Here is a 71,184-nt window from a genome sequence, read left to right on the forward strand (position 1 = left end):
TATTTATAATTTAAAATATTGGATTGAGGGAAAGGGAGGGAAGAGAAACTCATTAAGGGAAGGGAAGGGAAGGGAAAGGAAGGGAAGGTTCTCTTCACCCTGTTTGGATTGAAAGAGAAGAGAAAAGAAAAAATCAACTTTCTCCTGTTTGGTTAGGATTCATAAGAGAAGAGAAGAGAAATTATTATTGTCAAATGACTATTATACCCTTCATAGTAAAAAACAAAATTCTACTTATACAATGATACAAACCTTCATACCATATTTCTTACAGAAATTCCCTATTATCAAACTTAAGAAATACAAGATTGTATATCATGAGAGCTTATATTTCCACCAATGTTTTAAAAATCAAATTGATTCATTGGTTCAATTTGGTTGGACAAATGTATGTTTTTATTAAAAAAACTAAAAATACTTGTTCATCTCATTGACTCAAAATCCAAGTCATTTGGCACACTAAAATATGCAAATTTGAGATTAAAGACATGGTCCTAGACATTTTAACCTACAATGATGGACCTTTTCAAACTTCTTACAATTTTTAGCTCTCTCAAAATGTTGAAGTAAACTATCAACTTCCCAACAGTTACTAGCACACATCATCTCTAACCCAAATTCAAGATTAAGCCATTTATTTTCGATCAATTACTAGGGAGAGTGGATAACATTGATTAGAAAGGCTCATTTTTTATTATTATTAATATCGTAAAGTTATAATGTTTTTCTAGACTATTTTGATCTAGATTAATTGTTCTTGATCGACTGGCGCTAATAAGGGATATTCCATACTAAATATTTACAAAGTCTCAAGAAAAATTTCTTCCTTCCCCATATAAAACATAGTAGTAGAACTTAGTTAAGAACCTTGAGAAGTTGAAGACAAGATCAACTGTCAGTAAAAGCTTGAAGGGCCAGATGGTTGGGAGCTTGATCTTTGAATTAATTTGCTTAACCTTTCCAAGCCACATGTTTGACTCAACCCCTTATCGTTAGTTGTTTTTTAACAAATGCGGTCAAGTTGTTAGGTGTGACATGGTTCATTCACTATGTGAAAAAAGCTTATATTTGACAGTCTTAGCCCGTCAAATTTTGAGAAATTTGACGAACCCTCTCGTCAAATATGCCTGTCAAATATTTTCTTGTAGAATTTTTTTTTGACGGCCCTGGACTATCAAATTATTGGAAAATGAGCTTAAAAAAAACAAAAAAAATTCCATAGAGTATGACCGTCAAATTTGAAGATTTAACAAACAATAGCTCGGTCCTCTAATTCACCAATCACAATAAAAAAAATAATAATAAAAAAATCAGAAAAATAAAAAAATAAAAAAAACAAAAGAAAAATCATAAAACAAATTCCAAATTAAGCTAAACAACTCAAAATTCATATTATATATTGAAATTCCATTGTTAAACAGGCTCTACTAGAAGCAATTAGGCACCAATAAGCTTCTTATTACAATTCAAAGGGCACCAATAAGCAGCCGTTTTGGGATTCCTTGGACTTTTCCTTGATGGCTTGCAACCGTTCCAAAGCTTCCACAACTTCTTTCATCGATGGATGGTTTCTTGGATCCGTCCCTAGGCATTTGAGAGTGAGTTGCGCTGCTTGTACTGCTCCTTTGACAGGATACTGACCATCGAGCCGTGGATCTATTATATTAGAAAGCTTTCTTCGCTCCGATAGAGATTGGCTTTAACCACTCCACCAAATTATGGTGCCCACTTGGGCGGTTTGTGTCAATTGCTCGTTGGCCTGTTAGCATCTCCAGCAACACTACTCCAAAACCATATACATCACTCTTCACATATAAATGACCTGTTCAGTTTGGGCACATTTTTTATTCATTCATTATCAAGTATTTTTAACTCTTCTTTTGTGGGCATGCACACCAATTCAGATGACTCAAACGCATTAAATCAAAAATTAAATTCGATCAGCCCAACTGTGGCCCATTGGGACTGGATTTGAGCTCAGTGGACCTATGTTCAGTAGGTAACTACCTCTTTAGGTTTGGGTTAGGACTCAACCAAGTCCTAACCCACCCATTGACAGCCCTAACTGATTTTGTTGTGTAGATCCACACATTCACATGTCATGGTTATTCCAATGAGCACGACCGTGACATGTGGGCAACTTTACTTGTTGATTTGAAAAACATGATTCGGGCCCTTGTACATCAAACCGCTAGGCGGGGGTGACTGTCGAATGGCTATGTAGTATGGGATCATAAAAGGAGCCAGGATATTTTTTTACCTGTGGCAATATATTCAGGAGCTGCATACCCATATGTGCCCTTTACACGTGTTGTCACATGTGTGTCACCAGGCAATGGGCCATCTTTTGCCAAACCAAAATTCAATAGTTTTGCATTAAAATACTACAAAAGAAAGAAAATACAAGCACATTTAATTGCATTAAACACACTTTTTTCTTTTAATATCAAATTCTGCGATGATTTAGTAAATTTACCTCGTCGAGTAAGATATTGGACGACTTGAAGTCCCTATAGATAATTTTCTTTTCGGATGCGTGCAAGAATGCTAGGCCTCGAGCTACACCTATGGCTATCTTGAGTTGTGTGCTCCATGAAAGAGGTTGGACTGAACCCTCTGCACAATAAATAATCTTGCATAACTAACAAATGTTTGGATAGTGGACAATCCATCCTAAAGTCAATATGAAAATTTGAAATGCTAATCAACATTTGAAACACACATTGAAGTACATCAATTCTACTGTGAACTAAAACTTATAAGGCTATGAACTAGAAACAAAGAAGTGGAGACTTAAATTGTTTATTTAATTTTTGCCTTGGTGTCCCAAGCTCAGATGTCTCATATGCATTATCACTACCATAGTCAAGTGTTTTGGAAGAACTGCCACCAACCACAGAAACACCTGAACTTTGTTGAAAAGAAACTGCACTGTTTCCAGAAGGCTTTGCCTCTAAAGTTTGCTGATTTATATCATGAAATGCTGGAAAGAAAAATACGTGGAACCAACATGTTAATAGGAAGTCATACTTATTAATATATATATATATATATATATATATATATATATATATATGTGTGTGTGTGTGTGTGTGTGTGTGAAAGTTCAAAGAAAAAAAAAAATGAAGTACAGATGTTTCCAAGCACAAATGATGCATTAAGGACATTAGGAGACACCTACAAGACCTAGCAGCAGGGTTTAGCTCAAGGAAGGATGCCACTGGAACACTTCTAAATAAATTAAGGGTCCCTATCCGTGGCCAACAGTTTGGCAAACATTTTGGCAAACACTTTTTCAAAACATGGGTTAGAGGTCTTGGAATGGGCTGATTTTTGGTGAGGATGATCTCTACGGTGAGGAGATCATCCTCACCAAAAATCAGCTCATTCCAAAACTTCTAGCCCCATTTTACAAGTTGAAAAATCGTGAACCGACCATTTTTTGTAAACCATTTTTGATGAGGTTAGAAGTTTTGGAATGGGCTGATTTTTGGTGATGATGATCTCCTCACCATAGAGATCATCCTCACCAAAAATCAGCCCATTCCAAGACCTCTAACCCATGTTTTGAAAAATGTGTTTGCCAAAATGTTTGCCAAACTGTTGGCCATTGAACGCTACTCATAAATTAATATCAGATAGTAGCTTGCCCATCCACTCCTCCAAAGAACACCTTCTTTGAAACAAAACTAAGCAGTTTGTGAACATTAACTATCCATACAGAATGCAGATAGCTGATTCCAAGTTTCTAGATAAAGGTAACTATACAGGAGGATTGTAATTAATTAAACAATACATAAGTATTCAAATTTGCATACCTGATATCCCAGAATCTGGCCTACTGTTATGAGCTTCAACATAGGCATTTGCTACAGGACCAGCTCTGACATTGCCAACAAATTTATTGCCATTGCTGTGCCAAGGTGCAGACAAAATGATATCCCGTAGTGGAGGCTCGCTAAAGCAACTTATGATCAAATTGCACTTCTAACTTTTTCAAGCTACATGATTAGATGATTTATCAAAATATATGGTATAGAAGCAAGGAATAAAGATCCACAATTTACTTGAAGCAATCCAAATCTCCTAAGAGGCAAGTGAACCTAATCCAATAAGGATATCCATATCTGACCAACCATGTTGTTTTGGTTGGTCAAAAGAATGAAAAAATATTGGCAGACATTAAGAGAAAAGTTCTGGATAGGAAGGTCCTCTCATCCAAACTGTAAAGTAGTATATCTCCTACCCATTAGTTGGTTGACCTTGCGCCATACATAAGCTCTACATATTCCTACATTAAATATATAGAACAACAAATGTTACTTGTCATCCGTTACTCTTGGAATGTTGTTACATGACTTTTAAGTCCATCTATACAGAAAAGTATGGCTCGTGATTCTTATTATAAAAATGGGCGAAACACATCACTGTGAAAGCATGTTTGACGATCTCAGTTGTGCTTTTAATGTCAATAGGCAATACATTGGGGTTCTTATACAATGTTGAATCAAGATTATACATAAAGAATCAACTAGAGATCCCACCCTAGAACGTACACACCTTGAACCAAGTTGACTGCAACGGATCGTCGGTGGTGTGCACTTTTCCTTCAACCGTCACGACATGGTCACTACACCTTTTACCTGGAAAAGTGTTTTGATGGCTGCTGCTGGTTACTTGAAGTTGAATTGGAAGATGTGATGTTTCCATTATTATCTTGAGGTGGGCCAGCCCACTTCGGTTCTGCATTTGACGGTTCCACCACATGGACAGATCTGTCACTCATTATTATCTTTGTAAATCTCTTCGGTTCTGCATCTTACGATGTTGCAACCAACTTATTTTTTAGCACTTCATTACATTGTGCAAATCCACTTATAGAACTTTTGCATGAATAGGCAATTGACAAAATGAATATTATTAACTGAGATTCAAAGTGTTGCTCCAGTATGGACCTGTATAGGTGAAAAATAAATAAATAAAGCCAACAAAACTGCAATTTTAACATAATATAAAGCACACTTGGCAAAAAGTATTAATAAAGCATAGCATACAAACAGAAAAATGAAATGCCACAAAAGATAAAATAAAAATCGAGGTAATTTAAGGTTGGGGTCAAGCATGTCAAAGAATAAAATGAAAAATAACCATAGACTATAAAATGTTCAACAATATCTAAAAATATGAAATGGAGAAAAAGATCTTACAATGAATTTAAAATTGAAATTGGATTAATTTCTTTTAGGTACTACAACAAATAAGAAAAATATTTTTCTGAATACATTAGAAATAACTTGAATTATCTCCTAACTTATGAACCATTCTAAAGCAAGTCCACAATGCATCTAAAGCAAGTAAGCAACACAAAAATAAGTAGAATGTCAAATCCAAAAAGCATTGATGAGCTCGAAGTTCACATAGTTGATATGTGTTGGTTGGGTTTCATGATCTGAGTCTGAAGTATAGAATCTATAAAAAATTTAAAATTCTATTTTATTAGCTATAAAATTCCTCATAAAATTAGTGATCTTTTTTTTAGATTTCATCAGTTGCAGAGAGCCTTCACCGATATCAAATCAGTAATTTATTTTATTAAGTAAAACCCAAATCTCTAAACTCTCAACTACAAATTCCTAACCACCAAACACTTATAAACCTCCAAAATTTACAGAAAAGAAATTCTAATCCAAATCAACAAACACGTTTTTAAGCACAACCTAGATTAGCAAACACAATTTTGGACTAAACCCACAACCTCAAAGTTGGTTTGTAATCCATCAAACCAACTTAGCTATGGGTCTAGGCCTGAATTAGCCAAATAATTTCACAGTGCCAATGCATGTTGGACCCATATTTATGAATCCAAATCCATGAACAATTCACACTCCAGCTGTTCTAATGGAGAATCCAATTGCAGAAAAATATAGCTATCTAGAAAAGTATATCTAATATCAAACTTTCTTGATTTTCAAGAAAACACAGATCTGGATTTTCAAAAAATTTACCTTCTTGATGACCTTGAGATCGAAGATGATGACTTCCCACTGTTACAAAAAAAAAAACAAAACAAAAATCAGAGGGTGTAAGGATTTTTTAAAAAAGAAGATGAAGAGAAATGTGTGCCATTGAAGAGGGTTTCTTGAAGAAAACCAAGAGAATGGGAGAGAGAGAGGATACCTTAGGTCGTCTCCTACACGAGTTCAACTCAACTTCTTCGTTCTACACCTCTCAAGGGTTTTTGAAATCAGATTTTTGAGGGTTTTTGAAAAAAGAAGAAGAAGAGAAAGATGTGTGAGCTTCAAAAAGAGAAATATGGGTGATGTTGAAGAAGGTTTCTTGAAGAAAACCAAAAGAATGAGAGAGAGAGAGGTCGTCTTCTACTCGAGTTCGAGTTCAAGCTCAAGTTCGAAGTTCGGCTACTTCGTTTCTAGGGTTTCTGAAATCAGGTTAATGTGTTTTATCATTTGGGGTGTATGTAGTAATAAATGGCCTGTAAATATAAATAAAATTTGGAAATTTTGAAAAGAATAAGGGCAAATTTGGAACAAAAATTGAGCTCTCTCTCTTCCCTCCGAATCTCTCCATTTTTGGAGGGAACAAAATTTTCACTTTTTTCCCTTCCTTTCCCTCCGTTTTTCTTCTCTTCCCTCCCCACTTAACAATCCAAACAGGAGAAAGGGGGCTGTTTTCTCTTCCTTTCCCTTCCTTTCTCTCAATCCAAACACAGCGTTAGACAATGCACAATGAACTGCTAAGGTGACGCAGGATTTATTGTAATTCTCACAATTCTGACGTGAAAGTGTATAAATAACCGTAGATGATTGTTACTCGTATCGCGAGAAAACACATCTACAGTTATATAAACACCCCCACGTCAGAATTGTGGGAATCGTAGTAAATGTTGCGTCACCACAGCATTAGTGACTCAATAAATGTTATGTTATTAGTCATCATAGGGGCGGTGCAATGATACAACCAATAATACAAAATGACGGCTTATATTTCACCACGTTTTTGTAATTACTAAAATACCATAATAAAAAGATGGTATGAGTGAGATATATTAAATGGGGGAGATTATCCTGTGCACCCCATTACAAGTTAAAATCACACAACATCGTTCAAATTCTTTAAATATTTCATTATCATAGATCGAAACCGACTATTTTGAGCTAATTGGTTGGAAGGTTATGCCTTGGTTTAAATATTATCATTTTTATATAATAGAAGGTGGTATTCGAACATGTACATTTATCATAAGGACTTATTTATAATTTAAAATATTGATTAATTTTTTTTTAAAATCATATAGTTGAAAGGATATTTTTTTCTAATTTCTTTTTAAGTCATCTAGAGTGACCTCAAGCTTGGACCTCATATCATAATCTTGACGTGAAAGTGGATATGAACCATAGATGCTTTTTCACTTGTATCTCTAGGAAGAGCATCTATGATTCTCATATACTTTCACATCAAAGTGTGCAACGTGATGCTTAATCATAAGGTCACTTTAGTATTATTTATTATTATTTTTATATCAAGGTGAACAACATGATTATATTAAATTTAAAATTAATATAGAAATTTGAAATGGTAAAGATTAGAAGGTGGCATGTGTACACACACATAAATCCCAAGGGCTTACTTGTAATTTGAAATATTAAAGGATTTTTATGATTCCACAGTAAAGAATTATTTATGTAATTTTGAAAGAGAATAGCTATTAGCACTCTAACTTTTACTTATTACATGACATCCCAATTAAAAATAAACAAAATAAGTAAATGTTTGAAAATAAGTAAAAGTTGAGGAGTGAATAGAAACTCCCTCGATTTTTTATTTATTAGATTTCTATTTTTTTGAGTTTAAGATTTTACATGAGCCAAATAATTATTGTAAATAACTATTGTTTAAACGAGTATTATATTGTTGAGATAACAACTTGAGCCAAACCTTTGTAATGTTTGAGTAATGGATTATTATATTTAATTGGGTTGTGATAAATAATTTAAGAAATTGAGATGTAATACGTAAAAGTTGAGGGGTATCAATATCAGTTTTTTTTTCAAAACTAACCCACTTGATTATAGGATCTTGGTATTGTAATATTCTTATTTTACTTTTACCAAAATGACCTTTTATTGTATTAAGTTTAATAAGAAAAGTGGGAAACACTTTCCTTATTTACGTAATAAGATTTTAAGTCTTACTATAAGTTGTTTTGCTCAAATTGATTACCACGTTAGCAATCCAACATTGCAACCTTGTAAATTTCATCGAAAATTTCAAATAAAAAGAAAATCAAATCAAAAAACAATTTCGTTTGAGCTTGATCTAAGATTTTTAAAGTATACGATTATAAAGTCGTGCATGAAGCTCGACGTGTTTGAATTCTAACAAACATGTGCCGCGTAGACACCTAACTCTTTCTAGCGATCGCTCATATTCGGAAACATTTTTATGAGACTTTTGTGGACAATGGTATTTTGATGGTCATTCCATCTCCATCAACGTTGTACACTAGAATTTTCCAAGAGCACAACATTGGTTTTTAGAACAGGACAGTTAGAGGGTATTTTGGTACATTCGTAACGTGTCCTCTGTACTCTGTCTTTGTTGTATCAAAGCTCAAGATCTCCAACCATGGATTGGATGAAACAAAAATAAAGGTAGGGCCTTTGATTCGTGGAAGAGAAGTGAATGATTTTTTTGTTGATTTTTCTTCACAAAGATAACAATCTGCTACCGGGATTGGATGTGTTTTTGAAGAAATATTAAAAAAAAAAACTCAACTTTTTAATTCAGTTCGATTGATTTTGAAACCAGAGAACACAATAGCAGAAGAACCAGTTGTTTTTATTTACATGGAGGCGTTTCTGCAAATGGGTTTTGAGCTTTTGATGGTTTTTTGAGGATTTTTGGTTCATTATTGTTTAAATAACTGAAGAATACGAAGAAACATGGAAGAAGGAGGGAATGAAGAGAGTGTTAGATTGGTTCGTTCTGATTCAAGATGGGTTGATGGAAGTGAAGTAGATTCAGAGTCTCCTCCATGGTCGTTGATCGATGGAGATGAACAAATTGAAGGTCGTGGGTCTTTTAGAAGGAGACTGATAAAGAAACCCAAGAGAGTTGATTCCTTGGATGTTGAGGCCATGCTTGTAAATAATTCTTATCACCACCATTCAAAGGTAGTAGCTTTAATTCTTTTAGTTTCATGTTTTATTTTCATTTTTGGTTTTAAATTGATCCTTTATTTGATTTCTTGTGTTGCTTCTTGGATTATAGTAGTTGGAATTTTGAGTATTATATTATTGTTTGATTTATTTGCCAAGAGCATTTGTTGTTGTTGTAGTTTCAAGCCTTCAGAGTTCCTTTTACATTTGTTGGTATTATTTGAGTGGTTTTGGTAGGTTGGTTTGATGCTATACTACATTTTGTTAAGAACATTTGGGGATTTTGGTGGGTTCCATTCTACTGATGTTCTGTTAGATTTATTAGGTTGGGTTAGCAATTATCATCATCATCTAAGCCTTGTTTCCCAACTATTTGAGGTATAGACAATATGCATATGATTTCACCATTCGACTCTATCCAGAGTTTTATGTTCTTTCATGACACGGCTCTTCATGTCATTTCCTACCACTTCAATCCATTTCATTTTTGGCTTTCATCTTGCCCTTTTAGAGCCTCAACTTGAACCAAAGCACTCACCAATGATGGTGTTGTTTTCCTTATTATACATGCCCAAACCATCTCAATGTACTTTTCTTCATCCTATCTCCTATTGGAGCTTGTAGTGTTAAAGTCCAATATGTAGATCTCAATTGCACACTACCAAATGTTTGTCTTATAATACCCTTCTCTAAAATATTGATCTTTGGTATAACTCCAGTTGTGGACCTAGAAATTTCACTACAACCTCAAGTACAACTCTAATAGAGTAAGGGTATGTGAACATCACCATTATCATCATTAAAACCTTATTCCAAAAATTTGGGGTCTGCTGAATGAATCTTGTTCCTCCATTCTATTCTGTCTAGAGCCACATCATCTGTTATTGAAACTGTATTCATATCTATTTTCTCTATCTCAATCCACATTCTTTTGGGTGATTTTGCTGTTTTAGAACCTTTAACTTGCATATTCATTCTAATTGGGGTTGTAATCAACCGTCGTTGAACATGTCCCAATCAACTTAGTCGACTTTCTTTTTGTTTATTGCCTATCGAAACTCCTACATTTTGTACATTTTGTTTAAATGCGTTAATTCCTTATTTTATCTTTCTTAGTCATTCCAATCGTCCATCTCAACATACTTTGCTATACTCAATCTATTAATTTGATGCTTCCTGACCGTGCAACATTTAGTTGCATAAAGCATCGTTGATCTTACTTTTTTTTCTTTTTTTGATAATTCAAAGATTTTTATGAATAAATGGTCGAGGTAACCACGAAGAAAAGAACATACAAGAGAAAAGAAAAGCAAAAAAAAAAACGGAGCCAAAATTAACAGAATGGTGACAGTGCAAATTGTGATGATAAGGACAGAATTCACCACCATGTGGCGTACATATGGTCTCAAAAACTTAGATGATTATTTATTTGCTTTGCTGCATTCATATGTTCATGTGATAGAATAAGTGGTATGATATTAAGACGTGCTATTCCTTTCTTACTTAATTTTAACCTTCTACATCGTAGGATCCCTCCATTTGGAGCACTCTTGCAATGGCATTTCAAACACTTGGCGTGGTCTATGGTGACTTGGGTACCAGTCCTTTATATGTCTTCACCGATGTTTTCAGCAAGGTGCCGATAAAATCAGAAGTTGATGTCTTGGGAGCCTTATCATTAGTTATGTACACAATTGCTCTTGTTCCTTTTGCAAAATACGTATTTATTGTTCTCAAAGCTAATGATAATGGGGAAGGTATGGCTTCTGTAATCCGAATAATATTTCCCTTCCTATAAATTGCTTATGTTGGTACAAACAACATTAACCGAGCGATGCTTGCAATCGCAGGGGGCACATTTGCTCTATATTCGTTGATTTGCAGGTATGCAAAAGTTAATCTACTGCCCAATAGACAGCAGGCCGATGAACATATCTCCAGTTATAAGCTCAAACTGCCCACCCCAGAGTTGGAAAGGGCGTTACATATAAAAGAGATCTTGGAAAGGAAATCCTCCTTGAAAACTCTTTTATTGCTATTGGTTCTTATGGGGACTTCCATGATTATAGGGGATGGGATACTAACCCCAGCAATGTCAGGTTTGTTCAGTTTTTCTATTATTCTTCTTTGCCAGATGACCTATACATCACATGTTAGTATCATATGCAGAACTAGGCTGCTGGTTATGATGACCTCAAAAGCACACTATGCTGACATATTGTAAAGTTAATTTGATGTATGATTGTCCCCATTTTCCATTTGGGTTGTTTGTTAACTTTTATGTCATACGCAAGTCCTGTTCTGCCATATTTATGGATGCATTCATATGTTTATAGACGCATATGAATATGTTCAATAAGTATGACATAAATTTTTTTATCTAGATAAGTAGGTGTGCATCACATGTTTATAAATAATTCATAAATATTGTTTAACTCGAAGAGTCGCGACCCAGAATTGTGTTCGGCTCCTATAGCAAAATATGGTGCCTACGTGGCATGTTTTTATTATAGAATAAACACATTGGGCTCCATGCCATATAGGAAAAGGCTTGGTTAGGAGCGTGTCTTAAACTCCTACCAGAACGTGCCAGGTTGACACCATTCCTATTCTAGAGGAACTGGACACTGTTCTGGATCCTGATTCTAACAAGAACCATGTAATGTACTTTGTCGTCCGGTAATAGTGTCAGCGTGCGTCTGAAATGTCTTTCCTTTATTTCTCTTTTAAATTGTATCTGTTGCATTACCTATTGAATCTCATTAATGTGTTCCACATGGTCTTTCTTTTGCAGTAATGTCTGCTGTGAGTGGCTTGCAGGGTGAAATTCCAGGATTTGGTACAAGTGGGTAAACTCGTTAATTGTTTACCTCTCAGACCATCTTAATTGTTTACTGGTTTTGTTAACATGTGCCTTAAGAGCACGTTAAGATGCATTAAATACACCTTGAAAAATAAGTTTTCCTACAAAAAATCCCCCCCCCCCCCCAATTTTTTTCCTACTAAAAATACCCTCAAATGCTTATTTCTGTGTGTATTTAATGCATCTTAACGTGTGTCCTTAGGGCACATGTTAACAAAACCCACACCTTATGGGAATGGGACTACCATATGAATCATTTCTGAATCTTATTTTCCTTATATCTGGTCGAAAATATAAGAGGGAGTGGCATATCTCTTTGAATGCTGGGTCTCTCACCTAACTATTGGTGAATGGAGATCCCCATAAATTTTGACTTTTCCATTGTTGTATATTTTTAGATGGGGCCACGGATTCATGTCACAAAAATTGAAATAACCGAGATTATTCTATTCATCTTATCATTCTTTTTTGGATGGCTATAAAATGAGTAGAAGATTACAAGAAAGTAGCAATTTGGAATTTTGGATAGGGTTTTCTATGGATTCTTTATTTGTTGCTGTTTATCAATTGGATTACCCTATTAACGAGCAATTGAACATACACAAATTTACACGCATAGATTTTATAAGCCTCCGTTCTTGATGGTACACTTACCACCTATGAATTTTTTTTCCTGATTTGAATTTAGTTTCTTGCAGATGCTGTTGTAATTGTCTCGATTGTAATCCTCATCGGGTTGTTTAGTGTACAGAGGTTTGGGACTAGTAAAGTGGGCTTAACATTTGCTCCAGCACTGTCTCTTTGGTTCTTTTGTCTGGGGTCCATCGGAATATACAATATATTTAAGCATGATATCACTGTTCTAAGGGCATTAAATCCGGCTTACATCTATTTTTTCTTCCAAAGGAATAGTGTGAAGGCATGGTCAGCTCTTGGTGGTTGTGTTTTGTGCATTACAGGTGCCTCTCATTTTTCGGACTCCCAAAAATTTCTGTTTTTTTAAACTTTATATTTATTTTCCTCATATTTAGTTAGACATTTGACTCAGCCCTTTTTTTTATTTATTATTCTCACGTACAAAATCTTTCGTATGTGCTTACAGGAGCTGAAGCAATGTTTGCTGACCTAGGCCATTTCTCAGTCGCATCCATACAGGTCTTTTTTTCAGTGTGCTTTCTTTCATTCTTACTATTTTTTATTTTTATTTTTTATATGTATGATCCCTTGGTTACCACAAACATCAATGGCTCTACCCACTTATTTTGAATCCATCTCACTTTCACAGATTGCCTTCACATGTGTAGTGTTCCCTTGCCTTCTATTGGGTTATATGGGTCAAGCTGCGTATTTGTTAAAGTACCCATCTTCAGCAGAACGAATATTCTATGATTCTGTCCCAGGTTTGTTTTTCCGCAATTAGGGTCCGTCATATTTACCTGCTTCACCGTAAATATTTGCAGATATTTTTTGTTAATGAATGGCTCTATGTTAGTTACCACATTTGATTTTAAATGTTTATGAGTGCACAGCTGGTCTTTTTTGGCCGGTCTTTGTGATAGCCACACTAGCTGCAATGATTGCCAGTCAAGCTATGATATCTGCGACATTTTCATGCATCAAGCAGTCCATGGCACTCGGATGCTTCCCAAGGCTGAAGATAGTTCATACTTCGAGGAGACTCATGGGTCAGATCTACATCCCTGTCATTAATTGGTTCCTGATGGTCATGTGCATCGTAGTCGTTGCCACTTTCAGGAGCACTACCGACATAGCAAATGCATATGGTTAAGTATTCTCCTTTCACAAGGGCTTATTTCAGAGCCTGGCTTTGAATTCGAAATTTCGGAGGAACCCTCCTTGTAACATAACACCTGGTTTTTTATGTTTATTTCACATCCCTACTTTTTGGATGATATGTGGGATACCTCCTTGGAGATACCACATGTAATCCAATGGAGAGGGTTCTACCAATTTTTTTTAGCGAAATGGGCACTTCAAAGTTTTTTCCCTTCTTTCATGTTTGTTTTAAACACAAATGACAAATAAGATTGATCTTGCAGGCATTGCAGAGGTCCTTGTGATGATTGTCAGTACAGCCTTGGTGACGCTTGTAATGCTTCTAATATGGCAAAAAAACTTGTTTATTGCTCTATGTTTCCCACTCGTATTTGGGTCAGTGGAGCTCATCTACTTGTCAGCAGTCCTATCAAAGATCAAGGAAGGTGGGTGGCTCCCCCTCGCTTTCGCTTCTTGTTTCCTCCTTGTGATGTACACTTGGAATTACGGAAGTGTGTTGAAGTACCAGAGTGAAGTCCGGGAGAAGATCTCCATGGACTTTATGCTTGAACTTGGATCCACTCTTGGAACTGTCAGAGTACCTGGGATTGGATTACTATACAACGAGTTGGTCCAAGGCGTCCCCTCAATCTTCGGGCAATTTCTACTCAGCCTTCCGGCAATCCATACAACAATATTGTTTGTATGCATCAAGTACGTTCCAATCCCCATTGTTCCTCAAGAGGAAAGGTTTCTATTCAGAAGGCTCGGTCCAAAGGACTACCATATGTTCCGATGCGTTGCTCGATACGGGTATAAAGATGTCAGGAAGGAAGATCACCATTCTTTCGAGCAACTTTTGGTTGAGAGCTTAGAGAAGTTCTTGAGAAAGGAAGCTCAAGAACTCGCGCTAGAGAGCAGCATAGCTGAGATGGAATTAGATAATGTTTCGGTGAGGTCAAGGGATGATGGAGTCTTGGGTGCGGAGGTTAGCGAGCTTCATATTCCTTTGATGTATGATCAAAGAATCGAAGAGGCTGGGACATCTACGTCATCAGAAGTTGTGTCCTTATTGCCATCTAGTGTCATGTCATCAGATGAAGACCCAAGCTTGGAGTACGAGCTTTCGGCCCTTCGAGAGGCCATTGATTCGGGATTTACGTATCTGCTCGGACATGGGGATGTTAGAGCGAGGAAGGATTCATGGTTTCTTAAGAAGCTTGTTATAAATTATTTCTACGCATTCTTGAGGAGGAACTGCAGAGCAGGAGCGGCAAATATGCGCGTTCCCCATATGAACATCATGCAGGTGGGTATGACGTATATGGTGTGACCCGGTGATCTTGTGATCAAGTCTTTCGAGCCGTTTAATTCTGGTATGAAACTAATTTTTTTTCAAGATAACAAACATAAAAGAAAAAAAAAAAAACAAAAAAAAATGTTGTATTTTTAGGAACTTTATGATATTTTTTATGTTGACATTGTTGAAAATATATATCATTTTCTAGAACTTTAATAATTTGATATTTTTCTTGGATAAAGTATATATAATCTGCATCCATGGATAGGCTTTCATGACATTTAGATGGTCTTGATGAATGAACAATGCCCCAATATGTTATTTATGAAACTATCCCCTTTCTTTGTTCATGTGCATCTCACATGCTACCTTCAAATAGTTAGGGTTTTGCAATAATTATATTTGAAACCCCCCCCCCCCCCCGGCAAAGGTTTTGACAGTGGTCTTCTATGAGAGACTAACAAAAATGATTAAAATGTCTTCATCTTCAACCTCTTGACAAATTGGAACGCAACTTTGAGGTCTTGGGTTCAAGTCCACCTTACCCATTAAAAAGGGATGGTAAAATTTCTTCAACCTTTTGCCGAGAACCCTTGGGATTTTCTTCCTAATAACTCATTTTCACTGTCTCCAAAAACTGTATCTTGTTCTTGTGGTTTGAAGGTTGAAGAACATAGAATCTTGGGGTTGAAGATGATGGAATTTTAAGAAAAAGCCCAGGGGTTTTTTGGCAAGAGGTTGTTTTGGTCATTTTCTTTGGTAGTCTCTCATGGAAGAACATGGTCAAGGTGGGCACATCATCGGTGTGAAAGCCTACGAAAACTCTTAAGATATGTCAAAGGGATGACATGCCCCCTTGACCTTGGTCAGCTCTAATAGACTAACGAAAAATGACTTAATTGCCAGTATCTTCAACTTTTAGCAAAAAAAAAAAAAAAAAAAAACTTATATTTTTCTTCCCAAAACGGTCCTCTTTAACCTCTTAGGCAATAATATTTTTACATTCATTTTCAATCTTAAGATTCCATCTATTTCAACCTTCGACCATAAAAAAAAACCAATATAAGATTTTTTTTTTTTTTTTGAGAAGTGGAAGATTAATGGAATATTTTATAGACCAATATCTTGTGTGAAGCTTCCACCTCATTTGAACAATAATCTTGCCGTTTTAGAACCTTAAGTCAACATTAGTTATAAAAAGGTACATTATTGTTGTTTTCATCATCATGGATTAGCATCGTCGTAAATTATCTACTTATATCATAGATTGGAGTCATCAATATATGTCTTCCGAACCAACACAGGTTGATTCCACTAAATAAGAACCGAAACGCTCATAGAATCGAATCAAACCAAACCAATCAAAAGTCGATTTGGTTCGATCTAGTTTTATGGGTTGCCAATATCCTATAATTTTGCTTCGAAACAACATATTTTTAATGAAAAGAAATAAAAATAAATAAATAATGAATATGAATATGAAATTTCATATTATAAGTCATTAATTGATCTATGAAAAAAATGTCATTCATTTATTTATAAAATAAATTGATTAATCTATGTGCTAAATAATCCTTAAAAAGGTAGTAAGTCATGATGAGTTCGGTTCTATACAACTCTTGAACCGATCAGTTCTCCATTTTCTTAACTCATAACCAAATCGCAACTTATTCCAAACTTGAACCAAACCAACCCAAAGCCATTGGTCTGGTTTGATTCTCGATTTGAACCGGACCAAGTTGCACTCGTACTAATTCCTATGGTCATATGCTTCGACCTAGTAAATCAAGAGATCACCCAATTCACATGACTTGAGGGATAAACCCTTATAGCTAATTTAGCATTGAGCCAAATCCTTGGGGCAACAACATGGGTGAATTACTATTTTGTGAGCTGAAAATGAGTTATTTATCTTCTAGCCCACTATTCATTTTAGTTACCAAAACGTTAACAATCACATTTTTGTTTAAAAAAAAATAAATCAGAACGAAGTGACAATTTCACAGGTTTAGAATGAAATTGTCCCTTTAAACCTGCGAAATAGTCACTTTAAATACCTCCAAATTCGTTATTGTTCATGTTTTGGAAGTTAAAATGGAAAGTGAGCCGAAATCGTAAATTTGGCAGAAGTTGATCACTTTTTCATAAATATTTCTAATAACATTGTGTTGTCATCACTTCCAACAAGATTGATTATTTCATTAAAAAATATTGATTTTAACATTATAACTATATAACTTATTGCCATGAAATATTGATTTAAAAGAATAATACAGATTTTTCAACTTGAAGCAAATATTCAACGAGGCTAAGAATATCATATTAGACTGAAATTTTGTGAGGATGATCTCTATAATAGATAATTCTGTATACAACTGTATCTTCAATCATGATCTTAAAGAATCATGGAGAGTAAGTATGGATTAACTCATTGTCTTATATGTATTAGGAGTCGTCTTCAAGCACGCACGATACACATAATATAAAATAAGATCAAAATCAATGGACCACAACTAAGCTTAGTTGCCTTTTCTTGGTGAGTGATCACTTTCACCAGTCAAAGTCTTTGACCACTTTTATAAAAATGGTATTATTTATGATTTATTTATAATAAAAAAATCACAATAATTCAATTATGAGTCATGCTGGAGTAACATTAAAATGTATGTCGCGTGGGACATTTCTGACATGGATGTGTGTTAAAATCATAAATGCATTTTTTTAATCGAAAACAAGTGAGATCTCGATGAAAGCATTTATGATTCTGATACACATCCACGTCAAAACACCCCCCCCCTCCTCCCGCTCCTTTCATGCACATTTTAATGTTACTTCAACACATTATCCTATTATTATTTAACACATTTTTTTTTATAATGTATTGAGGTTGTCTTTAAAATCTTACCTTTTAAGATTTTAACTATTTAATTTAATTTTTAATTTTTATCTAAAATATTATTATTTATAAAATATCTATTTATTTAAAAAACACTATGAACACACGTGCGTATTCATGCACGTGTGTTCCCACATTGATCTTGACGTGAATGGTGCCAAAATCAAAGTTAGGTGTGGACTCCCACTCCCACACCACTAATCTAAGTTCACACACGTGTGAGGCAGCCCCGAGTGGATGCCCAGAGAGGCAAAGTATAGTAGATGTTTGACACGAGTGGGAACCACTCGGAAAAGCAACTTGTCCTACTCCTTAGCAATGAATCGGTGAGCTTCGAAGAAATTTCTCAATTTGGACACTTGTGTTCTTCTCACTTAAATTCTCTCACAATTCATGACGTGTTAAATACACTCGGGTCCACTAACTTCAATAGTTGGGCCCACACCCTTGATGGAGTCTGATTGATAGTTTCTGACCACTAATTAATTACACATTTAGAGTGCCAGTAATGTTGGGGTACTATGAGCACGACTGCTCAACTGTTGGATTAGAACTAACCCCTTGACTGCAGGGAAATCACCAATCAACACCATAAATGTGCCCTTTGGGATAAGTTCATCAGGAGATCAAGAAATCAAATTCAAGATTGAATATACCTCAAACAACTTACGACTGATGATGTAAACTGATAATATATGTTTAAAAAGTTTGACGAAAAATAAATATCATTGTCATCGATACACATCTTCCCAATAAGATCAAGAGAAATATCTCGAAACATGATCAACTATTGATGTAATTCTTATTATGGCTCACTGTTCATTTTAATTTTCAGAACATGTCGAGCGAGATTGCAAATTTTTCAAAGTGGCGATCTCGCTCAGATAAAGTAGTTGATATTTATTTAAAAAGTGACAATCTCGCAGGATCACTATTTCTTAGCGAAATCTTTATTATATGAAAATAGCAAGATCATCACTTTGAAAAACCTGCGATCTTGTTCTTCATATTTTGGGATTAAAATGAATAGTGAGTTAGAATTGAAATTACGTCATATTCAACCCACGAAATGATAACCCTAAGATCAAATCTCGAAGGAAAAACATCAAATGATTGCAATTTAATGGATATAAGTGATTTTGAGTTCTTGATAAGACTAAATCAGATAGGACTTACAATCAATCATCAGTACATAAATAATAATTTTGAAAGTGAAAATATATAATATTTTAAATGAATCATATTTTCTTATAAAAATTGATATTGACTTGATTGTTAGTATGATCTTCAATATTAAATGATGAAAGATTTAATGAGAATGAAAGCTTGCGTGTTCATGAATCATAAAAATTAAGATTCGAAGTCTTTATGAAATATTTTTCAAATCTTATGCATGAAAATCACCAATCAACATCATAAATTTGTGCCACGTGGCATAGTGGTTAGAAATAGATCAGAATGTGTTTATTAGGACTTTGAAAAAAAGATCTATAATTCTATGCATTGCCACATCAGGAAGCATACAAAGAGCGTCAATTTATCAAGACTCTCGAAAAAAAAATTAGGATTCGAAGTCCTTATGAAATCTGCTCAAATCTTATCCATGTAAATCAATCACCAATCAACACCATAAATATGTGCCACGTGGCATAATGGTCAGAGCAGACAAGAGAATCCTACAAGTATTATGAGTCGACTCAGTCAATTTTGCTCCCCCCAAAAAAAAAAAAAAAAAAAAAAGAAGAAAAAATTGATGGGATCCATTGAACCTGACATTTTGCTTGGAAGATCATAAAAAACACTTCCCATGTGTTAATAAATTATTAAATATAATGACAAGGTTGTCAATTTTGAGATTCGGAATTTTCTTTCATATAATTCTTGATCTGATCCTCCATATGACCCACAAATAATATATGTGTCGCCAACACAATTCATGTATGAATTGAAAATTTCAATTATGTACTTCATTTATTTTTAAATGATAGGATTACCCCTTTATTTGCAATGTTCTATTTTATTTATTTATTTATTATTATTTAAAAATTGAGAATATCTAATGGCACAATTTTTAGAGTTGTATTGGACTGGCCTCAAGATTGTACCTCATATCTCACTTTCTTAAAAGTGTGTAGGAATCATAAATGCTTCTCACTTTCTTAGAAGTGTGTAGGAATCAAAGATGTTTTTTTATTTTTATCTCGATGAAAAACATCTATGGTTCCTACACACTTCCCCTTTAGAAAAGTGAGATATGATGTACAATCTTGAGGTTACTTTAGCATTATACCAACTTTTAACTTGGAACAAAAGGGTTAATGAAAGAGATGCCAAAGTCATTTTTTTATAGTATTTCCTAGAAAAACCTAAGAAAAGATACTCTAAAAGATGGAAGAATGGAATACAAACAAATGAGAAAGAGAGAAAGAAAGAATACAACCTAATGTAATTTCAGAGACATATTTGCAGTAGAAGCATTTAAGGTTGTATAACATTTATTATTATTATTATAAAAACCGAAATAAATATACAATACATCTCTACAAGACTAAGTCCTAGTCAACTATAAGTTATAACATTTTTAGTGTTTCATTTAACAACACAACAACAAAAATATCTTATCCCAAAGATTTGGGGTTGACTAAGGATTCGTGCTTCTCTATTCCTTTATGTCCAAAGTGAAGTCTTTAATTACTAGGAGTAAGCTTTTGATTATGCAAAAACGATTTAAAAAAGGATCTCTAATCTGTTGTACTTGTTACTATCATTTTCTGGAGTCTGAGCCTGATGCGAGCTCATCATATCAAATTTGTGGTATATCTATAATTCACACGTTGCCATAATTAATGTGATTTTGTTATTTTCTTTAAAATAAATTAAAACATTTTTAACCTAACAATTGGATTTTCTACTAAATATGAGAATACCGTGTCACTTTTACTGAGTCAATATATCTTGATCTAATTTCTATTGTCTTAAAGTTTATTTATTTATTTTCACTTGTAAGAGTCTTGTCCTGAGATAAGTCTCAAGTCCCAATCCTCCAACATTTCTTGAAAATATTAATTTAAAAAGGGGTGGAGTCGAGATTTTACTCACGTAAGGGCAACTATAAGAGGAATTTTTTTTTTTTTTTGAGGCAATTGAGGGTGAAATTTTTTTTTTTTTTGGGAGGCAATGATGTAATAACGACGAATTTTTTTATCTACCGTTATTATCTGTCACAATAACTCATTAAATCTTAATAAACTTCAGGAGAGGGGGGGAGGGGGGCAAGCGTCTCAAGTCTAAATTCACCCCTTAATCTGAACATGCTAAGAGGTCCTATTAATGGCAAAATCAAGATGTTAGGTATCAGTGCCATCATATCAAAAGACGCTTATTTTGGACATAAAATGTTGGGGAAAACACCTTGCTTCAAAATTTTGAAGCGGCCATTCTGCTTCAAAATTTTGAAGCAACCCTCTCCTTTGGATTACACATGTCATTTCAGAAGATATTCTAATATTGATGAAAATGTAGGGTGTAAAATAAATACAAGACGCTACATGTCTTGTAACGAAGAGGGTTTCTTCAAAATTTTGAAGGGGCTGGCTACTTCAAAGTCGTACTCTAAGTGGGGTGGGTCGTCTAAATGGCAGCCTTGTATGAAGCGTGGGGTGCAAACCTTTTTTCCCATAATTCTACTTTACCGAGTCGACTTGTCCGAGTCAGCGGGTTCACTCGTATAAGTTCTCGATAGTCCATCCATAATTCCATAACCGATAAAACGGATCAACAACTCCGAATTTTTTTTATTCTAAAAAACGTTCAGCTCTTGTTAACGATTTCCGTTTTGCCTCCATTTTCAGCCCCACTTCGCCACTAACTTTTCTTTTGCAGAGACAACCACTCATCCAAGTGGAGATCACCTCCACATCTCTCTCTCTCTCTCTCTCTTTCTCTCTCTCCAATATTCAAATCTTCTTCAGCTCACATTCCAACCACTCTCCACGTTTAAATCTTTCTTTTTTCTATATTGGGTTGTGGTGTTTCGTGTTTTGTTCTTCATATGTCACCATTAGTGGTTGTTCAACTCCTGTTTATACTCATAAACAAATAACTTCTCTGTTTTTTTTGCTCAAATTCTTACTGGGGAAGGTGTATCTCTATAATCTCTATCTGGGTCTTCGTTGTTTCTCCACAATTTGAACTAAAAATGCTTTTTTCTTGTTTTTGAGATATCCCATCATGGATCTTGAAGTTGGAACTTATAGGAATCCTATCAAGGTAAGATGGGTACTCGCTAATTTGTGCCTAGGAGTGTTACAAACATCTCAGTTTTTCTTGTTGTTGTTGTTGGTTGTGGTGCAGAAGGAATCATGGAGGACTGTATTGATCTTAGCTTATCAAAGCTTGGGTGTTGTTTATGGAGATTTGAGTACTTCACCTCTCTATGTTTACAAGAGCACATTTGCTGAGGACATCCAACATTCAGAGACAAATGAGGAGATATATGGTGTGCTGTCTTTCATATTTTGGACTCTCACACTGGTGCCTCTACTCAAATATGTGTTTATCGTGCTCAGGGCAGACGATAATGGCGAAGGCGGGACTTTCGCACTGTATTCCAAGTTGTGTCGCCATGCCAGGGTGAATTTCTTGCCCAATTGTCAAGTTGCAGACGAGGAGCTATCGACGTACAAGAAGGACAACATTAACGGGCCTGGCACTAGTATTGGGTTGAGACTAAAATCGAGACTAGAGAAACATAGGGTGTTACAGAGAGTATTGCTTGTTCTGGCTTTGATTGGGACTTGTATGGTCATTGGTGATGGAGTCCTCACACCAGCAATTTCGGGTACTTTTCATTTGAATTTGGAAATTGGGATTAATTTACATCTATTTAATAGATTAATGGGTTGTGATCATTTGTGCAGTTTTTTCTGCGGTTTCTGGTCTCGAGCTCTCCATGTCGAAAGAGCATCACAAATGTAAGATTCTCATCCTTTTTCACTTACTTCGTTGGTGTGTGCTCTAAGGAATTAATTGAGTATTTAAGCTTTTCCTACACTTAACTAGTAGTTTTAGTGCCAACCAATGAATTAGACACCATATACCGATGACGCCCTGATATTTTGTAGGACATTTCTTCTGCTTAGGAAAAAAACTTAAAGAGATACCTATATGTTGGGAATAAGATCGATTTTAATTGTTGGGAAAATTATAAATACCATTGCTTTTACACTCATCACTGCCTAAAAATCAATAATATTCCCATTGAATTACAATCCCAATTTGTTTTTGATCTGTGCTGATGGCAAGACATCTACTTTCGCCAATGTTAACTAAATACAATCTTTGGGTACTGTGGATTTTGTTTCTCTTTATAATATTTTCATCAGGTGAGGAAATCCTCAATTGAACTCATATGTAACTATGACTTGAGTGGAATATTTGAGTTTATAGCTTGGGTTGCAGAAACTCTTTGTTTAAACCAATACATTTTGACTCAACAGCTAAATCGACGGTCTGAGTATATTTTCCCAATGTAGCAGTTGAGTTGTGCTCAGAGTTATCAAACTTCAATTATGTTGCGAGAATGTTTATAACTAGCACTTTAATTAATCAATCGAATATAACTGGTTTCAACAACTGCTTGTTTTATTGTTTCAAAGCTTTTTCAATTTTCCATAAAAAAACATTACTCTTTTTATTGCTGGTCCCCTAGGAAATTCAAAATTGAAATCTTCAAAGATTTCTTAGTTTCTCTTGAGATTTTTATTAGAAACTTTTACTTGGGTAAACCAACACATATTTGATTTGAAAAAGTCTGATAGCATGAAGGGCCGGAGGGAATTTTCAGGATATTGATCCTAAGACCAAAAGTTTCGATGGTTTCATTGTGGCATGCGGACTCAAGTACTTAATCTCAAATATTTGATCATGTAAAATGCATTTTGATTAGGGTGTAGCCACTTGTCTACGATTAAAGTTCTAGTCAATATTCTTGGTTTTCAAAGTTTTGCGATTTTGCAGATGTAGAGGTTCCAGTTGCATGTATCATACTGGTGTGTTTGTTTGCTCTCCAACATTACGGAACTCATCGAGTAGGATTCCTGTTTGCACCAATCGTAATAACATGGCTTTTGTGCATTAGCACAATCGGTGTGTATAATATTTTCCACTGGAATCCCCATGTGTATCAAGCATTATCTCCATATTATATGTACACATTTTTGAAGAAGACACAAAGGGGAGGATGGATGTCATTGGGTGGAATTCTATTGTGCATAACAGGTATGAGAGAGTTTTCTTAAATGAATTGTGGTTTCAATGTTATTTACCAATAAACTTTTTTTTTTTTAAATGTTGATTTTCATTCATGTAGGTTCAGAAGCTATGTTTGCTGATCTTGGACACTTTTCACAGTTATCGATCAAGGTATCTAATACTTGTTGCATGATTTACTGACTTATGTGTTTTTCTTCTACATAGACATTTTTTTCTGATTCTTTCTTCTTAATTCTACTAACATTGACAACCTTTTGGAGCTTCAACGCTCATCTAATGTGAAGCCATCTTCTTTAACCGGTCAACACCTATCGGAAGGTTTAACTGGTTCTCGTTGTCACGGGAAGAGAACCAAGACCACTCTTCTATATGCATATGAGTTCTTCACTCATAGGTTGAGGAAATTTTTAAGGAACCCTTGATCGCATCCTTCACATTTTTAATATTTTTTTTTAACTTTGACCTCAAAAATCCATCCACAAACTTCATCTATAATGCTTGGAACAAATATGGGCATTAAAACTCTAATAGACTAATCACTCTTGTGCAGATTGCTTTCACGTCCGTGGTTTATCCATCTTTGATTCTTGCTTATATGGGACAAGCTGCTTATCTATCTAAGCATCACAGTATCGAAAGCGACTATCGAATTGGATTCTATGTATCAGTACCAGGTAGTTACCATGGGTTTTATTTTTATTTTTGAGGACAAATGGTTTGAATACAACCAAGTGGGCTTCAACTAATTGAAATAACTGATTAAACATATCAGAAAGAATAAGATGGCCAGTTCTTGCAATAGCTATACTTGCAGCGGTTGTGGGAAGCCAAGCTATCATAACTGGAACTTTTTCGATCATCAAGCAATGCTCGGCTTTAGGCTGCTTTCCAAGGGTCAAAATAATTCATACATCGTCTAAGATACACGGTCAGATTTACATACCGGAGATCAATTGGCTTTTAATGATGTTATGCTTGGCTGTTACAATTGGTTTTAGAGACACGAAACGCATGGGTAATGCGTCAGGTACGATCATAAGTAGATATAAAAAGAATGTATCATTCTTAGTCGAATATATCCTTAATTTCAATTTTACCTTCAACATTTGATTCAGTTATGGCCTATGTGGTTACTTGTGACTGAGGACTTATTTCTCTGTTTTTGGTCATTGGAACTTTATGTATGAAAATAAAAACAAGGGGTAGGCTATTTGCACACACTTTTTTTGCTTGTCTCACCCACTTAAATGGTATTTTCTAATAAATAGTGAAATTACTCGCCACACTCAGTTAAGAAAAAAGATTAACTTTTTGTTTGGTAGGAAAATATACCAAAAATTTTCATTGAGACTTGGTAGAATCCTACTGAATCTACATGAAAGGACTCAGTAGGAACCTACCGATTGAGGCACTATAGGAACCTATTGAGTCCTTTTAGGGAGATTTAGTAGAATCCTACAAATCTATGTTAAAGAATCCAGAACTGACCTACCTAATGAAGCTTTATTTTATTTTATTTTTATTTTTTTCGCTACCGAGATTTTCTAACAACTCCTAGATTAGGAGTTGAGGTTTCCACAATCCTTGTTAACCTATTTTGCAAGCTCAAAGGGTATTGCTTCTTGTACCACGAAATCTTTGTTGGAACCCTAGCTAAAACTTACGTAGATACAAAGAAGAAGAATAAGGAAGATGAGGAAACCGAATGAGATTTGGTTGGGATGGTGGGTGTATGAGAAAAACTAGAATTTCTCCTTTCACCCACTATTTAGATGGGTGAAAGCAGTAAGTGGGTGAGACGAGCAAAAAAACGTGGGTGCAAATGGCCAGCCTCATAAAAATAAGATAAGGTTAATAATTGCAATTTAAAGAAGGATTGGGTACTTAAGATTTAAGAATAATTGTGACTTTTCAATTTCTCACATCTATTGCTTACTCTTCTTCCTTTTGAAACAGGGTTGGCAGTTATAACTGTCATGCTAGTCACCACTTGCCTAATGTCCCTAGTCATAGTCCTATGCTGGCACCAGAACGTCTTACTAGCGATTTGCTTCATATTCTTCTTCGGCACCATTGAATCACTCTACTTCTCTGCCTCTCTAATCAAGTTTCTCGAAGGGGCTTGGGTTCCCATCGCTCTTGCTTTGATATTCATAGTCATCATGTACGTATGGCACTATGGGACTCTCAAGAAATATGAATTTGATGTCCAAAACAAGGTTTCAATCAATTGGCTCCTAAGCCTCGGACCAGACTTAGGCATCGTTCGTGTACGAGGAATTGGCCTCATACACACGGAACTTATTTCGGGTATCCCAGCAATCTTTTCGCACTTTGTCACCAACCTTCCAGCTTTCCACCAGGTTTTAGTCTTCCTCTGCATCAAATCTGTCCCGGTGCCATACGTTCGGCCTGAAGAACGATTCCTCGTGGGTCGCATTGGTCCAAAAGAGTACAGGCTCTATAGGTGCATTGTTCGATATGGGTACCATGACATACACAAGGACAACTTGGAATTTGAAAAAGATCTTGTTTGTAGTATAGCAGAATTTATAAAATCGGAACCCAATGGAGGGTCCGAAGACATGGAGACGGATGATGAGAAAATGTCTGTTGTTGGGACATCTTCGACACATGTTGAAGGGATCCAGATATGTCAAGAATACGATCATGCCACCGTAAGTGCGGGCTCAACAGAGCTGAGAGAGATACAATCTCCGGGGGTCCCAAGGAAAAGAGTAAGGTTTGTACTTCCTGAGAGTCCAGAGATGGATGCGGGTGTGCGCGAGGAGCTACATGAGCTGATGCAAGCGAGGGAGGCAGGGATGGCATTCATACTCGGGCATTCATATGTGAGAGCGAAGCGTGGTTCGAGCCTGATAAAGAAGTTGGTGATTAATGTTGGGTATGATTTCTTGAGGAGGAATTGTAGGGGTCCTAGTTATGCACTGAGCAACATCAACCATGCATCGACTCTCGAAGTGGGAATGATTTATAATGTTTGATTTTGGTCCTATAGAATTTATAATCATGTTTTTTGTATATGTAAATATATGTTATAGATCAAAGTTTTCTCACAAGGGTCACAGTATGGCCCACTTTGGGATTTGAGCTCTATATAGATTGGGCTGTGATTAGATCATGCAAGAAAATAAATTAGTTCCTCTCCATTCCACTTATTTTGATTGTTAAGTGGGGGAGAGAAGAGAAAAAAATTGGAGAGAAAAAAATATGAGTTTTCTTTCTCTCCGAAAGTGGAGAGAAATCCTTTTAAAATATTTTATAATTCCAACTCTGTCCCTTTATCTATTTTAAGATATTTTAAAATTTCAAAGTTGTCCCAAGTTCTCTCCTGTCAATCCAAACATGATGGAGAGAAATTGAGTTTTTCTTCTCTTCTCTTCCATTTAATGAGTTTCTCTTCTCTTAATCCAAACATAGCCTTCAATAGTACACGATAACGTCAATTGTGGGGAAATTCTAAGGCTAAATCCATTTAGAGTTGTGACAATGAAACTCCACTTGATCGTGATACACTTATCCCAAAGTAATTGGGTAACTAAACCTTGTATTTCACAGATTTAAACTTAAAATCTCATTTCGAGGTAATAATTTGGTCAAGGGAAAATCAAAACATTTTATTGACAATCTGAAACATTGCCTAAACATTAATGTTTCTGAAAAACCTAACTATGTGAAGAAGATGAGAAAATGGTAGCTCCAGTATTTCAATGACATTATGCATTTGAGATGAGGTCCAAGGATTGTTAAGAAAAGAAAAATTTACTAAGGGTATGTTTGATTGCACATGAAAAATAGGGTGGAAAATCAATTTCCACATGAAAAATGAAAATTTATTTTCCACCCCAATCAAAAAGTCTACCAAAACATGCATTTCACTTTCCCACCCATAGGATTTTACTTTCCCACCCATATGGGTGAGAAAGTGAAATCCACCCGTATTTTCCATTCCTAATTCTTCCTTACTCATATCTTCTTCTTCCTTACCACCACCACCACCATTACACTAACCTCATTATCATCGCCATCGTCACCATCGCAGTCACCGTTATCGTCGTCATCGTCGTCTCTGCCTTCGTCATTCCAACCACCTTCTCTCTCTCTCTCTCTCTCTCTCCCCCTCCTTCTCCTCTTCTTCTTTTTTCTCATATTTTTTTCATGATTTTATCCAAGTAAAATCAAATAATGGAATTTGATTTTCCAACCCTACTTATTTTCCACAATTATTTTTCCATGGATTTCAAATTCCATGGAAAGTCACTTTCCATGCAATCAAACATACCCTAAATGAACTATTAAGAGACTATCCAAAACTTAGAGGTTATTTTGAAAAAAAAAAACCTCCTCTACTAGGGTCTTTTGAGTAATTTTTCTTACTTTTAAATTATAACAAATATTAAGTTCGGTTCGGGCAACTTGGGTTGTTCGATACTTATGCCTAGACCCAACCTAACTTAAGTCTGGCATTATTTTTTGTTACCCAACCCCAAGGTTGAACACAAGCTTACTATGCCCAGACCCAACCTAACTTGAGTCTAGCATTGTTTTTCGTTACCCAACCCCAAGGTTGAACCCAAGCTTACTATGCCCAGACATGATTGAAGGTCGAGTTTAACCTAGTTGTTCGGATTTTACCCGCCCAAGTTGCAACCCTAATTAAGATGGGAGAAAAAAAATCAAAATTCATCGAGATAATACTTTGCTTAGAGATCAATTCACGTTTTCTAAGATTGTTATCTATAGGATGCGTAATTTCGTCGAGATTAATACTTTATAAGGCTCAAAATCGAGAAACTGTCAAAAGATACGATATTTTAACAACCTATTTGGTGGGCCCACACCTCAGAGGAGATAGGGTTGGCTTTCTACCTTCTTACTCAACAAGCCATCACGGAAACTTCCGCGAGAAGCGCAAGCCAGATAAAGCGGGTCCACACTTTAAACTTACTTTTGTTTGACTCACTCATGTAGTGACACGTGCACAACAAGATCGACTACGATTCATCACGTCCAATTAAATCAGACGGAATGTTGATTTACGTCTAAAGCTGGTAGGGTCCACATGATTTAGATCGACAAAGGGACGAGGATTGATCCACGTGGAAACAAAAGTCCTTATAAGGAGCTACAAATGCTTATAATAATAATAAAAATAAGAAAACCAACATAATTGTAAACCCCGTTTTTGGATAATATTTACGAATGTGTGCCACATAATTTAACGCTCTAGTGTCCCATTTTATTTTATTTTTTGATTAATTTAGACAATAAAGGCTTTAGATGTTGGTGGAGGTGAAAGTGAGTCCAATGGGACAAGGCAATGTCCATGTTGAGTCAAACAAAATTAAGAACTAAAATTTTGATCCAACCATTGATTTGCATCTTGGGATTAACATTCAACAATGATGATTATATACATCCTAAGTGATGAATGATAATTAACGTAAATAAATAACGAAAGTTTCGAGAAACTTGACTTCAATTTTTTTTTCCTTTTTCGATGAATATTAAGCACATGTTTAATATATATAACCCGAATCTCAAAAAAAATGTACAAAATGTATGATTTGATGAGTAAAAATGATTTTAATAAAAGAAAAATTGATATAGATTTAGAGATAAAGTTAAAATCAAAAATAAAAATTATATATTTTAATCTTAGATTTTTGAATTGTGATCATAAGTTTCAAGATGGGGTATTGAGTGTACAACTACCTTACCAAATTTGTTAAAGTTGTATGGAACAACAAATAAATTCCATCTGAATTTACGTGGAAGTTTTGATATATCTCTTAAATATTTAGATTGATATAATATCTCTTTTACCCTCATCTTTATTAATAAATTGATAAAAATAATCAAATAGATTTATCTTGATGAAAAGCATCTATAGTTACTACACTTCCACATCATGAAAGTACCATATAAGATACAATCTTAAGGTCACTTCAGTATTATTTCTCTCAAATTATCATATTTCATATCAAAGATTTGAAATCATTTTGATGGGTTGTTGAGTCATAGTACTTCGAGGTCAAGAGGTCTGTTCCCGCTGTAGTCTCAAGTTCTACTCCCCCTATTGTAAATACTTGTGGGCACGGATCGTTGGGTTAAAAGTCCTATTGAGTAAGTTTTGTTCAGGGAGGAGTGATTATTTGGTGCTGAGTAAGTTTTGTTAAGGGGGGAGTGATTGTTTGGTCTGTGCAAGCTGACTTAGATACCCTTCTTTATTAAAAAAAAAAAAAAAAAAAAAATAATAATAATAATAATTATAAAAAGTTAAAAAGATAAGAAGGGTAGTACGGTAAATATAAGTGAAAAATGCAAGAAAAGCGTGTTGAGATGTGGAGATGCTTATCCATTGCCAGTTCGGAAAAGTCATAGTTGTCTGTCACGCTTGTCGAGTCTACTATCTATTCTCCACATTTCTTTGTGCGGTTAAAACTTAATAAAATAGCTGTCACTCTGTTTTTATAACTAACTTTCACTATTCTAATTACAATATTTTTGTTGTATTTACGTAAGAACCCCTATCAATTTCTTCTATTTACATCAACAAACACGCTTCATTTGCCTAGGTATTTTTGTAATATAATACTAATATGAGGGGTGTTTTAGTAAAAAGGTTAAAAGCTGGTTGTCTGGTTGATTTATTAATGTCATCTACGTTTAGTTTTCTTTTGCTTCATTTTATCTGTTTCACTTCGCTGCTTTGTTATGACGGAAAATCGAAACCTCCGTTTCCCGGCCGTTACTACCGCTCAAACCCGTTACTTTCTCGCAGGATTCCGTTCAATTGTTGACGTGATATCGCCGTAAACCTAAAACTCGAGTTTTGATCATCGAAGTTTGTTGTTTCTTTGATCTGTTCTTGATCACTGTGTTTCTTACCAGTAGGTTCGCTCAAATCCTCTTTGCGGTGTTTGTTTTCGCTTTCTATAGTCAAATCTAGGTTTTTTTTTTTGTTTGAACTTGTTTGAATTTCGGCAGGTTTCGCGGGAAATCGATTGGTGTGGCTTTCTAGATGTTGTGTGATCAGATTTTGGTTGATTTCTTTCAGGTGAGATTTTTGAATTTGATTCTATAGTCTCCATTTGCATTTCGTTTGAGGTTTGAGGTTTCGAGATATGGAAGTTCGTTTGTACCCAAAAAACTTTTATATTTGCAGGAAAAATCTTACTTGGTAAAAAAAAAAGTGACCCAAAGTTCCAATCAGGTTCTTATCCTTAAAAGATTAATTGTGAGATAGTAATAAGGTGGATTCGATGAACAAAGAACCTTAATTTTTCTTTCTTTATTGAGAATCTGTCTAGTTTTTGCTATAAGAGTAAGACAGATTTCAGTCTGAAATCTGCAGGGATTTTCTAAGAATTTTGGGATTTTCATTACATTAATTGCAACCCTAATTTTATCTGTTTGTTTTGCCTCTTTAACTCGGTTCGATTCCAAGTTTTGTTATTTCTGTTTTATTATATTGAATCGGGCATTTGGTGAAGATCAAGATATTAACTGTTGAACCTAAACATGAACAATTGAAGTACACGTATAGGCATACACCGTATAGCATCTCCAACCTACGCCTCTATAATGCTCCTCCAAAAGAGCATATTCCTTATATTTGGAGGACTCTTTCCCCTCTAAACTTTTTTGAACTCCAACCCACCCCTCCTCTAAAAACACTACTCATTTTGATTTATGAATGCTTTATTACCGTTAGATTTTTTTTTCCCGTAAAATAATTAGATCTAATAGACACACATCTCCGATCAAGCTCATTTTTGGTATGTAGGTTCAACAAGGGATGAATTATATATCCATATGGTTGGTCGATCTAAATCTGTACTGTGGCATAAAATAGATTGACACATTAATCAATCATTTACCAACAATTTTTTAATTATTCTCAACCATTCACTTATTTTCTTTTATTTATTTATTTGGGGTTTAATAAGTAAAATTTGAGGTGTCAATAGCAGCTCACTTAGAAAAAAGATAGGATGGGAATTCATTGAAAGTTGAATGGATGGAGAAAGCTAAAAGTGGGATTTAATGAAGTGAATAGTGTTTTTAAAGGGCTTCTCTAAAAATCTGAAATCCTCCAAATATGGAGGAGGGAACAGTGTTTTTGGAGGAATTCCTTCAAATAGCAGTCTGGTTGGAGCACATTTTTGAGCTCCACCTGCATATTTGAAGATGGAGCTCAGATGTGCAGTCCGGTTGGAGATGCTCTTAGTTCAATGCCTCAATAAGTATCTGTGAACAATCCTAATGTATGTTCGTAACATTGTATGCTATAATATCTATTTTGCACGAGTACCATAACTTTCCCTGACTGTTCTCATTTCTTTAATTGCTCTCTCTAATAATGTCACTTACGAAGGATCCTTATGGATAAAAGTAGGACCTAACACCAAATTAGAGGACTAGTTGTTTAATTTTATATCATACTAGAACAACCGTGGGTTAGTTGATGAATTAATGTTTTGGAAGGAGAGGATTAGCCGTATTTTTTAAAATAAGGAAAGTTGTTTGCAAAATATTATCTTATCAATCACGGGGCCTATTGTTTTTTTGGGGGAAGGTGTTTAAGTAATTTAAAGGAGTTTTTATTTGAAGACTTCTTAGTGAGATGGGATTGGCTTTGTAATTTAGTCCTTGATTTGTCCTGTTGTCTGGGCTTTTGAGTTTTGTTTGTATCTTGTTTGTGGGTTGGTCCCAGTGACTTGTTTTTTAATGAAATATTTTGCTTGTCAAAAAAAAAAAAAAAAAAACCTTTTAGTTTGAACTATATGATTTTGATTCTTATTAGTAAATAGGATGGGTTTTTTGTGTTTTATTTTGTAATCACCAAGGTTTAAAATCCTTACCACGTTCCATATCTATATAAGTCAATGGAATGTGTTGTCTTGACCAGGGCAGAATGAGTCACTGGACAAAATGACATTGCAATAGACATTACATCAAATGATTTTAGTACTTATTGAGCCAAAAAAACATGTTTTTTATTATTTTATGTTTTGTAAATGACAGAGCCAAAAAATATGTTGTTTATTCTTTTATGTTTTGTAAATGACGGTGCACTATATATCTCAATATAATGTCTTGGAATATTACTAGCGAAGACATCCAAGTTAACTAAAAATACGGACAACCTTTATAACTTATTGGTGTAGCTTGATGCCTTTATGGTTGTTCTCTTGCATATTTTTTAATGATATTGTTATTCATGTTTTGAATAATTTATTACCGTGTTTCTAACTTAATATTGGTGGGTGGCTTTGATGTGAACCCCGTCAACTTGTGACAAAACCCGTGATTGAAATTAAATTCAAGGACCGTTCTACAATCAGGTTTAATGGAAACCTCGACCCATTACCTATATAGAGGTAAGAACCTTGGTATAATGAAGACGCCACAAACGGTGATGAAGGACCGATTGATAAGTCGAGATGAATGCCACGGATAAACTCTTCAAAGAACCAAAGAGAAAATTCTCACAATTTTTATGAATCTAATGTGCTGGATTTTTATTGATGAACACACCTATTTATAGGCTGAAATACAATAAAATAATAGGCCAAATCAACTGAGGAAAATTTAGTCAACCTAAAAGGAAAATAACCTAAATAAAAAAATAAGAAATCTGCAGCCCAAAAATCATGCCTATTGCTGCCCTTATTCTTCCTTATTGTCATGCCTATTTCAGCTAGAATAAAAGGAAAATAAACAGCAAATAAAGGTAATAAAAATAATGGAAAACTTGTCTTTTATGGTTGGCACATGCCTTATGAAAATAGGCAACTAAGGAAACTAAAAATAGAAACAAATGTGCAGTCTTCTAGGGCCTTTATTGCAGCCTTTATTCTTGCCAATTTGTCTTGGAAAACAAGCAATCAATCTTGAAAGGAAACTAAATAATTTCAGCCAATTAAATGCTGAAATTATTCTTCTAGAACTTGAATTATGTTGATGCAGTTTTGTTGAACATGTGGATCATGATCAACGGAGCTCCACGTGTAAGTTTGATTCCAAACTTTTTGAATCAGCCCGTTAAGTGCATCTTTGAATTTATTTGCTCGTGTTCTTGTAACCGTGCCTTGATTTGCATCAGGCTTCTCATACAAATTGAAATGTTGATTGTAATTACACTATATACAATTACATTCCATTCATAGATTTTGAAATTGTAAAATATTTTAAAGATCTAGTTTTTTCTCTACTTTTTGTATTTTTATTTATTTTTCTAATTTTTTACATTTATTATATACACTATCGTTCAATTTAAGATATTGTGCTTTGCTTTAAAAAGGTGTAACCCTTGTTATGTCCCTTGTGCCTCAGGTGTGGCTTTTGCCTTTCGCTACTTGACTCTATTTAGGATATTCTGATATATTGCCACACAATTGTGCATGCACATGTGCGATATAATCATGATATTTGACATAAATATGCTTGAGTAACTTTTCTGTATGGATGTCGTTAGTCAGGATATATCTGTTGGAAATCAGGGGGTTGGTCATAAGCTGATATGCCACTTGTATGACTGATTGTCTGATTATTGAGACAAGAAACTGTGTAGCAATCATGGAGCCAAGATCATGCAACAACTTTTCGGAGTTGGCTTTTGGGGACCTATTGGATTTCCCTCAGACTCCTAGAACCCTTCCACGGGTGATGACTGTTCCTGGAGTTTTATCTGGCTCAGATGGTGATGGCAGTAACGATGGAGATTCAGATGTTCCAATCGTGTGCTGTGAGCGAAAAATTATTGTAGCAAATCTGCTGCCACTGCATGCTCAAAGAGAAACAAAAACTGGAAAATGGTGCTTTAGTTTGGATGAGGATTCACTTCTGTTACAAATGAAGGATGGTTTCTCTTCTGAAACAGAGGTCATTTTTGTGGGTTCCCTGAAGGTTGATATAGATGCAAGCGAACAAGAAGAGATTGCCCAGAAACTGTTGGAGGATTTCAGTTGCGTCCCAACATTTCTACCCCCCGATCTTCAAAAAAAGTTCTACCATGGATTTTGTAAAAAGCAATTATGGCCTCTTTTCCATTACATGTTACCCATTTGCCCAGACCGTGGCGACCGCTTCAATCGGTCACTTTGGCGAGCCTATGTTTCTGCAAATAAAATATTTGCTGATAAGATCATGGAGGTTATTAATCATGATGATTATATATGGATCCATGATTATCACCTTATGATTCTCCCTACATTCTTAAGGAAACGATTCCATCGAGTCAAACTTGGATTCTTTCTTCACAGCCCATTCCCTTCATCAGAAATTTACTGTACTTTGCCAGTTAGAGATGAAATTCTGAAGGCACTACTGAATGCCGATTTAATTGGTTTCCACACATTTGACTATGCTCGTCACTTCTTGTCTTGTTGTAGTAGGATGCTGGGCCTTAACTACACATCTAATCGGGGGTATATTGGACTTGAATACTTCGGTCGCACAGTCTACATTAAAATTCTACCCATGGGTGTTCATATGGGTAGGCTTGAATCTGTATTAAATCTTTCATCTACATTCATGAAAGTCCACGAGATTAAAGAACAGTTCAAGGAAAAAAGATTGATTCTAGGTGTTGATGACATGGACATATTTAAAGGTGTCAGTTTGAAGCTCCTAGCAGTGGAGCAGCTTTTGCAGCAGAATCCTGAACTGCAGGGCAAACTAGTCCTTGTGCAAATTGTGAATCCAGCAAGGAGTACTGGAAACGGCATCCAGGAAGCAAAAGAGGAGACCCTTTTGACTGCTAGAAGGATCAATGAGATTCATGGTTCTCCTGGCTATGACCCAGTGATCCTCATCGACTCTCCTATTCCTCTTTATGAGAAGATTGCATTTTATGCTGCGTCGGAATGTTGCATGGTAAATGCTGTGAGGGATGGAATGAACCTAATCCCATACGAATACATTGTTTGCAGGCAAGGAACACCCCAGATTGATGAAGCTATGAATATAAGTGCGAGTTCTTCTCGCACAAGCATGCTTGTTGTATCCGAGTTTGTTGGTTGCTCACCATCTCTAAGTGGAGCAATCAGGGTCAACCCATGGGACATTGATGCTGTAGCCGATGCTTTAAATTTAGCCATTAGTATGCCTGATACTGAGAAGCAATTGCGGCACGAGAAGCACTATCGTTACGTTAGCTCTCATGATGTGGCTTATTGGGTCCGCAGCTTCATGCAGGACTTGGAGAAAGCATGCAAAGATCACTACAGTAAGCGTTACTGGGGCATTGGTTTTGGTCTTGGTTTCAGGGTTGTTTCTCTTTCTCCGAATTTTAGAAAGCTATCCATCGATCACATTGTCTCGACTTACAAGAGAACAAATAAAAGGGCAATATTCCTGGACTATGATGGCACTATCATGCCCCAAAATTCTATTATTAAAACTCCCGGTCCTGAAATTATCTCCATTATGAACAATCTTTGCAGCGATCCAAAGAACACTGTTTTTATTGTTAGTGGACGAGGGAGGAGTTCTCTGAGTGAGTGGTTTTCTCCATGTAAGATGCTGGGAATAGCTGCTGAGCACGGCTACTTCATAAGGTATATTTCTCCCATGTTTTGATCTTTTTGGCTTAGTGTGATAAGCACATATAATGACGAATAATTCCCTTAATTTATGGTCATTATTTAATACTAAGGCGTGTAAATTGTTTAAAAATAGCGTTTCCAATTTCTTTTTTGCATAAAAGGAGGGATCTTTTTTTCGTCTCTTTCCACAGGTGGAGTAAGACTACCGATTGGGAATCCAGTCCCTTGGCTGTTGACTTTGACTGGAAAAGAATTGCAGAGCCTGTGATGAGATTGTATACAGAGACAACTGATGGGTCCTACATAGAAGCCAAGGAGAGTGCCTTGGTCTGGCACCATCAAGATGCAGACCCTGATTTTGGATCCTGCCAGGCCATGGAACTGTTAGATCATCTCGAAAGTGTACTTGCAAATGAGCCAGTAGTCGTTAAAAGAGGCCAACATATCGTGGAAGTTAAGCCGCAGGTATGAATGCCCTCTATCTCATGTGAACCCGTTTTATTATTATTTTTGTAGTTGAAGTAGTAACCAATGTTGGGTGACAATGACATGCAGGGAATAAGTAAAGGTTTAGTTGCAGAGAAGCTTCTCACAACCATGATAGGTAGTGGGAATCCCCCTGATTTCATAGTGTGCATTGGAGATGACAGATCCGATGAGGACATGTTCGAGAGCATATCGAGTGTGGTCTCTAGTCCATCGCTTCCAACAGTTCCTGAGATATTTGCGTGCACGGTTGGACAAAAACCAAGCAAAGCTAAGTACTACCTTGATGACACTGTTGATGTTGTGAGGGTGCTACAAGGTCTTGCTGGTGCTTCGTGTCTGAAGCCAAGATATAGTTCACAGTCACACATTTGTGTTTCTTTCGAAAGTGCTGCTTGAGATACACAGTGGTGCCAGTTCTATGTACTTCAAAGGGATCAAGTTTTGGAGATTAATGTTAACTTAATCTTGTATATAGGGGGGGTCTCATACGTGCAGTTGCAAATAGGGTAACTGATGGGTACGGTGGCGGCATGGGAGAATTAACATTTTGTGAAACTAGTGGAAGGTGACATGGTTCTTGTATTTCTCAGTTGCCGTGTGGTATATTCTGTGCAGAATGCAGATTGCTTTTGGAAGTTGGAGCAGCTGATATTCATTAACAGTCTAATTCTCCATAGTTTTGTACGGTTACACTGGTTCTCATACATAAAAATATAATTTTTATGCCAAAAATCCCATGTTACACATCAATGTCTTTTAACTCATGAACACAATGTCTTGCAGAGTGAGAGAACAGAAATTTGGAGAAAGAGAAACAACCCTGAAACCAAGACCAAAACCAGCCCCAGTGAAGAGTCCGATTTTGAAGGAACCCTCCTCATTACAAGACATGTGGCGTTTTGAATTTATTTCATGCCCCTACATTTCCACCAAATTTTGGAATACCTCCTTGGAAATGCCACAAGTAATCCGATGGATAGTGTTCTTTCAAAATTTTGAAGCGGGATAGTTTCCAAGTCCCCCCCCCCCCCCCACCCCCCCCTCTTTGTTCCCTGTTGAACAGAAATGGAATGGCTCAAGAGTTGCTGGCAGGTGCTCTAGTAGCCTAATAAGTGTTGGATCCTCAAGATTTGGTCTTTGAAGCATCTCATGATGCCATCGTGTCACGGCCCTATTCTTTCGAAGTGGGGTCGTGCGGCGCAAGGGGGTCAAATCCACTTGCAAGCCTGTAAAATGATCGTACACCACACACACGTAGCTAGCAAACAAGTAAACGAAGCAACACGAGATAAAGCCCGGAGGCAACTTTGTTGATATAATATTGATTACACGGTGTAACGCGTTACAAAAGCAAATAGATGCGTTACAAGCAATTGATGATCCTATGACACGCGGGACTTCCACGGAGCTGGGCTTCAAGGCTTCAACAACGTGGGTGTAGGCCGGGGATTGGGATAGCACTGACACCCTTCCTACAAAGTGTATGCTAAGTCTTTACTAGATTTCCAGAAGGAAAATCAAAAGTAGAGGCCGATCATACTCCCTTATTACTAAAATGCCACTAAGCTAACAAGGATGCCCTGGCACGGGGCTGACACGTACCCTAAGCTAACAGATATGCCCTGGTATGGGGGCTGACATGGCTTCATAACGAACCTTACATAGTATTACATAGGGGCTCCCGGGTGACTCCGGAGCGAGCTACACCTAAACTCTAGGTGTCAGAGTACATGGCCGTTACAGTCTCCCCCACCTATTCTGCAGACGTCCTCGTCGCATTGTCCCTGACAAACTCTTCAATCTTCTGCTTGAATGGTTGTAGGTTCTCTGCTCTTTCCCAGGTGGCTTCACATTCTGGCAAGTTCTTCCAAGTGACAAAGTACTCCATGTGCTGCTGCTTGCTTGAACTGCTGCTGACTTGACGCTCGGCGAGAACTTGGTCGACAACACGTTCCGGCTGGATTGTTGAACGAGAAGGTGAACGTGTTGGAATGCTGCGTGCTGGATCTGCATGGAATGGCTTGAGACAGCTAGTATGGAAGACAGGGTGGATGTTGCGTAACCAGTGCGGTAACTTCAGCTTGTAGGAGACCTTGCCGACTCGAGAGAGGATGAGCATTGGACCTTCATAACGCTGTAGTAGACCCCTGTGTGCTCGCTGTACTCGGTTGAACCTTCTCAACTGATCTGTCTTGAGTAAAACTAAGTCACCAACTTTGAAACGATCTGGTCGACGATGTCCATCAGCCCATTTCTTCATCCTCTTTGACGCTTTTTCAATGTAAGATTTGGCAATTTCATTGTTGTCCTGCCAAAACTTAGCAAACTTGTACGCCCTTGGACACTGTCCCTGATATCCTGAAACAATAGTATGAGGAGTTAAAGGTTGTTGGCCAGTAATAAGTTCAAAAGGACTCTTGTTGGAGGAAGAACTCTTCTGAAGGTTGAAACAGAACTGTACGACATCAAGTAGATTCGCCCAATCCTTTTGGTTGGCAGTGACAAAATGCCTAAGATATTCCTCCAACATGGCATTAAATCTTTCAGTCTGCCCATCTGTTTGTGGATGTCCACTGGTCGAAAAGTCAAGCTGAGACCCAAGTAATCTGAACAATTAGGTCCAGAATCTCCCTGTAAATCTTGAATCTCTGTCGCTGACAATGTTCTTGGGCACACCCCAATACTTGATGACATGCTTGAGGAACAAGTGCGCTGTTTCTTCTGCTGAGCAATATGTCGAGGTCGATATAAATGTAGCATATTTGGAGAAACGGTCCACAACCACAATGATGGATCCATACTCCGCAACCTTCGGCAAACCTGTGACGAAGTCCATAGAAACACTTTCCCAAGGCCTTTGGGGGACTGGAAGAGGTTCCAGTAGCCCGATAGGTTTGTCGCGCTCGATCTTGTCTTGCTGGCAAATGAGGCAGGTCCTCACATAATCTAACACATCATCACGGATGTTCGGCCAGTAGTATCCTCGCTCCAAGAGAGCTAATGTGCGGCGCCAGCCCGGATGGCCAGCCCAGTCGTGACACTCCCTCATCAGTTCTCGTCTTAGCCCGTCCGCACGTGGAACAAACATGCGGCTCTTGGTGGTATATAACAACCCATCCCGAAGCCAGAAACGGCGTGCTTTCCCCTTCTGCACCATATCCAATATGACCTTCGCCTGGGGATCACTGTTCAAACCATTCTGAATTCTCTGCTGTAAAGTGCTGGTAACTTGAGAAACTTGTCGCTGAAGTGCTGCTAGCTCTGCTTTGCGACTCAAGGCATCGGCCACGTTATTGTTCTTTCCTGGCTTGTAATCCAAGGCCAAGTCGAACTCTGCGAGGAATTCTTGCCAACGAGCCTGTTTTGGTGTCAACTTCTTCTGAGTCAGGAAATGGCTCACTGCCACATTATCAGTCTTCACATGAACTTGTGACCCCAACAGATAATGTCTCCAAACTCTCAAACAGTGGACGACAGCTAACAACTCTTTCTCCTGTGCGGTATAGCGTCTCTCAGCATCATTGAGCTTTCGACTTTCATAAGCAAGCGGATGCCCATCCTGTAACAACACTCCTCCAATAGCAAAGTCAGATGCATCTGTCTGAACTTCAAACGGCTTGGTGATGTCGGGTAGAGCTAAGACTGGGTCTTGCATAACAGCAAGCTTGAGGTCTTCAAACGCCTCATGACACTTGTCCGACCAGGACCAAGTGTGATCTTTCTTCAACAGGTCTGTGAGAGGTGCGGCTCTTTTGGAATAACCTTGGACGAAACGTCTATAATAGTTCACAAGACCGATGAATGACCTGAGTTCTGTGACAGTAGAAGGGGTTTTCCATTCATCAATAGCTCGCACTTTTTCCATGTCCATCCGGATCTGTCCATTACCCACAACGTGGCCAAGAAACATAATCTGCTCTTGAGCGAATGAACACTTCTCTAGCTTGACATACAACTGATTGTCCCGAAGCACTTGGAATACCTTGCGTAAATGTTGAACGTGCTCTTCTAAGGTAGAACTGTATACTACGATATCATCAAGATATACCACAACAAACTTGTCGAGGTATGGTCTGAAGAGGTCGTTCATCAAGGTGCAGAATGTCGCAGGTGCGTTCGTAAGGCCAAAAGGCATAACTAAGAACTCATAAGCACCATACCTGGTAGAACAAGTAGTTTTCGGCTCATCTCCATCTGCAACCCGTACTTGATAGTACCCTGATCTCAAATCCAACTTGGAAAAGTACTTGACTGCCCCAAGTTGATCAAACAAATCAGCAATCAGTGGAATCGGATACTTATTCTTGACGGTAACCTTGTTCAGCGCTCGGTATTCTACACAAAGTCGCAATGACCCATCGTGCTTCTTCTGGAATAAAACAGGCGCCCCATAAGGTGCCTTCGAAGGTCTGATAAATCCAGACTCCAGAAGTCCATCAAGTTGCTTGCGTAGCTCAGCTAGTTCCGGAGGACTCATCCTGTATGGCCCCTTTGCAGGAGGCTTGGTACCAGGTACTAGTTCGATTTGATGATCAATCGGCCTACGTGGCGGTAGGGTCTTCGGAAGTTCTTCCGGCATGACATCATCAAATTCAGTCAAAACCTGTTTAACCAATGGGGGAGTTGAACTATGGTCCTGATCATCAGGTTCAACTCGTAAGGTAGCAAGAAACGTTTGCTCACCTTTCTTCAACCCTTTCTTCAGCTGAAGGGCTGAGATCATCTTTCCCTCTTCTTTACCTGTAGAGAGAGGAATGAAGCTTGGACTTTCACCTAGCAAGCCCAAAGTGTTGGCAAATGGCATCGGAACGGCCCTGTTTTGTCGCAGAAAGTCCATCCCAATGATAACTCGGAACTCATCGAGTGGAACTGCGAGAAGATCTAGCTTACCCTTCCATGGACCTATCTTGATGGCCACGGACTTGGCCGACCCTTGTATAGGAGTGGCCTCGGAGTTAACAGCTTTCATACGGCTTGAATCCTTTTCGAGCCGGATATTGAGGCGCTTCGCCTCTGCAGGGGAAATGAAGCTATGCGTAGCTCCCGTGTCAACCATTGCCTGGGTGGTCTTACCACCAATCTCCACATCAACATACATGAGACCCTTACGCTGACGGATCGTCTTAGTCTCAGAGGTCTGTTTCATTGCATTCAACAGATGCATAGCTCCCATATGAGAAGATTCATCATCATCTTTCTCACTTGAACTCTCGTGACTAGGGTCACTCTGGGAAGCTAACAGTGCATTCAACTTGCTTCTCTGCGGGCAATTGAACGTCTTATGAGGACCACCACACAAGTAACACTGAATCTTGTTGCGGTGATTGTTGGACTGGGTACCGGTGTTCTTCGAAGGGGAGGAATCCCGATGGGATCTCCTGCTTGGACTGTGTCTAGATCCTCCATTTTTACCTTTGGAAGACCCATGGGTGCGTTCACTCTGCTGAGAGTACCCTTTCGACTGATTGGATACCTTCTTTTTATTCCCATCCACGGGAGAATAATCCGTCAACCGCTCAGCTGCGGCGATAGCAGTCGTGAGGTCTTGCACACGTTGCCTCTGTAGTTCTGTCTGAACCCAAGGCTTAAGCCCTTCTGTAAACGAGAACAGCTTGTCTTTCTCTAACATATCACGGATATCAAGCATCAATGCGGAAAATTGCTTGACGTAATCGTGCACGGTACCAGTATGTTGGAGTTGCCTCAACTTCCTGCGGGAAATGAACTCCACATTCTCGGGTAGGAACTGATTCTTCAGCTCCCTTTTGAGGTCTTCCCATATATCGATGGAGCATTGGCCACTCTCCATCTCGGTGTACTTTGTTCGCCACCATAGCTTAGCGTTACCTGCAAGATACATAGAAGCAGTTGTTACTTTTACCTCTTCTGAATCCAGTCGAGCTGCACGGAAGTACTGTTCCATATCAAACAGGAAATTCTCGAGGTCTTTCGCATCGCGTGCACCACTGAAGGCGCGTGGCTCGGGGACTCGCAAGCGCGAGGGAGGAGCATCACCACCGGTAGGCCGCTCGTTACCAACGGCTCTTACCAGGAGGCCTACCTTAGTAGTGAGCTCCGTAATCTGTTCCTGTAACATGGCTATGGTTCCTCGGGTGTCTTCCTCGAGGTCAGTCACTCTGGCTCGGAATGTCTCGGGTCTTTCCTCCAGCGTGTTTTGTCGATCATCCAATTGCGCAATACCATCAACTATCCCGGATAGCATACCTACCTTTTCCTCTAATACCTCAATGCGTTCCTTGTTTGTACGTGGTGCTAGTGTGTTTGGAGCGGGTAGATCCGCGGTACTAGTAGTTCCTCTTACCATCGTTCGCGTGAACCAAATGGAATCTCGGGGAATAGCTAGGGGGAATACCAACTGTGCTCAAGCAACTGCTGCTCTGATACCAACTGTCACGGCCCTATTCTTTCGAAGCGGGGTCGTGCGGCGCAAGGGGGTCAAATCCACTTGCAAGCCTGTAAAATGATCGTACACCACACACACGTAGCTAGCAAACAAGTAAACGAAGCAACACGAGATAAAGCCCGGAGGCAACTTTGTTGATATAATATTGATTACACGGTGTAACGCGTTACAAAAGCAAATAGATGCGTTACAAGCAATTGATGATCCTATGACACGCGGGACTTCCACGGAGCTGGGCTTCAAGGCTTCAACAACGTGGGTGTAGGCCGGGGATTGGGATAGCACTGACACCCTTCCTACAAAGTGTATGCTAAGTCTTTACTAGATTTCCAGAAGGAAAATCAAAAGTAGAGGCCGATCATACTCCCTTATTACTAAAATGCCACTAAGCTAACAAGGATGCCCTGGCACGGGGCTGACACGTACCCTAAGCTAACATATATGCCCTGGTACGGGGGCTGACATGGCTTCATAACGAGCCTTACATAGTATTACATAGGGGCTCCCGGGTGACTCCGGAGCGAGCTACACCTAAACTCTAGGTGTCAGCGTACATGGCCGTTACACATCGGCTTAGAGCCTTAGAATGAAGCAATAATTATTTTAAATTCACAAGTGAACCTATGACGTCAAAGTTGTTTTGAAGTATATCAAACCGAAGCTATTAGCCCAAAAATGAATAATGTTTATGGACATTTCTAAGAATTTGGAAGAAAGTTCTATTTAGATGGCTAGTATGCGAGTATTGATATCATGAGCAGTTCAAAATCCGCCTTCACCTGTTAAGTACTAGCCACTAACCCTTTTATTAAGATAAGGATAATGTTGAAGTGAACTCAGACTGAAATCTCATATCGCACTTCTTGACGTGAAAGTGTATGGTAATCATAGATGCTTTTTTGTTAAAATACGAGTCAAAAAGCATTTATGACTCTTATTCACTTTCATGTCAAGAAGTGCAATATGAGGTTCAAGACTGAAGTCACTCCAGCATGACTTTTAAGAGAAAAAAGAACGGATACATTGACCTCATTTCACACTTTGCTGTCGTGAATGTGTGTAGAACCATAGATGGTTTATGGTTGAGTCGTGTTGGAGTGACCTCTACCTAGAACCTCATATCGTACTTCTTGACGTGAAAGTGGAAAGGAATCATATATGTTTTTTCAATCGTATCTCAATGAAAAGCATCTATGGTTCCCATACACTTTCACATCAAGAAGTGCAATATAAGATTCCAGGCTGAGGTCACTTCAACATTAATGTTTATGGTTTTGTGTGCACCTCCACATCAGAACAGTGTGAAATGAGATCAATCTTGCCGTCACTCCGGCATGACTCATAAACAAATTTGAATTTCTAATTGAAAAAAAAAAAAAAAAAAAACCTTTTCTCAACTATTTCTATTCCACATGTCAGTATCTCATATGTTGCTTGGGATAATCCTAAAAATAAACTCTCTGGGTCCTCGGCCAGTAGGCCCATCCACTAACATATTTGCATGAAATATTTGACGTTTCTCACTCTACAATTATTAGAGTAAAAAGGAGAACAAAAAGCATTGATACCATTCACCTACAATATTTCTGACGATCTTTAGCTTTGTTTAACTGTCACAAATATATATTTCTTTGGTGGGTCCCGATGTACATAATCATTTGTTCATATCCAGGCTTTGTCGTTGATATTAAATTAGAAAAATTATTAATATATCGAGTCCACCAAAACCTCCACTAATGGCAAGCATCAAATAAACATAGCTAACTACACCTAATTTTACAACTATTAGGTCTCTTAATATGCAAAATGCTTAAGATTGGACCCCACTATTAGGTCTCTTTTGATTCCATGTGGCACAACTTGGTCCACTCATTCATCTCTAGCCATTGAGACCAAGTACAAATGCAAAATTTTCAATCCTATGGCTACCAAATCACCAGTCTGACTTTTGTTGACGAATCTGCAACTTTTTAGAGTAATTATCTTATACTCCGGGAGTTGTGTAACCATAACAATCTCCCCTTGTTCTTTGCTGCCATCAATCACTTTTTTTTTGGGGTTGTTGACTTACAAATGTTTGACCCAATTCTTTGATGTGTCAATTGGATTCATGAAATTTCAATTAGGGGGTGCAATTTGGTTCAGTTTGGGGCCAAATCGAAATTGAATTGACCTGGCCGATGCCACTAAACAAAAGTCAAAATTGAAGCAAATCAAGTCATAATCCTATAAAATTACTTGGAAGCAACAAGCGCACACACACATTTTGTAACCTAAGGTGTAACCCCACCAAAGGTGAGACTAATATACTTAGGACTTAGGACTGCACGCACAATCCAACCCCCTATCATGTGTTACGACATTTAAATAATCACATTTTCATGGAGGGGCATGTAGAGACCCGAAATCATGACTCGAGCAGAAAATCCAGTCACTCCTTACCATCTCAGCTATTCACGATAGGTAAGCAACACATATTTTAATGTGAATAAATAACAAACATGAAATATTTTGTATATTAAAACATTAATCTACGTCCTAAATTCTAAGCAGTAAGCATGTTAAAAAAAACTGAGGGGGCAAGGAGAGAGAGAGAGAGAGAGGAATTGTTTTGGGAGTATTCAATTTTAACTTTGACCATACGAAATCCATTTAGTCGAATAGTCTAAAATAAATCATAATAAATTTTATTTTATAAGAGTTTTGTTCGATTTTGTAAAAGCCTTGAATTGAAAATCAAATTAGATTGATCAGTTCTACATTTTCTTAACCTAGAATTGAGCCAAAACCATTCCAAACCAATCCAAATTTGTTGGTTTGCTTCTTGGTTTGAACCATACTTACTATCATGAACTTCATTTAAAGGTAAATAGGTGGGCTCCAAAGCCGAAACCAAAATTTCTCTAATAAAAAATTATAACGTTATCTAACTACTGTAGCACAGGATCTTCGACCGTTATATAATTAATAATAATTTAATAAATTTAAAAAAAAAAAAAAAAAAAGTATCGAAATTACAGGAGAGAAACAGGTGCCTGTCCGAATAAATTTAGCGGTTTTCAGTGCTACGAGCCGTTAGACGCTCCACACCTCTGACAACTGGAAACTGGCAATTACCGGTACCCCTTCCAAGTCCTCGAATCTTTCCGTTATAAAAAACTCTTTACTTCTAATTTTTCTCTAACAAATATAGAAATTAGGGTTAGGGTTTGCAGGATATTCTCCTGCTAACCTCATAACCCATCTCTCTCTATCTCTCTCTTCTTTCTTGTCTGTGATCTTGAATCATAGATCGAAGATTTTCTTACTCGTTAATGGCGGAGATGGCAATAGAGCGAGAGAATCCAGAATTCTCACATAAAGAAGGAGGAGGAGGAGGAGGAGGAGAATCAGGTGATGAAATGGCGGATATGGTGTTTGCGAAGAGAGGTTGTTGTTTCTGGATTCCGTGTTTCAGGACTGATCAATCGAATACCGTTGGATCGGTTTGGTGGGAGAGAATTCGAACGGCTGAGAACGAAGATAGATGGTGGACCAAAGGATGGAAGGTTGTGATCAAACTTAGAGAGTGGTCAGAGATCATCGCTGGACCGAAGTGGAAGACATTTTTAAGGCGATTCAACAAGAACAGTAGAAGTGGTGGTGGTGGTGCTGGGGTAAAGGTTGGGAAATTCCAATACGATCCCTTGAGTTACGCTTTGAATTTCGATGAAGGTCAGGGGAAAAATGGTGATTCTGACGATAATTTTGGATTCCGCGATTTCTCGTCTAGGTACGCGGCGATTCCGATTTCTACAAAGTCTTCAATGGATCTTGGCAAGGATGGGCCGACCTTTATTTGAATATTGGGAGATTAAGAAATTAGAGCCGTTGGATTAATATGTGCTGATGCAAAGTGGACTCGTTTCTTGGTGGGAAAGATCATTAAGAAATGGTGGTGGGGTTGGTTTACTTTGTCTGGATTGGCAGAGGATGATTCGGAAATTCAATTTTATTTTTCATTTATTTTATATTGTTCTTTTAAAAAAAAAAAATATATTTTTATGATAGAATTTTTATCTTTTTAGTGTATAAATAATCAGAAAATGTTGGGTCTTCTACAATTTTAATTTTAAATTATTTTTTGTGTTTGTTTTTTGTTTTTTTTTTGTGTGTGTGTGTGTATAAATGATCAGAAAAAGTGGGTGCATGAGAATAAATTAATTGTACATCTCTACCAACTATTTGTGCACACCATCAAGAGTGGCCCCCTCCATGTATTGATCATTGATTGTTTTCATGTATGAGACTTGATTTTGTGTTAGAAAGTGATGTGGATGGTCAGGATTGTTTGATCAGGATTTTGTGTTGAATGAATAATCTCAAATATAGGAATCCACAACAAAAATCTTTTATATATATGAGAACAGTTCAGAGGCCCTAAAGAGAGCCAAACATTTTTCAAAATAAGAGGCTAGAAGTTTTGGAATGCGCTGATTTTTTTAGGATGATTTCTATGGTGAAGAGATCATCCCCACCAAAAATAAGCTCATTCCAAAACTTCTAATAGTTAACAAATTGAAGAATTGCTCACCGTCCACTTTTTGTAAACCACTTTTGATAGGGTTAGAAGTTTCGGAATGAGCTGATTTTTGGTGAGGATCATCCTTACATCAAGGAGATTATTCTTACCAAAAATAAGCTCATTCCAAAACTTTCTAACCCATACATTGAAAAAAATGTTTGGAACAATGTTTGTTTATCTTTAGGGCCTCCAAATGCCACTTATATGTGTATATATATATATATAGGGGGTGGTTCATGGGTCATATGTAAAAACAATGGTTTTTCAAAATATGGGTTAGAGGTTTTGGATTGAGCTTATTTTTTGCGAGGATGGTCACTATGATGAGAAGATCATCCTCACAAAAAATCAGTTCAATCTAAAATTTCTAAATCCATCAAAAGTTATTTACAAATTATTGGCAAAAATTGGCAAATAATCGACTTTCAGATTGGACTAATTTTATTTTCGGATGATCTTCCCATCATAAAGATCATCCTCACAAAAAGTTAGCTCAATCTGAAACTTCTAACCCATATTTTGAAAATTTATTTATGTTATATTTTTTTTACATATGTTTTTTCATATGTCCCTTGATCCGTTCCTATATATATATATATATATATCAGTTCATTTGAAAACTTCTAAGCTTGGTTTACAAGTCGAAGATTTGTTGACCATCCAACTTGTAAACCAGGCTTAGTAGTTTTGGAATGGGCTGATTTTTGGTGAGGGTGATCTTCTCATCATAGAGATCATCCTCACAAAAAATCAGCCTATTCTGAAATTTCTAACCCATACATTTAAAAAATGTTTGGCACAATGTTTGACTCTCTTTAGGGCCTCCGAATGCCACCTTATATAGACTGCCATAGCTACTAGCAATTGAATGGTTTACATTTCATTAATTGGTAGATTATAATCATCTAATTTGGTGACATTTCAGACTATATGGGCTCTAGGCCTTGTAATGGGGCTAATGTAATGATAGTCAATCTTAGCCATGTGGTGGGTCCAACGATCCACGGCTTGATTTGATGGGAGAGAGGGATTATACCCATGAAATTAAGATCTCAATTGCTATGGTCCAACCAATGAACAATTGAGATGGAAAGAGAAATAAAAGTTTCATAATATCAAAGTAGATCAATTTTCCTATTAAATAATCAACTAGTGTTGGTTGTATTGGTTAGGGAGAGGTCTTGGATTCAATCCTCCTAGTTGGCCACTCACGAGGATTTATCCGGACTTATTCTTGGTATGTGCGGATTGTAAGTGTATTGCATGTACTTGGGGATTTGGGCCAGATATGGTGCTCTAAGAGGCTAGTCCCACAAGTCAAGCACTCAAGCCTAGGAGTTTGGACATCTGTTATAAAAATAATAATTTATTTCAGTGACAATATTGAAACTTGATCAAATTCATATAGAGGGGGTAGTAGATACATATTTTTAACCCTTGAGTAAGAATGAAACGTAATGCAACACTCTTCTTTTATAAGGGCTTCGAGCCATAGTCACAAAGTTGGAGTACGGGTTTAAAACGACAAGGAAAAAATGTAGAAAACGAAAAAAAAAAAAAAATCGGAAAAAACGATGAAAAAAAAGAATAAAAATTATGAAATATATATAATAATAATAATAATAATAATAATAATAATAATACATAAGAACATTATTTTAATTTATTTATATTTCCAATATGACATGTTCTCAAATATAATTATGCATGTTATGATGCCAAAAAAAAGTTTACTCATCAAAATATCTTTTGTTCAAAATAATACACAATTAAAAAAATGAAAATTTATAAAATCAAGATATTATCATCAAAATCACATATTTTTACATTTATGAATCACAAATTCTAACATGTATCAAATCCCACATTAAAAAAAAGAAAGTATTTAGTTTAGTTTGTTTGTTTGTTTTTTTTTATAAATGTGAAAAAACGGGAAAAAGTGAAAAAATTTGTAAAAAAATCATTAATCAGAGGTACAAGACGTATTTTTATTAAAAAAAAAACTTTTTTTTTATTTTGTTACGATGTTTGAGATTTGTAATTTAGCATAAATAGGAGGACATTAAAAAAATAAGCCTTTACTATCGTCAAGATTTCATTTTCACAAAGCATTGTCTGTAAATAATTTTTTTTCTTTTAATTTGATTGAGATATGCACATATGATGAATACTTCTGTTTTTATGGGCCAGATCCTCTTGTATTTTTTTTATTCTAGTAGATAATAGAATAAAGACAAGGAAAATGATAAATTTGAGAGTAGTTTGTTTGTCCAAACCACATAGTCAAATCGAAATAGCATAACCAACTGTGTAACGTGATCCACCAATCATACATGTATGATCACATAATTAAACATGTCTATGAATCTTAGTACACCTGACACTTTTGTACTTCTGAATATTTTTACCTCACATGGGACGCATGTCCTAGCTAGAACAAGGACAATTAAGAAAAAAGAAATCTTATTTAACTTTATTTTCAAAAAATCCAACTTTGTTTTAATCCTTTTAAATCCTTGAGTAAAAATTATTTACCCTTAATCTTTATTAGCCAAAGATTATCTCTCTTTCAACCTTCAACAATAATGGTATGGGGTTTTGGGGATGTTGAAAACTAGGGATGATATTTTTTGTTGGGTGCCAAGGGACGACACATGGTACATAGGGATTCGAGTTTGGTGTGGAGATCTAAGAGTAAGTTTGGTGGCTCGATCACAAATCAACCATGGATTCGAATCTCGGTTGAATACAATTAAAGATTAGATCAAAAGTGATTAAAATTCTAATGAGAAAAAAATCCCAAAAGATGAGAAATGTATGAAGATCAGATATTGACTAGATACATTCGTAAATCACTAATGAAGATCTACTTTCTAAATTGGATAAGGGTCAAATTGATAACAAAATCTAAATGTATCTTATAATTTCACTTCTGTAAATAAATGGGCAAAGGTACAAAAAGGTATGGGTTCCCCATTTCTAAATTTTAAAGTATTTTTGTACTAAGATTCTAATTTGGACAATGAAGAAGTGTTGTTGCAAGTACACTTAGGGATACGGGGAGAGGAGATTACAAGGCATCATCACAGATCTCAAGATAGTACAAGTTTTTTTCATCTACAATTTGGTGCCGTTTGTAGGATATCGAACATGAACTACAAAACACCACGTGGTACGATCGAGATTTCAATCATGGAATAAGGGGCTATCCCAAAGATTGGCTCTATGGATTTAGATTCTATATTAGTGTTTTCATGGGAGGGGTAATTTTTAAGTTTGTCAAGGGATGAATGATTGAGGGGAGATCAGATTTTTGATTGTTAGAGGAAGATCGGCAAAGCGATTTCAAGAATTAAGGATAATTGATAAGGTGAAGACGATTCTCTACATGAAAGAAGGTGTTCGAGCATTCAAGAAGGAGAAATATCATAAAGAAGGAACATTAAGATTTTGGATCGTGTGAAGTTAGGAGGAGAAACATCTTTGTTCCAAAAAGATTGAGAAAGAGTTAGATCCATTTTTAATCAAGCAAACATGAGATACTCTGAGTTCTTAATGACTAGAGGCATCTCTTCCTCTACAATCAAAATCAACAATGGAAGAGGTAGAAGGGTTTTTTGATGTTCGTTTCTTGAGGATTTAGAATCAAAATCACATCTATTCTTAAAAGAACGATCTGGATTTCTAGATTCTTTCGACTAAGAAATCTGCTCGTGCGTACGTGGTGGGGAAAGGAGTAGATCAAGTAAAATGGGGACTGATTTCCCCTTCACGTTGGGAGTTCCATGTGAGGTCCATCATCCTTGTATTGGATTTGCTACTTGGCATATATATCATTATTGATATATGTGTCAAGTTGTATAGGGTGACATGAGTTGTGCGTGGCTACTGCCATGACCATAAGTCAATGTGAGAGAGAGAGAGAGAGAGGAAGGTAGGAGGGCTGTTGTGCTGTGGGTATGCACGTTGTGGTAGAGTGCAAAATTAGAGGTGGTTGTTGTAAACAACATAACCACAAATGAATTGGATTGATAAGTATATTGAGAGATCCACATCATTAGGTGGTAGAGAGGAATCGGTGGTGCTGTAAATTGTGGTTAAAACAAACAACAAAGATAGAAAACGTGGCTGTCCTCTCTCTATTCCTATTTTGGTGAAAAAGAAATAACATGGTAAGAGGTTGTATATAATTACTACTCAGCTTGCATCCATGAGGTAACATCTTTTAACTTACTATGTAATCATTGGGCATATGGATTGATCCACGTCTGTTGCTCAAATTGTATAATAATAAAAATGTAAAAGGGTCAAAATGAGGTGTGAATCATGCTCATGAAAGATTGATGTGGATTGATTTAAACTTAATACACATATTACCCTTGTTTGGAACATGAGAAGGTTGGGTTGAGTTTGGTTTTGGCCTACACATCATGATTGATGTATGACCAACTTCCCCTCGATTGAAAAATTATAGGGTAAAGAATAAATAAGTTGTCAAAATAAATTGGGGGTTGTTGGATGTCTTAGGTGCACACCAATTTTATTTTCCAATGAGACCCCATACATGTAATAGGGTCATGATATAAAAGGTAAAGGGTTTGCATCAAATGTGATGTTGATGTTCGTTGGGACCCAATTAAGTTAGTAAAATGGTATAAATTGGGAGCTTAACCAAGTCCAACTTGATGAGTCACAAGACTCTGTTGAATTGAATTTATTACTTAAGATTTCAATTAAGTTGTGGACCTTGCTGAGCCAATTAAATTGTTTCAGGGCATAATGATGCCGAGTCAAATTTCTATTAAGGGTTGGCTTGACAAATAAGGTTGGGGACTAATTTTGTGTCTAACTCGATCGAGCCAAAAAACTCGATTGAGTTAAATGGATTAACTCATAAAAAAAAAGGGACTCAATGAAACTGATTGATAATTTGGAAAGTCAATTGAGCAAAGGATTTCAAATTATTGATTGATAACTCGACCAAATCAAGGAATTTGATCAAGACATGGGATTCAATTTATCAAGAGCTCGACAAATCAATAACAATAGATTGAGAATACATTTTTTTTTTTTTGTGCAATTGTTATTATTTCTATTACTCAAAGAGATGTAGGTTGCAAAGGAACTTAGTGGTACACTTGACTCATATGGGAAGTCTGGTTCATATCCTAAGTCAGTCGTATGAGTTCACTTAGTGCAATTCGACTCATTTGGAAGTTTGATCCACATCCTAAGTTGGTCGTATGGGGCCACTTAGTGCAACCTGGCTCGTTTAGAAGTCCGGTCCACATCCTAAGTCAGTCGTGCGAGACCACTTAGTGCCACACCCGACACATATGGAGATTTAGTCCACATCCTAAGTTAGTTGTGCAGGACTACTTAACGCAAAGCCTGACCGTGGGGGGTCGGTTGACAACGAAAGCCTTGGCCCATTATGGGAGTCGAGCCCAACCGTGTAAGGTTGGTTTAACGAAAGCCTTGACTCATCATTGGAGTCAAGCTCAATCGTAAGGGGTCTATTTACAGTGAAAGTCTTAGCTCGTAAGGGTAGCCATGCCTGACCGTAAGGAGGTCGGCACACAACAAAAGTCTTGGCGTGTAAAGGGAACTAAGCCCGATTGTTGGGGGTCAGTCATTCGCTAATTAAAACTCAATTCATGAAGGGGCCAAGCCCGACCAATGAGGGTTGGGCTAACTTGTCCTTGTTTTTAATAATAACTGCTTTATAAGGGAGTCAAGTCCAACGATTTGGGGTAGATTTAATTGATTTTTGTTCCAAACCTGACCATTGGGGATTATATATATTAGAGTAGGAGTTTTGGATCACAATGGCACCAAGCTCGATTGATAAACGGAAAATGACAAAAAATTGGGGAAATAGACAATGTATTTATAAAAGAGAAATACCTTGAGGCATGTGACAAAACTAACGGTTCAAATAAATCGAGATAATTATAGTCGTCACATTTTTGAAGGTAAAACAGTTGGATGACGCATGTCATGGACATTGATTAAACAAATCTTAGACCTCGAAAAAAGAATTTGTAAGGTGCATGGCCATGTGTCACATGGTATCGTTAATTTATTCTCGAACACTTGGATTAAAATTCCAAACCCCCAAGAGGGGGTATTGTGGATGATATTTTTCGCTGGATACCAATGGACGACATGTGGCACCTAGGGATTTGAATTTGGTGTGGAGATACAATGGTAAGTTCGGTGGTTCAGTCACAAACCAATTATGGGTTCAGATCTCGGTTGGATAGAATTAAAGATTAGATCAAAAGTGATTAAAATTCTGGTGAAGAAAAAATCCCAAAAAGATGAGGAATGTATAAGGATCGGATATTGACTAGATACATTTGTAAATCACCAATGAAGATTTACCTTCTAAATTGGATAAGGGTCAAATCGATAATAAAAATTTAAAAGGATCCTAAGGTTTCACCTCTATAAATAGATGAGTAGAGGTACAAAAAGGTATGGGTTATCTGCCTTTTAAATTTTAAACTATTTTTGTACTAAGATTCTGACTTGGGCGTCATATAGGTATTGTTACAAGCACACCCAAGAGCACAAGGAAATGAGATCGCGAGGCATCGTCACAGATCTCAAGGTAGTACAAGTTTTTGCATCTACAAAAATCATGGATTTTAGAGAATAAAAATCACTCCAAAAGATTGAAGTTGAAGATAATGGATTTTGTGGGAAAATAAAAAAATAGAGATCTTTCAGAGACTAAGATGATTCACTCGAGTCATCTTGGCATCATTCATGAACATGACGGATGGACAATGCATCTTACTTGTACAAAATCTAGTAAGACAAATGAGATTTTGAAAATCTCGGTCAAATCAGTAAAACTCGTTTGAGCCAACTGAGATTTTATATATTTTAATTAAAATAATTAATTTTCTAAAAAAATTAAATATTTATTATTTAAATAAAATATGATTTAATGATTAAACATCTTTTAATCTACCTTATCTTATAATAAAATTTATAATTATTTTATATGAATAAATAATTGTAAAACAAGTTAAATGGTTTGTTTCATCCATGACGAGTTGACTCATCAAAGACAACTCGGTCTTGTCCATGAACAAGACGAGACGTCAAAACAAGTTTTGAAACCATGGTTTGAGAGCAACTCAATTTGACAGACTAATTTTTTTTTCTTAGACAATGTGGCATAATGTTATTTGGAGAGGTACAAGTTGGATTTAGATATATCTCTTGAGATTGACTTTAAGAATTTTTTCATAAACATGCATCATATTTACATTTGAATATTAAATAATGATTAAGTAATTAAAATATGCATAATGGTGAGAAGAACTTGGTTTCTAGTCACCTTCCTTCATATTTTTATATTTTAATTTTTCTATGATTTACAATCAAATCATAGCTACTATTTACACATAGAATCAAATTGATGTTTTAGATTTAACTCCATAAAACATATGGCTGATCTTATATCATTTAAATTTACTTCTATTTAATAATTTTTTTTTTCAATTTTATCCATCTTTATAGATGATAGAACAAAGATAAAAATAAAATAACAATAGATTTTACCATATAATTGGGTAACATCTGAATGTGAAAAAGGATAATTTTGAGGTATCCATCGAGGTTTTCTTGAAAATTAACGATTCCCCAATCTTTTCAATCTAATGTTACAATTTGCAAGATTAATGAGAATGACCAAAAAATTCTTCCTCTAATTTCTCCAAAAACTCCTCGTTTATTTTTTCAAAGTCTTCTACTTCTAAGTTAAATTTTTTTTAACCTCTTGTAAAAACCCCTTGATTCTATATTGAAAACCTATCTTCCTCAATCAGAGGTAAAAAAATTTTTACCTCTTCACATCATTTTCAACCAATTGCAAAAAATCATTGATTTTTTTCCCCCAAAAATCCATTTTCTTTTAACTACCTACTTTGTTATTGAGGCTTAAAGGTTGAAAAAGATAGGATGCTGAGGTCGAAGACAACGGAATTGAAAAAAAAAAGAGTTTATCCTAGAGGTCAATAGTTTGGAAAATGATTTAAACTCTCCAAGTTTAGGTAAATATTCGAGATATTTCATTTGTTTTGAATAGGGAACATCTTCTTATCTTTGCTTTCTCTGAGAGACTAATAGAAAATGACCTAAATACCCTCATATAAGATATATATCTATATATATATATTTTAAATATTCAAACTCGTATATAATCCCACACATTCAACCTCTAACCAAAAACCCATTGACGATTATCTTCAACATCTAGGATAAATTTTTTTTTTCAACCTCTTTGAATCATTAAACCGTTTTCAACATTTTGCCAAAACTCTTGAATTTTCTACTTAAAAATCCATCATTTTGAGGTTTAAAGGTATAGAAACTTGATGTTGAAGATAATCACAAAAAGTTTTATCGACGGTTAAAAATAATGGATTTTTTTTATTTGTTTCAAAAAAATATAATACTTCTTTTGTAAAGAGGTTGAAGATTGGGGCAATTAGATCATTTTCCATTGTTTTTACAATCTAGAATTCTTGTCTTCACTTAACCACCAAATAGAAATTATGGTTAAGTTTAGTGCAAAATATCTTGGATTCCCTTTCCCTCGCACTGTCGCACATATCTTTCTGTTTCACTCACTCTCACGCACGCCAACACGCACCACCAATACATCACATTGAAAGGGACCAAATTATCTCTTAAATTTGACTTATGGTAATGGTTGCTGACTTGTGGGATTGGGTATCATGTAATCCACTCCACCCACCACCGACTCATCATTAAAATTAGATGAAAAGTGAGAGAAGTTTAGAAGAAAACAAAACATCCATTAATGAAATCAAGTGACAGTGCAAGGTTGATAGACCATCCATGTTGCTTAGCCCTACCACTACTATAACATAATAAATAAATAAAAAGGAAGAAAAAAAAAGAGAATATTTCAACTTGTAGCACCCCCATTACTACAATCCCAACACCACTTTTCAATGGGCACACTTATTTAAAAAGCAAAACTAGAAAGAAACACAAGAGTGTTATAAAGCACAAGAGATTGACTCCCATCTGAAATCCTCATACAAATATGATTTTTGTATGTGAATATGGTCACCCCTTATATAATTGGATTTATCATTTATCGCGCCAATCAATCGATCCAAATGCAATCAAATCTCTGGTTATTATGCTCATAGATTATGGGTCCACAAGAAAAGAAAAGAAAAAAGAGAACAAGTCATCGATTGGTTTAGGATCATCTGACTAATGGGTTATGATTGGATAGTGGAGATAATATAGAGATGTGGACCCAAGGAAACACAGATCAATATATAAATACCTTCTTTCTATAAGATTTACAGATCATTTCATCCCAAAGTAAGAAAAGCTTTAAAAAAAAACAAAGGAAAAAAGTATAATGTTTGGTATTCTCCCCACCCAAAGTCACAAACAACAAAGTATATTTGAAAAAAAGTATGAAAGTAGAAGCAAGAATTTCAGACATATTTGCATCCCAAAATTCAAAATAAGAAAGAAAGGAAAACACAAGAAACTATGATCAATGGGTTAAATGACAAGAAAATACAACACAAATTAACATCATAAACCCTGAGTTCTTGCAATCCTTGGCAAGCCCACATTAAGAGAAGAAGAAATACCCATATTGGTGTTTGAAGAACTTGGGCCTTTCTTAGACCAAAGCCAGATTTTTGAAATAGATAAGCTCTCACCTTTACTTGCACTACTCAACTTTTTTCCTTCTATATCCCCATCAATTAAGCAATTCCCATTGTGTCCTCCTACTCTTCTCCCTCTCACAAGCTTCAAATCACCATTACTATCTCTATCATATGATAAGGCCACTTGCAAGGTTGAGTCAGCAACCACATACTGAAATGAACCCATTGAGTAACATCTCCTTGCATCCAAATTGCTACTACTAGTCTCTGCTTCTCCTTTCTCTCCCTCTACACATGTTCCTCCATTGTTCACATTTCTAAACTTACCAAGTCTCACAGGGAAGACCTTCTTCTCACAAACAATCTCCTCCATTTCTACTTGTTTCTCACCAGAAGAAAACCCATTTTCACAATCACCTTGTACCCCATCTTCCTCCCTTGGATCATCAAAATCAAAAACTGGGTTTTCGATAGAAAGGTCAGGATTGAAAAGGGTTCCTCTACAAAGAGGGCATGTTGAGTTTGAGAGGAGCCATGTGTCTATACAACTTATGTGGAAGGCATGGCTGCAAATGGGAAGCAATCTCAGCTGATCTTCTTTTGAAAATTCACATAGACAAACAGCACAATCAAAGGGTTCCTTCAGACCCATTATCTCTTTGTAAAGGAAGACAGGGAGAGCATCTATGAAAGCTTGATCAAGACCTGAGTCATGAAGATGGAAGAGCTGTTGAAGCTGTCTTTGGAGAGCATCAGAACTAGACATTTCTGGGTATCTGTTAGATTGAGAGGTTGATGAGGAAGATGGTTTTTTTTTTAGGAATCTAACAAGCAAGTGGAGCAGACCAGAGATGAAAAAGATTACAGCTAAGATAACTATGATGAAAAGAACAGCTGGACTGATTCTAGTCCCAGATGATGATGATGGTGTTGAATCCTTCTGATAATTACTACTATAAGGAGATGAAGGTGGAGGAGAAAACAGAGAAATTGGAGGTGTGTAAGTAAAAAGGCGATCTTTTTTCTCGATTTGTGATTGAATCCAAGACATTTTGGGAGAGAGGGTAGGTTCAGAAAAGAAAAAAAAAATATTGATCACAAGTTTCTAAGATCAAACACAAACTTGTCCATGGGTAGCCTAAACACAAACTCATTCAAACCCAAATCAGATTTTGAGGTGATCAAGCCACAAAGACCATCTTTTTCTTGCATTAAGAAACCCACTACATATGAAGACATGAGTAAGCTCAAAAACTCTTGTTTGCTCTCAACTTTCTGAAATCAAACACTAACTGGTTCACCAAAAAAAAAATCACCTTTTTTCCTGCTTTGAGATCAAACGCAACTCATTTTTTGAAACAAATAAGCTAAAAAGACCATTTTTTCTTACATTGAGAGGAAACCCAATTCATTTCAGCAGATAGGGTGTACAAAAACTACTTTTCCTCAAATTTGGTAGAAAATTAGTAGCTGTAGAGAAGGTGGTTTTGTGTAAAATACCATCTTTTTTTCTTGCTTTGACATGAAACCAAATTCAATTTATTGTGCAAGAAAATTCAGGAGATGTTAAGGTTGCAGCTTACCCACCACAGTAGAGAGAAAATCCTCCATTAATGGATCCCATTTAGTTTGTTCGGAAGCTCCTGTCGTTAACAGTGTTGCAGCAGAAACCCTAAGAAGACAGATTTTTCCTCGAGAGGAGTTTTAATTTTGTTTTATAATGCAAGCGGGGAAGGATACTTCCAAAGTGCTAGGCAAGGGGAGCCAAAAAGTACAACCGAGTACACTTTGGTCATTTTAAACTTGATAAGGGTACTTCAGTCATTTCCAATATACTTAGAAGTATCCTAACTCCTAAGAATAGACAGCGCACCCTTGTGACATTTTTATTTTAGAAGTCACCTTAGATTTTATTTATTATTGGTTTGACCCATTTTGTTGATCTTACACTCTCTATTACACAAACAAATTGTTTGTAGAAACTTCGATGGATGGATAAAAGATTTGGGGCATTATTTTCAATGGAGTCCACAACATGATTTTTTATTTTTGGTTTTTTGGATTTTGTTAACTTGTGCCCTAAGGGTAGACGTGCCATGCAATAAATACACTTTGGAAATTGGGACAAGAGGGCATTTCAGTAAAAAATAATAATTTTTTAAAGGGTATTTTCCATATAAAATTTCAAAGTGTATTCATTGCACTTTAACATGTGCCCTGGAGCATGTTAACAAGACCTCCCTCCCTCCCTCTTTTTTTATTTTTATTTTTGTTTTATTTTAATCTTTTGAAAATTTTCCAAAACACATTTCTTTTGAAAAATTACTATTTCTTGAGTGGTGCTGGAGTGACCTCAAGATTGTATCTCATATCGCACATCTTGACGTGAAATGTTATTAGAATCATAGATATTTTTTGACTTTTATCTTGATGAAAAGCATCTATGGTTCCTACATACTTTTCTGTCAGGATGTGTGATGTGAGATACAATCTTGAGGTCACTCTAGCATTATTCTATTTTTTCTTTAAATCGTTGGATGGTCCTTAGCTTCTTAACCTTTTTGCATACCTAAAATAATCTTATATAGATTGGTTGAACAGTTTGACAATTTGTTTTATATATGTACTTATCTTTTCACGGAGAATTGAATGTGTTTTCTTATTCCATTTTCATTTTTATTCCAATTTCGTAAAATAAAAAGTGTAATGATTTTTATACCAATCTTTTTCTTATTTATCCCGAGGCAAATGATCTACGGTTCTGTGATGGGGGTGTGTGTCAGAGAGGACACCATATTATCATGACTTAAATAAAAAATGACATGGATGGAGTTATTAAATTGTGATCCTAAGATATAATCATTGATGATAATAATATAATAAAATTCATCTTGTCTAAAGAATAAAATGTGGAGAAAATAATTCTTGATAAGATGAGGTAGAAATATGTTTGATATTCGATTTCTCTCTAAGTATTATTTCATTTGGTCGTTCAACGACGCTCAACAATATGAGGTTGGAATCTCATCCTGCTTTTATACGTTTACTCAACTTATGCTAGAACACATTTCCTCGTCTGAAATTAAACATAAAATGAAGATTTCATTTGGTCATATTTTCTTCTTAATACGAGTGTTTATGTTTTATGGTCATTTTTTCTATTTCTATTTTTTAATATAAGTGTTTCTATGGAATCATTTTTGTAAGAATCGTGATTCAAACATCAATTGTCTGGTGATAGAAGTGATTTTGGGGATTCAAGTTTTATATGCTCTAGGACATTTGGTGAAAATCAGTTCTACATTTTAAAATTTCTTAGTACACAATGTCCTTGAGCAAGAGAATGACTTAACCCTAGAAATATATCATGGGTATTTCAATAGTTAACTTAAAAATGTGATTCATTTATTCCAAAAATTCATGATTTTTGTTCCATCTAGATTCCCGTAAAATCCATAACAAACTTCAACTTCTAACCTTGGATTCTATTAGAATCCTCAAACAAGATTTTGGGACCCAAAAACACTTTTGATGTGTGGAAAGCTAAAGTCAACCAATCAAAAGAAGCACCAAAAACAACTGAAGCTGTCAACTTGGCAATGTGAATTGTAATACTACCACAAAACTAGAGATGGAAATTTCCTTTAATGGGCTTCAATGAAAAAAAAAAAGATGATACAAACTTCTAATCTTTATAAGATTACATTGTAACATTTCCAAATTTTCATCCCATATTCAAACAGTTTTTCTCCCTTTTTTCTTTTTATTGTGGTGTTGGGTGTGGGTACTACCTCCAAACAGGGTTTACCCATTACTTCCATTAGTGATCCTGCTTTTGGATAAATTTCTTCTCTCCCATGATTCCAGGTCTTTCTTTTGAAAGAAGGAACATGTGATTGTGTGAGTGCTTTTTATCTCAAATTCAAAGTGAAATACATGAGATCCATATCTTTATTTGTTGATTGGAACATAACAATAGATAAATTTGGCAAGCCGGGCACTGGACAAGCCGTTGATGGAGGTCATGTGTTTGAAACCCCATGAAGCTATGAATTTGCACGTAGGATTTTCTGAGAGGGCGGTGCGTGCGACCATGGGAATAGTTCCATCCAAAGGGTGGGGACACCCATGACATCTAAAAAACAAAATTAAGAAAGATAGCACAAAGTATACAAGGGATGATTCTCATTGATTACAATTGGCACATTGGTGAAAGTTTATATCTTGATTGCCCACAACCTTGTGTGTCCTCTTTATAAATCATCTCATTTTATTAATATAATTATGTGGCATCTGATGCCAGGCATCGATCGATTTAGATTTTTAAATGTGTAGTGCATGGTTTGTGTGTGAATGATATCGATTCTATCCACTTGGATCGGATACAAAATATCCCAATCACAACCTTTTTATTTATAATTGATTTTGATTAAGGGGATTCCAAATCAATAAAAATCTTCAAACAAAGGGAGTTGTTATGAATGTATGGTTTTATTTTAAAAACATTATTATTATTACAACTCTAAATACATGGTTTAACTAAATTATACATAAAAACCGAAAGAGCTTGGTTGCAACAGTAGGAGAGCCAGAAAAAATAATGAGACTTAAGAAAAATGGTAGGACACTTCATTTGATTTACTTGAAACATTTTTATATATTTTTTTCTTTTGTTTAATGTACTTTTGATCCCCCTTGCACCTGCACATAGTTGGATTCAGTACATGTGATGCATGCCATTCTCCACCTAATCCTACAGAATTTTACATGTTTTTGAATGTACGATCACACAAATCAAAAGATGGATCAGCAAACATGAAATTGAAAGGTTCAAAGTGAAGATAATAAGTGTCCCATTAATTCCTTATGGGTCTACATGTCCTGCAACATCATCGTCACTTGATGCTGTGCTGTGCCCATCGCTTATGTCCTCATCGCTACTCTCTTCGGTTGGAGTGTTGGCAATGTTGTCTTTCTTTGCGTATCGTTCACAGTACTCTGGTAATTAACAATGTTAGAGACAGTTGCTTTTGTCATTCTTGGAAAAAGAAACCTGTTTGTCAAATTTATTGGTTAAATAATAGAACAAATAAGTTCAAATGTTTCAACCTTTCACTTTTTGTTCGTATTGTTGCTTGTCTTTTAACATCAATGATGCCGCATCACCATTTAATGGGTCCGAAGGATTAGGGTAAATCAATAGCTGTGGAAGGAAAACTTCAAAGATATTCAGAAGATCTGCAGATCACGAAAGCTATAATAAGATGACGGAAAACTCCAAGTGAAAGGCGACGAATAAATCAACAAACATTTGCCCCATACCATAGATACACAGGCACATATAAGGATGGGATAGGATATTCTTACATGGTTTCGGCCTACAAGTTCTTCTACATGGTTTTGGGGGCTCACGTGATGATGAGTTTGAGGGATGATCTCATCTCCTAATCATGAATATCATCCTTACCAAAAATCAGCCCAATTTCTAACACTAATATGGTGGATTACAAGTTGAAACATTTTTTACCATCCTTTTCAAGGATAATTTTGGATCTATTCACCTCATCTAGCAGTCGGCCTCACACAGCCATGCATAAAATACGTGCAAACCAAATCATGTACATTTTCCATATATGTAAGCATTTCTACATGCATAATCATGAAAGTATGCCCTTGTGCAGATATAAACTCATTAATTCACCCATACAATGGTTTTAAAAAACAGGTTTTACCAAACATTGGGCTCCATTTTTGGTTGATAACATCCAAGCATACAGAACCAGACCTGCAATCAGCAATAAGATGAAGAAATGGTTAGCGTGAAAATGCTTGCAAGTATATCAGCAAAGCAAAATAATGAGTAAAAGGGAAGAAACATCACATTTTGCATAGACCTAACTATCAAACTTTCAAGAAAATAAGAGTTCAACACCTTCATGATCAATACTCCTACTGTTTATTCATGAAAATGACAAATTTATAAATAGAATGTAAAATCTTGAAAGACTGAAATAACCACCGAGATGATTGGGTATTTGTGTAAGTATGCTTACAGCTCATCAACGTTTGGGTGGAATATTTTGTTCAGAAATCCAATAGAAGGAGATTTGTAAGGATAAGCATCTGGTAGCTCCACATGTACTTTCCACACCCCACCTTCATAAAGACCTGTAAGCACCGGTCACACGGCATTAAGCAGATAGAAATTTAAGACAGTAAAACAATAAAAACCCACAAAGCCAAGAGGCCTCCAAAACAAATGGCAAGGAGGGAAATAGTAATTGAAATTCATCTAAGGAATGAAATAACTCTAGTAAATAAGATCATCAGTTGATCTAATTGTTTCCTAAAAGCCACAAAAAATTTGAGAAGTGATTCTGCAGCTTCTTCAAAAACATCAGCTATACTAATCTCCATAAATCTGAACTTGCAGTTTCCATAGTTATCCTAATCCAGAAGCACAGCTCTATAGGGGTATACACAGATCTCAAATGGTTGGCATGTGAAAGAGGGATAACACCCTATTAAATTGCAGAAGCTTTTGGAACAGATCATATACTTTCGTTAATATTGAACTGGGAAATTGTTTGGGAAAAAATATTTTTGTTAACCTGCACACTGTAAATTATACCAATGTAGTTATTTATGTCTCATCTATTCTGTGGTTATACACAAAAATCAATGGTACCCTTATTGATTGTTATTTCATTTGATTTTTATACCAACCCCAGTTCTCTACCTTCAAACGAATGCCCATAATAAATTAAAAATTTTGATTAAGTACAAATTTTTATTAGCAAAAAGCAACATCGGGCGAGGTGACAGACAATGCAACAACAAGTACAAGCTAGATCTACCCCAATTGAATAGAACAGACCCTTTCCCATCTACAAACAAAGTCATCAAAGAAAAGACCACCTTTAAACTCTTTGAAAATTTTACACCAAAAAAGCAGAAGACCAAGAATCAATAAGTAGGGTACAATAATGTACCCCAAGGGAAAAATAATCATTCAATGTGGACATTGACTAAGCGAAATTATATAAATCAACAAGTAGGGTACAATAATGTGCCCCAAGGGAAGGGCTTTCAGCTCCGACAGATAACAAGAAGTCTCTACTGTCCGATTTTCTTACACATGGTGGAAGCTGGGCTGCTGAGGTGACTGCCCAAATAGGAGACAATGTGTTTCACCACATCACCTTCTCTTCATATGGCATGTTCCAGCATAATAGGATTCCTCGTGTGGTAAAGAAAGAAAAGCTTCTTTTACCCTTCTTATCATATTGTGAGACATGGGGACCCTTTTTGAGCTGCCACCTACAAGATAAGACATTGGAGACTTTTCACTCCTGTCTGAGCAGAGATACAGTCTCCTTACCAGCCTAATAACACTTCTGAACTCCCCAATCAAGAGTAAAGATGAAATTTAGAAATTCTACCTGGTATTTTAAAATCAACCCAAAAAAATCCTAAACTTGAGTTATCTATCTAAAATCTATCTCCTAAATTTGAGTTATTTTTTAAGATCCATTTTCTCTGAGCCTGATCTCTTCAATGCAGTTGCTGCATAGCTCTCTGTCATATAAAATGATAACTCAACAGTCGAGCCCTTCTTTGGCAAATCATAGTGGGTAGGACAAGAAGCTAGAAACACACTCTTGCTGAATCAGCTCCTGAATGATGAGAAAACTGTCTCTCAAAGCACACTAACTAGGCTCTAATACGATACAGATGATTATGAAAAGAGAAGCTTGTAATGATGCTTTGAATTATTTCTGAGAGCAGACTAGAAAAGACTCTATAGTGACTATTTTTACCTAAACATCAAGACCAAAAGAGGCTTTTACTTAATATATCATCTAATATCCTAGAGAAGCAAGTAGTCAATTACTTAAAGATCTATTGCAGAAGCAGATTCTTGTAGCCAATATAGTGAGATAGGCCTCAATGGCTCAAATTCCACTTGGTAAAATAAACCTCCTCTTATGAAAATGGTTTACTATGGTTAGGGGTTGTTACAATTAAAAAATGCCAACTATATTCATCCAACCCAGCGTGCAGGGAGAAAATACATCTTCTGGACAACATGAAATGAAATGAAATAACAATAGCTTTCTTCAGACGGATCAAACAGCAGAATGTTTCTCAAAGTTTTGGGTAACGATAGGATATAAGTTACTCATCAGCAAACTTGAAGAGATTTTTTATACTATTATTGCGTTGTTGAAGTTTGTTATGATCAAGGTTGTTTCTATGGTAATACCAAAATATACCAAATGCCAAGAGAAAATGATTAGTCATAGAATTTGAACCAGCCTCAGGGGAGCTCAACAAAGAAAATCTCATTCAAGCCAAGAAGAACAGGGAACAGATGCCAAAATTGTGAAGCAGGGGTAACTCTGCCATTTGAATAGACCCAAAGTTGAGCCAAAACACTCTACACTACAGACAAACTTTCTCTTTGGATAAGATATCTAACAAATGTAGGGAGTTTCTAGATTGAGCTAAATAATCCATTAGTTCACATTAACTACTTGAATAAAATATGTAGGACTTGTATGCCTTCACATATCAGAACTAAAGAGACAAAAACAGTAGACATTATAATGAAAAGTACACTTCATCACTAACAAGTTGGAACAGTGCCAGGCCAATGAGTCAAGTGGCAATGTGTGCAACCAACACATGATGTGGCGTAGGTATTCAAAAAGTCAAAAGTCAGATGAAGATGCATCGATGATGAAAATGCTGTGGAAAATACTCATTGGAAAACTACCATGAGTAAATACACGAAAGCCAACACTTAGGTAGCAACTAACAACTTTAATGGAGTACATCTTGGATGTAGCAATTTCTGCCTAATACATTACATCCACATTCATAATAGGTGATGCAGATATTATCAGAGCATTCTTTCTTTTTATCTGGAAAAAAAAACCCTCGAAAATATTATCTTATGGGCATCAAGAACGAGAACAAATAGAAGTAAACGACTTTTTTAAGTAATGGTAAAAAAAAACTTATCTTTTAAAGAAATGAATAACAATTAATCGAGATTAGCATGTTCAAAGAAATGAAAACCTGGTTATACTCTAAAGAAGCAGTATTAAGAGGGAGAACAGAAACAACATACTGTCTTTTGGACCATGGAACTCGACATTGAATTCATTAATTCCATCATTGATTGGTTCCACAGCATAGTCACTCATCATCCTAAATAACACGAGCACAAGATGTAACTTAGTACATGGAAGTGTGAGAGTTTAATCTTGGCAACAAGAGACAAGAATAATTCCATAAGAAATTCAAAAAGATTGAACCGAAATGTGTGGACATGAACTGCAAACTAGTGCTCCAATGACCATGGGATCAGTCAGTTTGGTCAACAGTGGAACACAGCTCTATAGAAAATGTATTAAAACTCTAAATTAAGTAACATAAGCTACAACCAAAATTTCATCTACATAGAGCAGCAATGGCATCACCTACAGTGTAGGTTCCTCATAAAAGGAAATATGAGGATAATTATTAAAACTTACAACTTCATGACATCCATATCTCTCCTCTTGCTTGGAGAAGACATTTTTTCTCCTTGAATACTAAGGTTCAGTTCCCAACCTGCTACATGTCCACAAGACACATCAATTTTGATGCAACATTCTGTTCACATTAAGTTCAACAAATTTCATAATATAACATTACAAAAAATACATAAATAAATATGTGAACTAACACGTTCAGTTTCTGCAAAGATCCCTATAGATGAGGTGCAATGCTTCAAAGAAGGAAAGAAGTCAGCTTCAATTCACAAATCCCGTGTCTTTTAATTCCCAGAGCTAGGAAAAACAGGCATGCATCACTGCAAGGCCCAAAGTCTGTGGATCAAGATGACTCACTAGAAATCAATCATATAAGGCTTAACTAAAGCAACAAGGAAAGACTCCTTGCTAACGAATAGAATTACACACAACATAATCAGTCCAAACTTGGGAAACATCACATTCAAATAAACCAAAACCTGTCCTGACCCCAATCATTTAACTTCCTTCCCACCTCCACCATTTTATAAGGACATTGTTGTAACATTATTTCTTCTCACTGACAGTTGTAAGATGATTAAAATGCTTATGGAGCTTCCATATCATCAACATTGTAGCCTATCCAAACTATTTGGGGTTGCAACATCCAAATTCATATTTTGTTTTGGAAGGTTTAAGTGAAAAGCAAACATATTCTGTATCTCTAATCAATTCTATCAAGATTCATAACTTTTGTTAATGCACGTGTTTCCAGGTCTTTACACAACCTCAATCAACGTCTTTTTCAGCCTTACTCTCACCCCTTTAGAGACTTCAATATGAACGATACACTTGACCCACATCACCATGGGGTCTTCATTGTTAATGACCAAACGATCTCAATCCACTCCACCTTTAATTTACCAACTTTAGGAGCGACTCCTAGGTTATCCGACAGTAACAACCAAGGAGCTCCAAAACGTGACAACAATAAGAAAAAAGTGGGATTACTTGCAAGGAATGAGAATTGGTATGCATATGCAGGCAAGAGAAAAAAAGTCTGAGCAAATTTTGTCAAGTAAAGACCGCTCTGACTTGAAAAATCCCACAATTTCATCTTAACCAGTAAAATGTAGCATCTACTATACAATGAGCCTTTAAGAAATTTCAAAAACAAAAGGAAAAAAAAAAATGGATTAATAACTGTTAATGGCACAGATACGAAGAGGCTCTTCAAATGAAAATTCACATTCATTTGTACATCTTAATATCTTCTATTTCAAGGTCATGACATCTTGTATAGCAATGTAGAGATGTCAATTTAATCATTGATGTCCTTTGCTTTTATATTTGGCTTCTTCCCTCTTTCATTCTTTATATTTTTACTAATCTTCTTCTATTATTAATCATTTTCAATTGGAAATTAAATAAACTATCACATTCCCGACCTACGTGGTGGAAAGTGTCTTAAAGGGAGCAAAAAGGGGGGAAATCTGAACCACACCAAACTTTCACTTCCTTTTTCCGTGGGAAAAGAAGTTCGTTATCAGGGTCCATACATGTTTATTCTACACAGTACAGTATAGCACACAACCCAAAATTATCAATGTGCAATCAACAATCTAGTTCTTTTGCGATGATAAAAAAGATAAGCTAAGGTTAGAAAATTCTTATGATTCACTATCATGAGAGCTTTTGAAATGAGGCTATATACTTGAAATTTGAATTTGACAATATTATGCCTCCCCACCACCATATGTCATTGATAGATCCTTGGAACTATCTGCCTCCCAATGGTGAGGTAGGTCATGTGTAATGCTAAGAAACACTTCTAGTGGTATGTGGGAATCTTTAAGGCTACTGATCTATCTATCTACGTATATGGTAATGTTCACATGTACTGTCCTGCTTTATGTGAAACTTTCAGGACTCACTGGAATATGGGAATGTTTGATACTTGATATGAAATACAAATGTGTACAACGAAATGAGAACTAAGTTGCACATGGTATATGTACCATTCCCAAACTAGCAAAGCGCCGAACTTACTAATGAGGTCCATCTATCATCCCAAAGAGTGGGGAAGAATGGGTACGAAAAGCACTTCCAATCTAGTCCATGTGAGGGGTGGGTGCTCCTAATTACTATTACTAAGGTGTAAAATGTAATTTACTAAGTAAAATTTTTCCCTATTTTTCATAAATCATAAATGTAGAGGCTTTTCTTTGAGGTGAAATAACTAAAAAGGCTCAAACAACAAAGATTTTAGCAACCATATAAGATTATTTCTTTCTTGTTCTCATCTATGGGGATACCCAACCTCAAAATAATCTATCAACAATCAACCCCAAATTACTTTATAAAGAGTTGAATCCAAGGGATCAATCCTCACTAATCAAACAAATCTTATTCGAAACACATCAAACATCCAACGAGAACAAACAAACAAATAAGAACAATAGATGAGGTGAGCTTCCCAGTGTCAAATCATTCAACTATTACCATAAAAAGCAGAAAACTAGACCAAAATCGCAAAAAAAAATTGATCGAACCATATCAGCATTTCCATTAAATCCAACATTTTTTGTTCTAAATTATATGAATTTTTTTTTTTTTTTTTTTTTTAATATAGAAAATCAACAAACCAGATCAAACACAAGCTAGAGATCATTTAAGAAAGAAAAACCCAACTCGTCATCGGTCACAAAGAACTATAAATGAGATCAACCACACGGATCTAAGAATCACTAACAAAATCTAGAAAAATAGAGACCGAAATGGTGAGAGTTACCACTGAGAATTTGGAATCTTAAGATTTTGGAGAAATCCAAGATGGGATTGCTACTCGAATAATCGCTTATTTTTACCGATCGAAGAAACGCTCGAAAGAGAGAGAGGAAAGTTGGACCGAAAGATAAATATTGAAAGACGTCGAGTAGTCGACAAAGCGGAACCGAAGGTACATTACTTCGAGAGAAATTGACACCATTCAGACTCACTAACGTGGTGAAAAGTTAGATGACGTGGCATTCAAATTTGCTGTCGACGAGATGAAAAAGCAAAGAATGCGAAACACTAACTTAGTAAGATTAGTCTTACTAAGGTTCGTTTTGCTCAAATGGATATACTCGAGGAGCAATCCAACGCTACAAGCCTCTAAATTCAATCCAAGCTCAAGTTCAGATCCAAATAAAAAGAGAGAGCTACTATTGCCACACCAACTTTTATATAAATCCCCCAAAAATTACCCACCATTGGTGTAACGTTAGTAAAAGTTGGTGCAACAATAGCAACTCTCATAATAAAAAGGAATCTTGATAAAATGACTCGCCGGTGACATACTCAATTGACTCACTGACGTGGACAAGTCTGAAAATAGTAGATCTTTCCAACTTGGGAAACACATTTTTATGGGGAAGTGCAATAGTATATACTAAGGCGTACAGATCTACGGTTCCAAACTTGTCACGTTAGTGAGTCACGAGTCATTTTATCATGACTCAAGAAGAAAATCTGTTTACCAACATCACTTCCAAATTCTCTTGGAGAGAGTCGATCAAAGGGTGACAGATTGAATCGCAAAGAAGGGTGCAGACTTGGGGGTTAATCTAGCTTAATTTGATTGATTTGTTAAATATTCCTCA

General features: G+C 36.2%; 6 protein-coding genes and 1 pseudogene across 19 annotated transcripts; 4 read left to right on the top strand and 3 right to left on the bottom strand.

Annotated features, from left to right (window-relative positions):
* Positions 1-1,366: 1,366 nt before the first annotated feature.
* LOC147398898 (putative serine/threonine-protein kinase PIX13) lies at positions 1,367-4,786 on the bottom strand (annotated as a pseudogene).
* A 3,826-nt stretch (positions 4,787-8,612) lies between these two features.
* Positions 8,613-15,533, top strand: LOC147398899 (Potassium transporter family protein). The gene is made up of 9 exons (XM_086448236.1): positions 8,613-9,191; positions 10,705-10,933; positions 11,027-11,275; positions 11,971-12,021; positions 12,738-12,998; positions 13,142-13,194; positions 13,325-13,439; positions 13,569-13,823; positions 14,100-15,533. The coding sequence occupies exons 1-9, from the start codon at positions 8,961-8,963 to the stop codon at positions 15,146-15,148; spliced, it is 2,493 nt and encodes an 830-aa protein (XP_086304362.1). The 5' UTR covers positions 8,613-8,960; the 3' UTR covers positions 15,149-15,533.
* Positions 15,534-21,770: 6,237 nt separating this feature from the next.
* On the top strand, positions 21,771-27,462 carry LOC147398900 (potassium transporter 6-like). Of its 2 annotated transcripts, XM_086448238.1 has the most exons (9): positions 21,771-22,280; positions 22,365-22,509; positions 22,585-22,851; positions 22,931-22,984; positions 24,030-24,290; positions 24,382-24,434; positions 24,835-24,958; positions 25,057-25,311; positions 26,241-27,462. In XM_086448238.1, exons 1-9 carry the CDS (start codon positions 22,242-22,244, stop codon positions 27,287-27,289), a joined length of 2,247 nt encoding a protein of 748 aa, XP_086304364.1. In that variant the 5' UTR covers positions 21,771-22,241; the 3' UTR covers positions 27,290-27,462. The 2 variants fall into 2 exon arrangements, with proteins under 2 accessions (XP_086304364.1, XP_086304363.1); XM_086448237.1 differs by having other exon boundaries at positions 21,772-22,280; positions 22,365-22,851.
* Positions 27,463-30,978: 3,516 nt separating this feature from the next.
* LOC147398901 (putative alpha,alpha-trehalose-phosphate synthase [UDP-forming] 9) lies at positions 30,979-37,983 on the top strand. 6 transcript variants are annotated; one of them, XM_086448240.1, is made up of 5 exons: positions 30,979-31,202; positions 31,296-31,365; positions 34,647-36,871; positions 37,051-37,324; positions 37,415-37,983. In XM_086448240.1, exons 3-5 carry the CDS (start codon positions 34,845-34,847, stop codon positions 37,742-37,744), a joined length of 2,631 nt encoding a protein of 876 aa, XP_086304366.1. In that variant the 5' UTR covers positions 30,979-31,202; positions 31,296-31,365; positions 34,647-34,844; the 3' UTR covers positions 37,745-37,983. The 6 variants fall into 6 exon arrangements, with proteins under 6 accessions (XP_086304366.1, XP_086304368.1, XP_086304370.1 ...); XM_086448242.1 differs by having other exon boundaries at positions 34,789-36,871; XM_086448244.1 differs by having other exon boundaries at positions 34,793-36,871.
* Positions 37,984-46,896: 8,913 nt separating this feature from the next.
* On the top strand, positions 46,897-47,907 carry LOC147398902 (uncharacterized). Its single transcript, XM_086448246.1, has one exon. It carries the CDS (start codon positions 47,087-47,089, stop codon positions 47,612-47,614), a length of 528 nt encoding a protein of 175 aa, XP_086304372.1. The 5' UTR covers positions 46,897-47,086; the 3' UTR covers positions 47,615-47,907.
* Positions 47,908-57,745: 9,838 nt separating this feature from the next.
* Positions 57,746-59,758, bottom strand: LOC147398903 (RING-H2 finger protein ATL46-like). 2 transcript variants are annotated; one of them, XM_086448260.1, is made up of 2 exons: positions 59,603-59,758; positions 57,746-58,795 (listed from the first exon to the last, which is right to left on the bottom strand). In XM_086448260.1, exons 1-2 carry the CDS (start codon positions 59,641-59,643, stop codon positions 57,940-57,942), a joined length of 897 nt encoding a protein of 298 aa, XP_086304386.1. In that variant the 5' UTR covers positions 59,644-59,758; the 3' UTR covers positions 57,746-57,939. The 2 variants fall into 2 exon arrangements, with proteins under 2 accessions (XP_086304386.1, XP_086304387.1); XM_086448261.1 differs by having other exon boundaries at positions 59,607-59,737.
* A 2,868-nt stretch (positions 59,759-62,626) lies between these two features.
* On the bottom strand, positions 62,627-70,490 carry LOC147398904 (ubiquitin-conjugating enzyme E2-23 kDa-like). Of its 7 annotated transcripts, none has more exons than XM_086448264.1 (8): positions 70,332-70,490; positions 67,756-67,881; positions 67,562-67,640; positions 67,156-67,235; positions 64,073-64,187; positions 63,752-63,804; positions 63,129-63,257; positions 62,627-63,017 (listed from the first exon to the last, which is right to left on the bottom strand). In XM_086448264.1, exons 3-8 carry the CDS (start codon positions 67,603-67,605, stop codon positions 62,884-62,886), a joined length of 555 nt encoding a protein of 184 aa, XP_086304390.1. In that variant the 5' UTR covers positions 67,606-67,640; positions 67,756-67,881; positions 70,332-70,490; the 3' UTR covers positions 62,627-62,883. The 7 variants fall into 7 exon arrangements, with proteins under 7 accessions (XP_086304390.1, XP_086304392.1, XP_086304394.1 ...); XM_086448266.1 differs by having other exon boundaries at positions 67,562-67,643; XM_086448268.1 differs by having other exon boundaries at positions 67,751-67,881.
* Between the last annotated feature and the right edge of the window lie 694 nt (positions 70,491-71,184).

Source organism: Akebia trifoliata, chromosome 7 (assembly GCF_017979445.1).
Source record: "Akebia trifoliata isolate Shusen 1 chromosome 7, ASM1797944v1, whole genome shotgun sequence".
Classification (NCBI taxonomy): domain Eukaryota; kingdom Viridiplantae; phylum Streptophyta; class Magnoliopsida; order Ranunculales; family Lardizabalaceae; genus Akebia; species Akebia trifoliata.

Excerpts from the sequence above, each read along its gene's own strand:
- LOC147398899 (XM_086448236.1), top strand. The coding sequence starts at position 8,961 with ATGGAAGAAGGAGGGAATGAAGAGAGTGTTAGATTGGTTCGTTCTGAT. Across the intron at positions 12,022-12,737 it reads AATTCCAGGATTTGGTACAA|ATGCTGTTGTAATTGTCTCG; the intron begins GTGGGTAAACTC and ends AGTTTCTTGCAG. Across the intron at positions 13,195-13,324 it reads TCTCAGTCGCATCCATACAG|ATTGCCTTCACATGTGTAGT; the intron begins GTCTTTTTTTCA and ends TCACTTTCACAG.
- LOC147398900 (XM_086448237.1), top strand. The coding sequence starts at position 22,242 with ATGGATCTTGAAGTTGGAACTTATAGGAATCCTATCAAG. Across the intron at positions 22,852-22,930 it reads CCTCACACCAGCAATTTCGG|TTTTTTCTGCGGTTTCTGGT; the intron begins GTACTTTTCATT and ends TCATTTGTGCAG. Across the intron at positions 24,291-24,381 it reads AATTCTATTGTGCATAACAG|GTTCAGAAGCTATGTTTGCT; the intron begins GTATGAGAGAGT and ends TCATTCATGTAG.
- LOC147398901 (XM_086448240.1), top strand. The coding sequence starts at position 34,845 with ATGACTGATTGTCTGATTATTGAGACAAGAAACTGTGTAGCAATCATG. Across the intron at positions 36,872-37,050 it reads GAGCACGGCTACTTCATAAG|GTGGAGTAAGACTACCGATT; the intron begins GTATATTTCTCC and ends CTCTTTCCACAG. Across the intron at positions 37,325-37,414 it reads TCGTGGAAGTTAAGCCGCAG|GGAATAAGTAAAGGTTTAGT; the intron begins GTATGAATGCCC and ends AATGACATGCAG.
- LOC147398902 (XM_086448246.1), top strand. The coding sequence starts at position 47,087 with ATGGCGGAGATGGCAATAGAGCGAGAGAATCCAGAATTCTCACATAAA.
- LOC147398903 (XM_086448260.1), bottom strand. The coding sequence starts at position 59,643 with ATGGGATCCATTAATGGAGGATTTTCTCTCTACTGTGGTGG. Across the intron at positions 58,796-59,602 it reads TTTTCTCTCTACTGTGGTGG|ATACCCAGAAATGTCTAGTT; the intron begins GTAAGCTGCAAC and ends TCAATCTAACAG.
- LOC147398904 (XM_086448264.1), bottom strand. The coding sequence starts at position 67,605 with ATGTCTTCTCCAAGCAAGAGGAGAGATATGGATGTCATGAAGTT. Across the intron at positions 63,258-63,751 it reads AAAATGGAGCCCAATGTTTG|ATCTTCTGAATATCTTTGAA; the intron begins GTAAAACCTGTT and ends CGTGATCTGCAG. Across the intron at positions 63,018-63,128 it reads ATACGAACAAAAAGTGAAAG|AGTACTGTGAACGATACGCA; the intron begins GTTGAAACATTT and ends GTTAATTACCAG.